This window comes from Mauremys mutica, chromosome 1 (assembly GCF_020497125.1).
Source record: "Mauremys mutica isolate MM-2020 ecotype Southern chromosome 1, ASM2049712v1, whole genome shotgun sequence".
Lineage (NCBI taxonomy): Eukaryota > Metazoa > Chordata > Testudines > Geoemydidae > Mauremys > Mauremys mutica.
In genome coordinates, this window is record NC_059072.1 from 234,413,678 (window position 1) to 234,485,766 (window position 72,089).

A 72,089-nucleotide genomic window follows, 5' to 3' on the forward strand; every position below is an offset into this window, starting at 1 on the left:
GCCTGTCTGCTCACACCTGCTGCACCAGACACAGGTCTACTACTCCTGATGGAATTCCACACCAAAAAAATAAAAATTCTAAGCAAAATATTTTAAAATTCTGCCAATTTTGTCAATAAATAAATGTGGAGGCACTAGCACGGCAGTGGGGAGCACAGGGCACTGGCTGCACAGAGGTGGAAGATCACCCTGCAGCCATTCTCCCCCCGTCCTCTCCCCCACCCCCCCAGGACACAGACTTCTAGGGCAGGCTTGGTCATTGTGCTGTGTCAGGATTGGGTGCAGGTTCATTGGAGAGTCTGTGGGGGAGAAGTGAATGAGGGGCACATGCCAGGGGGAGACTAGAGGGAGTTTCAGGAAGTCCTTCAAAAAGAGGGGGATGGGGAAGAGGAAGACAGGGAACTTGAGGAGGTAGGAATAGAGGAATGCTAGGTGTCCATGGGGTGCACAATAAGTTCAACCAACAGAAACCGTAAACAAAACTCATTTTTCATTACACGTAGTAAAAACATAATGGGAAATCATTGCAAGCATCTATCATCTGCGCACTGCAGATCAAATTTAGGTTGGGAGGGGACGGGGCTTGTGTAAAATATCACCTGCACCTAAAGTGACCTCTAAGAAACCTTGTTTGTGTCATTAACTGATAAGAGAATTTAATTAGTTCAGAACAATATTTTACGGGCTGGGTTGCGTCCAGTTGGTGGGGTGGAGCCAAGGAAACGTTCCTTCACATTACATTATGCAGCAGAGCAATTTAAAAATAAAATTGTACTGAGTGCACTGATTCAAGGCGCGCGTTGGGAGGCTGCTTCCTCTGCGCGACTGACTGGCCTCAAAGGGCCAAGGCAGCAGAATAACATAAAAATGGCTGTACCGGGTCAGACCAAAGGTCCATCTAGCCCAGTATGCTGTCTACTGACAGTGGCCAATGCCAGGTGCCCCAGAGGGAGTGGACCAAATAGGCAATGATCAAGTGATCTCTCTCCTGCCATCCATCTCCATCCTCTAACAGAGGCTAGGGACACTATTCCTTACCCATCCTGGCTAATAGCCATTAATGGACTTAACCACCATGAATTTATCCAGTTCTCTTTTAAACGCTGTTATAGTCCTAGCCTTCACAACCTCCTCAGGTAAGGAGTTCCACAAGTTGACTGTGCGCTGTGTGAAGAACTTCCTTGTATTTATTTTAAACCTGCTGCAAATTAATTTCATTTGGTGACCCCTAGTTCTTGTATTATGGGAATAAGTAAATAACTTTTCCTTATCCACTTTCTCCACATCACTCATGATTTTATATACCTCTATTTATAGTCTCCTGTTTTCCAAGCTGAGGAGTCCTAGCCTCTTTAATCTCTCCTCATATGGGACCCGTTCCAAACCCCTAATCATTTTAGTTGCCCTTTTCTGAACCTTTTCTAGTGCCAGTATATCTTTTTTGAGATGAGGAGATCACCTGTGTACTCAGAATGACTCCACAAGGCCTAGAAAAAACTGCCATGAAGCGGGGAGATTCACTGCCCTGCTGAAGGAGGCACAAGTGTGGTGTTTAGATACTGCTTGTATTATTAGAACTGGGAGCACTGGCTGTTGGGAGTCTGAAAGGACAGGAAACAGGAAGGCAGGGGGAGGAGTTACAGTGTGCGCAGCAGCAGCTTGGTAAAGAGGTTTCCACTGTAAAACTAAAGTCCTGTTGAAGCTTGTTAGTACCTTGCCTGGTTGATACAGCATTTTGGCAACAAGGATGGATCTTCTGCCTCTGAACCCACCTGCACTCTTTCTGCAAAGCCCAGGTGAGCCTCCAATTGCTTTTACTGTCTGGATCTATATGTTTGAGACTTACCTGCTTGTAATCAGTGCTACAGAGATTTCTGAAGTAAGAAAGCGTACTCTGCTAATCCACTGCCTTGGAGCAGAAGGGCAGCATATATTTTACACTTTTCCTCTTGCAGATGATAAATATGAGACTGCACTCACTGCATTAAAGAACTTTTTTGTGCTAATCGCTACAGATTTCACTAGCATGAGCAGAAACCAGGAGAGACTATAATGCAGTATATTGTTTCCCTGGGGAGTCTGATTGTGATTTAAGGACTATGGCAGATGAGATTAGAGACCAGCTCATTGAGAAAACCAGCCTTCGTGTCCTACTTCTAGAACCACAACTTACACTAGAAAAAGCAATAACCATTGCTACTCAGATTGAGTCAGCTACAGCTGAAGCCAAAATAATGAGCAAAGATACAGGAGGCACAGTCCAGGCTGTGACTCCTTTGCAGAAAAGTTCACGATCACTGCAAACAATTACAAGGCCAAGGGGGAAAGTGAAGCACCTTCCCCACTCTGCGCAGGGAACCTGGGCAGGCCGCCTGGCACCCAACAGACTGCCCCGCCCCCCACCCCCAAGCAAGAAGTCTAGGGTGGCTCATTCCATTGCCACCCCGCTTACATACACCCCTCCCCCCCAGCCAACCCTTCCTCAGTGCCCGCTGCGGCGTTTTGCTCAGGCCCGGGGGCTCCAGGGCCTCGCACATGCTACAGCTCGTGCAGGATCCCGGCCAGTCGCCCACGCCCTGCGCGTGCTAGGGAGGGGCGGGGGCGCGGAGGATTATGCCCGGACCGCCTCTACCCCAAAGCCCTGTGCGCCTCGTTCCAGCGCCAGCGCACTGCACATGCGCGGGGGGGGGAAGACGCGTGAGTGACGTGCACTTTTTCGTCCGTCCTCGCCCGCCATCCCCGTTGTGAGGCGCGCGAGCCTGAGCCGGGCGGAACTGCACAGAGCGGCGAATTGTTAATTCGGCCCCGCTCCTTTGTGCGTCACATGCGTGCGACACGAGCTCCAGCGGTGCGCGCCCTCCCAGCGGGTGGGAAGCGAGATCTCGCGAGGTTTCCACCAGGAGAGGGGGGGCTAGGGGGCGTCGCTCGGTTTGTTGGCGCTGAGCTGGTAGAACAAATAGGCGCGTCAGCGGCGGCCGGCGCGTGCAGGGAGAAGAGGTGCGTGGGGGTGCGAGGCTCCCGAGCGCCCTGCCTCGAACCAAACCGCTGTGCCGCGCGAGGCTCTGACGTTGGGAGCCAGCACAGCCCCGCCCCCCCCGCATAAACGCTGGGCCCCAGCGTGTGGGGGGGGGACGGGTCCCCCCGCCCTACGTGTCTATGCTCCCCCGGGCCCGCGGGGGGAGAGGCTGCGCCGTGGGCTGGCGGGAATCGCCCCTTGCCCTGCTGTAGCCCTGCACAGAGCTGCCCTAGCTGCCTTGGCAACCCTAGCGCTCCGCTCAGACTAGGCTGATCCTCCCCCCTTCCCCCCCCCCCCCACACGCGTGTGTATTGCGGGGAAATGGTGCCCTGGGCTAACTTCTACTTTGGTGCCCCCCGTTGCCCCCTTGGGTGTGGTGCCCCCCCGTTGCCCCTGGCCACCGTGGGCTCCCCACCCTCCCTCTCCCCTAACCCCGCCCTGCACCCCGTCTTGCCCCCATGTGGGGAAACTTGACCAGGATGCAGGGAGCAGAGCTGCTAGGTCGCCTTGAATGCTGGGGGGGAGCAACATCGGGACTCCCTGCATCCAGGTCACCTCCCCACCTGGCTACCTGAGATTAAGGCAGAGAGCAGCAGCAGCAGCAGCTCCTGATGCTCGCCTCCCAGCCCAGGTGGGGAAAGTGATCTGGATGCATGGAGCACTTGGTGTTGCTCCTCGTTCGCCCGCTCACAGCCCCCTAGGAGGGCTTGGAGGAACATTGTGGAGGTTGGGGAAGCTGCGCACCTCAGCTCTGCTGCACTTTAGGCAATCCCCCGGGGCCCCCTGGTCAGCCCTGGTATTGGGTGACACTGTATAGGCAGCTGTACAGTTTCTATCCCATAGTCAGTGCAGGTGTTTGAGGCAATAATAAATGTCTCCAAAATTCTAAAAGTAAGACAAATGTGATTGGACTACATTGGAAGGGGCGCTCATGGGCAGGTGTAGTGACTCCCCCCCATTTAGCTGCCTTTCACTCCTATTTGAAATTGACTAAATTTCAAGCCGGTGGTTTCCTTTTATGGTCATGGATTATCAGGATCCCATGGTGTTTGCCTTGGTTTCTGCTTCAAATAAATCTTCCCTCCTATATATATATATATATATATATAATATATATATATATATATATATAATTTTTTTTTTGACACTTAGCATTCATGAACTTCCAGACAAGGAATGTGTTTTCAGTTCTTCTGTGTAATTGTCTAGAGCTTGTATTTCTAATGATATAGCTGTGTTGGTCTCAGGCGGGGGACCATGGAGTGGGGACACAGGCCAGTGGCTGCTCTCCGCCCTATACGCCGGACAGGTGGCGGGTCCATGGCGTGCCAACAGCTGCCCAGGCTCCCCTGCTGGGCTCCAGCTGCCACCTGGCTGAAGGGGGGCAGGGGAAGAAGAGGGGCCAGGGCAGGCCCATGGTCAAAAGGGGATGGGCTAGGCCAGGGGTGGGCAAACTTTTTGGGGCGAGGGCCACATCTGGGTGAGGAAATTGTATGCAGGGCCGGGGCGGGGGGGGTGGAGTGCGGGATGTAGAGGAAGGGGCTCAGGACAAGGGATTGGGGCAGAGAAGGTGCAGAGTGTAAGAGGGGGCTCAGGGAAGGGGGTTGGGGTACAGGAGGGGTACGGAGTGCAGGATGGGGCTCAGGGCAGGGAGTTGGGGTGCACGGGGTGCAGGGTACAGCAGGGAGCTCAGGGCAGGTAGTTGGAATGCACAGGAGTGCAGAAAGGGGCTCAGGGCAGGGAGTTGGGTGCAGGAGGGGTGCGAGGTACAGGCAGAGGGCTTAGGGCAGGAAGTTGGGGGGCGGGGGGCAGGAGGGGTTTGAGCTCCAGCCCGGTGCCGCTTACCTAAAGTGGCTCCGGGGTGGCAGTGGCGCACACCAGGGCCAGGGCAGGCTCCCTGCATGCCTGCCCTGTCCCCACGCCACTCCAGGAAGTGCTGCGGCCCCTGGGGGGGGCGGGGGGCAGAGGGCTCTGCGTGCGCACATGGAGCCCTTTGCCTCCCGGCCCGGGGGCTGCTTCTCAGAGCAGCGCCGGGCCCGCAGCACCACCAGGGGTAATCCCGCGGGCCGGATCCATAGTTTGCCCATCCCTGGGCTAGGCTCATTCCACTTTCAAAAAGTGGGGGGGGGGCATGGCCCCTTAAGTCCCCCACCCCGTACCCCCGTTGCAGCACCCATGGTCCCAGGATATTAGAAAGACAAAGTGGGTGAGGTAATATCTTTTATTGGACCAACTTCTGTTAATGAAAGAGACAAGGTTACACAGAGTTCTTCAGCTTGAAAGTTTCTCTTTCACCAAGAGAAATTTGCCCCCAAAAAGGTATTACTTCACCCACCTGGTTTCTCTAGAGCTTGTATTGTCACCTGCAAAATATGGCCCAATCCTGCAATCTAATCTGTGCAAGCAGAGTCTTTATGGATCAGTTTGCATGATATGTTACTGATTACCTTCTACATGGCTCCCATTGTAGTGTCAGGGCCTTAACATACAGCTTTTTTTTTTTTTTTAATCACTCAACTTGGTTTTGGCTTTCTGTGTTTTCCACCAGGTATTTTAAATATTTTTAGTGGATGATGGGACATCTCTCTTGTAATGTCCAGCAATAAACTCATCTGGTGGTGTTGTAGCTACCTCGTTCATTACAAGTCTGTGGCAGTAAAATGATCCTGTTCTGAGCAAATCCATTTATTGTTACACCATCTGGATTCAGGGGCTACGTTGCAGAGGAATGTTGGCCACTAAACGCATGTGTAGCATCCAAAGGCAATGGCCTCCTTTGAAAGAGGATGGACTGCATGGTAGCATATTTTTTAAAATTCAGCAGTTTTGGACTGGTGTTCTGGGTTACTGCAATCTAAGAGCCACACACGTTAAATCCACATATAATGTAAGTGTTTACTTAATTTATTTTTTTCTATGGTGTTATAGGTATTCATAGTGCTCTTTCAACAACAAGACCAGATTCCTTCCTCGAGAGTTTACTATTTTAAGGTTTGATGAATTGAGGACTACTGGCATAAGGGATTGCAGGTTTGGACATTAGCTCAGAAAAATGACCAGACTAGGGGGTGGAGGTTGGGAAGTAACAGGATATGTGACTTGCCATATAGGTTTCTTGTTGTTCTAGCTTCTTTAAGAGAAAAATAAAACCTCCGTGTAGTTATAGTGTAGGAAAAATAAGATGATTACTGATGTGGAAGACTAGCTGAAAGAAATAAATGTTTAGGAGAGACTTCAGGAGGGCATGGACTGAGGTGATTTGATTTACTGAAGAAGGGAATTAGTCCTCGTGTGTGGGGATGAGGCACAAAGACCAGAAAAAGAGGTAAAGGATTTGTTAAGGTAGGATAAGAGCATAAAACTTGAGTATCACTATGGAATGTATGCAAGGAGAAAAGCCTAAGGCTGTGGAAACATGACTGAAGCAGTTCACAAGATCATTTATGAAATACAAACTTAATCTTGGTGTTTGCACGTCATATTCTACACATGATGCCTGTAAGTGGCATAGTCTACTGTACCTAGTTTTAGACATCCACTTAGATTAGTTTCAGCTTTGAAAGTGTAAATTATTGCATGCTGTTGTTTGTTATAAATAATAGCATATAACATGTTATATATATGGTAGTGTGTTTAGACACTGTACAAATATGCAAATGACATGGAGCTTTTATTCACCTTTCTAAGGAAAACATGCCCAGCTAGTTTTAAAGAACACATCATAATTTTTCACAGTATTATTTTAAATACTTCAGAAAAAAATCAGCCAAGATTTTCCTGCAACCATTCCTTTTATTCTTCCCTTCAAAAGATTAACCTTTGATTGTCTTAATGTGGGTGTCCCAGGTACAGAATGAATGGCTGATAATGGACATGGCAACCGCTGTTGTTGCTGACGAAGTTAAAACAGCCTATGGGAAAGGGCCCAAAGCAACATCTGATGGAAGACAACTCATGATGGAAGGTATTTAATACTTTTATTCTCAGTTAAATCTCAAGTATCTTGTTTTTATCATCAAGTTACTGTATAATATGGATTTAAGTATTTTGGGGAAAAAAAGCAACATACAGGAATTTTTTATTGCTACTAAAAAAAGGGTTTTGTATTTTTTCCAAGGTGCACTAAATAATAATAATTATGGTTCACTGCAGTACATTCTGCAATTGAAAAAATAAATGTTATTCACCCAATACAGTATTGTTCCAATCAAATTGAAGTCAGCAGAAGTCTTTCTGTATACTTTATTGGGAGTTGGCTGATGATTCAGAAGAAGCTTTTTTTTTTTTTATTAAATATGTGGAGATACACCTATCTCATAGAACTGGAAGGGACCCCAAAAGGTCATCAAGTCCAGCCCCCTGCATTCACTAGCAGGACCAAGTACTGATTTTGCCCCAGATTCCTAAGTGGCCCCCTAAAAGATTTAACACTCAACCCTCAGTTTAGCAGGCCAGTGCTCGAACCACTGAGCTATCCCTCCATCCTGGAACAGTCTACTGAATAACTAGGACACAATCAGGTATTATTTTGTAGTCCTTTAGCTTGCATGGTGGTATCATGAAGTGACATAGTAATGGAGTCTTTGTGTGTGCTTTGGGCTTAATCCAAAGCCCATTGAAATCAGTGCAAGGACTCTCTTTTGACTTCAATAGTTTTTGAATTAGAACCTTTGTGTTTGATACAGCTCACCCACTTGGGGCTTTTGTGGTCCTGAAGATACACCAAAGGCAGATTCTCATAAGTATTTACCCTTATCTGGTTTCTTGATGCTTATTAAATTGATAGTTATTTTACAATCCCTGGAAAGCTGCCTCAGTGTGAGTATAGATTTGTAAATACCTTGCATCTCTTCCTTTTATTCCTTTGCTTATTTTCTCAAGGTAAAGTCCAAGTTAAATTGTAAGCTTGTTTATTGAACTAGCAGTGCATTGTAGCTACCCATCCAGTGTGCTAATGTAATATTTTAAGGCTTTTCATTTAATGCAAATATTCATATCTTATCTAAACTGCTTGATAGCTCTCATTCAGTATATTTGTGTTCATAAAAATGTCCCATTTGTTGGCAGTTCCTTTTTGTTAATTCTTGTTAAAATTTTTGGTGAAATAAGTTTATAGCAAATGTTAGGCTGTGGATTGTTATTTTTAAAATATTTTTTACTATTATTTGTGTAAAGGTATTTCCCAGAATCGCAACAGAGATAGAGGCCCCATTGTGCTAGCTGCTGTACATACACATAATAAGAGACAGCCCCGCCCTCAAATTTTTAGAGTGTGAGGTTACAGTCCTGCAGTACATGCAGACTCAATGAGTGAGCAAACATCCATCATCCACCCACAGGTATTACATTGCAGGATCAGGGCCTAAATAGACAAGACAGATTAAGGGAAGAAATACCAACTATATAGAAATTGATTTTTCTTTGGCTCTTAAAATAATTTAAAATACATTTTCAGTTCAAATGAGTTTGCACACATAAGTAGATGCATCTTCACTACTGGTTCCACTTCATTCAGGGTCTCTGCAAGTCTTTAAACAGCAGTTCTATGGAACACTTAAGAAGGCCATTGTGGCAGTAGGAGTTCAAGCAGTTCCTTTATGCCGCTGACATTGAACTCTCTTGTCTGCTTGACAGCCTTTTATTTGAAGCACTGGAATTTTGAACTGGTGACCACCTTTATTGGTCAGTGGTCCAGTATAATCAGCAAACAGGCCAGGTAAAATTGGTGCTGTTTTTATAAAGGAAGTTTTACATGGTTGTGGGGGAAGGGTTAGTTCTAAATTTGAATAGGTTTGATACATAGATATTTTGGGGCAGAGGGAAGGGGACAGAACTTTAAAAAACGAAGGCTTAGTCATGACTGTTTTTCATTTTAACTGTTCCAGTGCTACAGATTTATAAATACCCTTATTTTTTTGGCTTTCCTCTACCCAGAGCTGTACCCTAGGGATCCTGTTACGGCACACTGTAGAATTCTCTGTGCCCTTGCCCACCTGTTCAGAATGCCAGATTTGCCATTGTCTAGGGACCCTTTCTCATTAGCTAAGTTGATGCAAAGAGCTGGTATATTGGTGTAAACCTGTCCCAAAAATATCCCTTGTACAGAAGCCTCCTGCTTCAAGGCATAGAGTTTTCTCTGTCTGCTCTGTTCTTGCTTCACAGAAGATGCAAGAAGGATTTTGATGCATGAGACATGGGTGAGCCAGAGGTGGGAAGGATTGATTTGAGAGTGACCTAGGCAATTTTGTCTCCTTGCCTTTGCAATGGCCCATAGGCATTCTGTATAGCCTTGGGCTTGACCTAGTTTGTGCCATGTGGCAAACTAGCCCCTAGAAGTCTCTGAACGGGGGAGGTGGAGCTATCTTCCCTCTATTCCCACAACAGCACTAAGGCCTTATCTATACTACCGCTTTACAGCACTGAAACTTTCTCACTCAGGGGTGTGAAAAAACACCCCCCCAGGCGCTGCAAGTTTCAACGCTGGAAAGTGGCAATGTAGGCAGTGCACCAGCGCTGGGAGCTACTCCCCTCACGGCAGCACTTTAATGTTGTTAGTGAAGACATACCTTAAGATGAATCTGCACTTAAGTCATGTTTACCTGTTTCTGCATGCCTTAAATACACAGTTATGTTCTCTTTGAAAACATTGGCAACAGTCTGATGTTCCCAGATACAACAGTCAATGCCAAATTCAATGTAAATTAAACAGGAGAGGTTTACAGACTAAAGAGAAAACAAAAAATGTTAGGTGAAATGTAAATACTTTATCTTGGAAACTAAAATAAAATTCTGAAAGTTACCACTAAAGTTATGGAGAAATGTAGAGGAAAACAGACTCTCTCATTGAGCTCCATAACAGACCCCAGGTTTTAGTTAGTCTGTATCATTTTTTATATTTATTTTTCTACATACTTGCACTTCAAAAATCATTGATGTCACCATTTCAGTACACACTAGGCTTAGATTATCTCTTACATATATAAGTAGTACCAAAAAAAGCATCTCTGATTTCAGAACAAATCTTAATTTTGCTCTCTCCCTGTTACATTTTCTTCTTAAAATACACTTTCTATGGCATTTATTTTGTCTTTGTATTCTCTCAGCAATTCTATATAAAATATTCATATATATTCTCCAGTTACTTTTCTCACATATCACTTAATTTGCTTGTTATACAACTAATTGGTTTACAGTATATCTCATCTTTCTTGAAATAGACATCTATTATTTTGTAAATTACAGTTTCACACTGGTGCTTTGTGCCACAGAGAATAAAGCTCTGTGAATTAAATATGACAGTTATAAATAAGTTAGTTCTATATAGGGAAAAATAGAGATTAAATATCTAGGTAATTATCACACAGTCTTCTTGATTTCTTCCTGTCATTAAAATCAGAACCAGTAGACAAACAGGGTGAAATCCTGGCACCAAAGTCAATTTGAATTTTGCCATTAATTTCAATGGAACTAGGATTCCATCTATGGTTTCCATATAGGAAATGAGAACAACCAGAGTAGTTAAACTGAAATTTTTTTGGGGGTGGGGGAGGACCCTCAGGGTTTTTTTGGTAATATTGCTGTGTGTTGTTAAATAGCTGCTCCGTCCTGCTAGGGAGGAGGGGTCTGTACAGCTGTATTCATTGTGGATTAAGTGATACTTCTGTATATTCCCACACAAAAAAATTAGAGACAAGGTAGGAAGTGGTTTTTTTCAGTGAATTGCAATTAACATCATCTAAATGATACACTTTTTTTTTGTAAAGAAAGTCTTACGCTTTCAACAGAAAATCTCCCATACATTAATGATTAATTTCTGTGCTACCTGATGGATGGATGGAAGAGATTCAGCGTAGAAGTTTATCGAAGTCTGTACTTTGATAAATGTATAAAATGTATCAAACTGTTTCTTGATAGTGTGGATTGATGCTTTTCATAACTTTCAACACGAGCTTTTTAGGTATTTTTAAAACTGTATACAGAGAGGAAATCTTTCTCCTCTTCCTGCTTTTAATCCATACTAAATGAAGGAAGCATAAAGGATTTAACCTTCTGTTAGGGCAGTGTTTCTCAAACTGGGGTCACTGCTTGAGTAGGGAAAGCCCCTGGTGGGCCAGGCCAATTTGTTTACCTGTCCCATCAGCAGGTCCTGCCGATCGCAGCTCCCACTGGACGCGATTTGCCACTGCAGGCCAATGGGGGCTGCTGGAAGCAGCGGCCAGTAAGTCTTTCGGCCCACGCCGCTTCTTGCAGCCCCCATTGGGCCAAAGCAGCGAACCGTGGCCAGTGGGAGCCACGATCGGCCGGACCTGTGGACGGGGCAGGTAAACAAACCGGCCTGGCCCGCCGGGGGCTTTCCCTACACAAGCGGTGACCCCAGTTTGTTAGGGGCTTCTCTTTCAAAATGCTTTATTCTTCTGGTCATTCATCACATCACCATATGAAGCCACCTGAACCTATACTGTACACATGGGATGTGTTAGAGGCATGCAAACTAAATTTGGGAAAACAAGGAGTCTTAATGCCTAGAGAATTTAAATATTCCTTCAGGTAATGAGGATCAAACAAATCTGTCCATAGTGACTGTGTAACTGTGACATTGCACCCCATATTCTTCATAGTGATATTATTATAATTATGATGTATTTTATGCAAGATAAGTCATGTGAGATGTCATTGGAAAGGTTATGATCTGCTGAATATGATTATCCTATTTGTATGCATGTGTCATTTTTGTACCTGAAGTTAGGAATATTGGCTATCTGTATTACAAAAGTGTTTATACCTGGGGAACGCTCACTAGGCTAGAGGTTCTCAGTCTAGATGGTCCATTCAGGTTAATGAGCCATTAGGAGAAAACAGTAGGCCTTAGAAGAAGCTTATCTCCCACGTGGGGGCCTTCCTGAGGACACTACAAATAGCCTCTGAGTGATGGCTGCTGTGACACTACAGGGACATGTGACCAGGTCACCTGGTGCTGGTCTGAATCTTGGGCAGTGTTTTTCCACTGACTGGTGTGGGAACCAAGCTTTGAAACAAAGGGTTCCCACCATATGCAAAAGCTATGTAAGGCAGGGGAGTGACATTATCACGGTTCTTCACTGACTCCCCACCCAGAGTGTCTCTTGGAAACACCTGAGGAACCAAGACTGAACTGGGGGAACTGCTGGACCAGTCTAAAGGGTTTTTAGTCTGTGAATGGAACGCCTGGAGATTCGAAGCTGTAAGCTAGTGCAGCTTTCCCCTTAAATGGCAGCCTGCTTGTACCCTCACTTAGGGTGAGAATTTGCTATTCATGTCTGATCTATGTAGTACATCAAGCTTAGTTTGCGGTTTTTGTTTATTTGCCAGATCTGCTTTGATCTGTTTTATGATACCTTTAATCACTTAAAATCTGTCTTTTGTAGTTAATAAACTTCTTTTTGCTTTATTTAAAACCAGTGTGGGGAAGTCATAACTGGGGCAGAAAACTGTTGTGTATTCCTCTCCACACTGAGGGAGGGGATGAATTTCATGAGCCTACGCTGTACAGTTTCCTGTGCAGCACAAGGCGGTGTTATTTTGGGTTTATGCTCCAGAGGGTGTGTGTGCCTGAGTAGCTCGGAAGTTCCCTAGCTGGAGCCTTCCCATGCAGGACCTGGACACAGCATCTGCATGTAACTGTAGGTGGGTATGTACCTACCTATATGTGTGCTGGTGAAAGTGCAGGCTGGTCACAGCAGCACAGTGTAAAGGGAGCCTAGGCTGGTGGGTTGGGGGGCTCAGTGGTACCCCAGTTCCAGGTGGCACCCCAGGGGGAATTCATCACAGTAACTTTATGTGAACATATGTTTGAGAAGCACACTGAGGTTTAACAACCTTATTATTGTAGTAACATTGGCATGCCTTGGCACCCTCAACTAAATTTACCTTTTAAATACAATATATTCAAAGAGAATTAATTTTATAGCTTTTATTTTTGCATGATTTACAAGTCCAGTCCAAAACACACAGAAGAAGTTGCATGAAATAAGTGGATTATATAGAGAAAAATTAAGCTAATTACTGGGTTTTGGTAGTGTGAAGAGGAAGATAATTTACAAAGGAAATTTTAAAGATACAGTTAATTAGAGTAACAGATCTATTCTCATTAGGCATTCATCTAGACCTTTGTGTTTTAGGAGCTAATGGTATCTTGAAGCTGAGAGAATAACACGAACAATATGGTCTGGCTTTGTTCTCCATCGCCTTTTAACACTCATTTCTTAATCCTTTGCTGAAGGTCTGAGATCATAAGGGATTGGCCGTCTGTTACGTACTTAGCTTATTTTTTGATTGTTTATTTTAACTATCTTCTATACAGTATATAGCTTTTATGATCAGCAATAAGCAGAATCTTGCAAGTTTCTGGAGGTATGTAAGAAGTTAGATCTTTAGGGTTTTGTCTACTCGAGATGACTTCAGGGGAAAAAAAAATTCTCTAATATTGCCACAGGTTCAGTTGAGCCCATGGTAACATTGGAGGAAATTTTGTTTTTAAAATTTTCTTGTATAAGCACAGCTTTTGAATTTAAGAGATCTAATGACATTGCTTTGGACACTTGTCCTCCCTAAACCTGAGAGTAGACTCAATCCTGTAAGAGATTTCAAATTCCTTTAAAAACAACGAGGAGTCTGGTGGCATCTTAAAGACTAACAGATTTATTTGGGCATAAGCTTTTGTGGTAAAAAAAACCAAAACCTCCCACTTCTTCAGATGCATTGTGGGTTTTTTACCCATGAAAGCTTATGCTCAAATAAATCTGTTAGTTTTTAAGGTGCCACCAGACTCCTTGTTTTTGTAGATACAGACTAACATGGCTACAACTCTGATACTCAGATTCCTTTGTTACACATTGGGCAATTGAGCTCCAGTTAACTCCATGTTTAATATTAAGTGCTCTAGATGTCATGCTAAGCCATTTTTCTTTAAGGTAGGCAAATGCCTCGATCCTGTGAACACTTATGTACTTGCTTAACTTCACTGCTGTGAGTAGTCCCATTGAAATCAATGAGCAGCCACATATGTAACCTCCTTTCTCCCAATTCCATGTGAAATTCTAAATCTTATAAGAAATATAAATTAATATTAGGCACCCTGTCTCTCATACCTCCACTATTTCTGCAGAAATCCAAAGTAATATATCTGGGCACAACAGGGAAGTTAAAAATTAAATTTCACCTTAATTTTCCCTTTTTACATTTTGTTAGTTTAAATTAGATCAGGGATTGGCAACCTTTGGCACACGGCCCATCAGGGAAATCTGCTGGCGGGCCAGAACATGTTGTTTACCTGCAGTGTCCGCAGGTTCAGCTGATCGCAGCTCCCACTGGCCGCTGTTCACTGTCCCAGGCCAGTGGGGCTGCGGGAAGTGGCGTGGGCCGAGGGATGTGCTGACTGCCACTTCCCGCAGCCGCAATTGGCCTGGAACAGCGAACTGTGGCCAGTGGGAGCTGCGATTGGCTGAACCTGTGGACTCTGCAGGTAAACAAACCGTTCCGGCCCGCCAGCGGATTTCCCTTACGGGCTGCATGCCAAAGGTTGCCGATCCCTGAATTAGACCCTTAGCTCCTTTAAAGCGCATGTGGTGGATTTTGTTTTATTTTTATATAATTATAGTTTGTCTCTTTTGTGTCGTCTTATGATTGCAACTATAATGTGTTTTCCTTTCTCTGAATAAGAAGTGCCTTTTACATAAATTTGTCTCTGCATTATTAGATGCTGATGGTAGCATTTCTAAAGTAAATTAATTCCAATAATGAAAGGGAAAAAGTGTTTTTCTAAGAGGACTATTTTAGAGTCGGTACTGCACATTTAAAGAGAATATGATGACCAGATGTAATTATCTACAATTCTGAGCAATTTTAACTTTCTGAGCCAGCAGCAAAATGGGTTTAAACTGTACCAATCCATCAAACAGTTCTGGAAAATGACTAGAATCATTGATTTTTTTTTTTTTAGTTGTCTTTACTAAGTCCCCAGATATGGGAAAACTTATCTACTCAATATACAGTGTTAAACTTTTTAATTTAACAGAGGAATACAACATTTATAAAAACACTTTATTAATATTTTATTGTGGATAAAAATAATTTTCCACTTGGAACAATAGAAATGGAGCAGTATTTGACTAAGCAGCATTTTGAATACAATTGCCCTGAAGTTCAAAGATGCTGTGGACCTACAAGCTCCTGTTGAATTAATTGGGGGTTGAAGATGCTCATCTCCTTTGAAAACAAGCCAGCTGTTTTTAGATATTGTGCTTGTGTGTGTTATAGAGCAAAAAATAAATGTGTTAAAGCATTTAACTGATCCATCTCCTGATGGCAAAATTTTGTTTCCACAGCAAAAATGAAACATCTCAACCTATCATTTGCAGCTTGTGGGTTTCTGGGTATATACCACTTGGGGGCAGCATCTGCTCTTTGCAGACATGGTAAGAAGTTACTGAAGGTTGTGAAGGCTTTTGCAGGAGCTTCTGCAGGATCACTGGTTGCCACAGTTCTGTTAACAATGCCAGAAAACATAGAGGTAATTGAAAAATAACTAATTCATTTAGAATGTAGTGGTTTTAAAAAAAAAAAACAAAAAACTTAAATTCCTGAAGTAAGGTTTTTAGGGTGGCACTATTTTTATTTGGTCAACAGTTTTTGGGGTTTTTTTGTTTTGTTGGTTTTTTTAGTTCTTGTCTAGGAGCAGAGCTCACAACTCTTTGTTTTCCCAACAAAGAAAGTGTGTGTATATTCCTCATACAGTTTTTAAAAACACTTACCAACTAATGACGTATGTGCTCAATTTATACCATAAGATATTTTAGCTGTATAATTTTAAAGTCATATATGGATGAAGATTTGTTGAGATATGTAAAGTCATACATACACGTGTGGACACACATACACTATTTGTATCCTTGTAGTTTAGGACAGCGGTTCTCATCGGGGGATCTGCAGCCTCCTGGGGGGGTCCATGAGCCGGTTTCAGGGGGTCCATGAGCTCCAAGCCCTGGTGCCCTGTGGAGCAGAAGCCCCGAGCCCATGGGCAGAGGTGGAGGGGAGTTCAGGGGTGCCTTACCCACAGCAGGGCAGTTCCGGCGGCAGCTCCACACACCCCTCTTCCCCACCTTCCAAAGCCTCACCTTCTGGCCAGGTTGGTGATTGGAAGCTGGAGCTGGGCAGTGCAGGGTGGCTGCTGCTCTGACAGGTTTAATGGAGGAGGCAGTGTAGCGGTCCCTCATCTCCTCCTCTTGGTGCCCAGGGCTATGGCTGATCCTCAGCTCCCAGCCCCTTTTGACTGCTTTTGCAACCAGTAAGAGCTGCCTGGGCATGGGGACCTGATTCCGCAGAGCCTTTGGGGAGCAGTGACCACATGGGGGGTGGTGTCTCCTTGCACAGCCCTTAGCTACCCTTCTCCTTGCACCCTGAGCTCTGCCCCCCACCTGTACACAGCCCCTAGGATCCCTCTTCCTGCACCCTGAGTGGTTTTCACATTTTTTGAGCTGAACCCCTCACCCTTTGAGTTATAATTTTTGGTTGCGCCTCCCCCAACCCAGACAAGCTGGGTGGTCTGCTGAGGTTAGTCGGGGTGTAGAGGTGGCGCTCCCTTTCCGATCCCTGCTGTGCGGAGCTGGCCCAAGCCCTGCCGGCCCTGCCCCACCCCCACCCCAATAGAAGTCAAACTACACCTATGCCCGCAGTCCCCGCACAGGGGCCGGAACCCCGACACCCTGTAGGGCAGAAGCCCAGAGGAGGGCCCCCCAGCGCCTGAAACCTAGCGCCCCCAATCCTCACCACCACCACCTGGGCTCTGGAGTTTTTATAGCATGTTGGGGTGGGAGGAGGAGGCTCAGAAAGAAAAAACCCTCGGTTTAGAAGACAGTATGAGGGAAGTGATGAGTGAGGGACAGTATGAGGGAAGTGGTGAGTGAGATTTGTGCTGGTGATATGATTAATTTATTAAAGTTTGCTGGAGAGAAGTAATCAGTTTCTGTCCTAGGCTGGTAGTTACAGCCAACTGCTGACACTGTTCAGTAAACTTGCACTGCTGTCCTTTTAAGGAAGGAGATATAAGGAACAGACAGGTGCTTTCTTACTTGACTGATATTAACACGTACAGTTATAGGCTTTGATTCTCTATTTTGTCCAAGATCTGATTGGGTGGAGCAAAGGGTGGAGAAGTGGGGGTATGTTTGCAGGAAGCCGGTTGTTGCTTTCCGATTCAGTGCCACGTGGCCCTGCACAGTTTGGGGCTGTCCCTGTGAACTTATGCCAATGGAGGATGATGCATAGCAGAGCTCTGCTCTGCCATTCCCCTTACCTGTCCCTCCCAGGCTTCTCCCCCCCCCCCCCCACAAAAAAAATATCCCCTCCTCCTTATGCTGGAAGTGGGGCAGGAGACAGGTAGTGAAGTAGCAGAGCTGTCTGGTGGAGAGTTCTTTGCAACAGCAGTTCTCCACTGCTACCTCGGCTGGTTGAAGGCCACTTTGCACTTCTTATGGAGCCAATGTCAGCTATCCAGGCCAGCCGTAGGTGTTTAACTACTGTGTAGACATACCTAAAAGGGTTTAGTTTTCAATACACATAACTTCCAACAAAGGATTTTGCCTCTCTTACTTCTTTGTGAAATGACTGAATACAGCATTGAAGAAGACCAGACCTTGCTAAACATTGAAATATTTAACATTTAATATCAGTGTGTTAGGCAATGATAAAACATCAATTTTGATATTATCAGGAAAATATTATTTGAGGGATCAGATGGAAAATAAACTCTGTGTCACAGTCTCTTGGTTTTCCCATCTTGTCACCAAGTTTGGGGCCTGAACAAGGGCTATTTGTCTGAAGCTCTAGTCAGCAAAGAGGGGTGTATGGCATTGGCAGACTACAGAAATCAGATAGATGAAATAGTAAAATTGATATCTTCCTCCTTCTTAAAGAGGCTTTCCTGTCTTTTATTAATAAGATGCACAAGCTAGGGGTCCTGTTGAACTGAGACTGAAAAAGTTGCTCACCAAGGGCGAGTGGAAAACTAGGATGCATAAATTAGCTGAGATTAGCTAGGTCCATTTCTCTCTTCTGTTGACTGGAACTTCTTCCTTCTGGCCTCTTTCCTTTGACTGGTATCAATTTCAATTATCTCACACACCCTGCCTCCAGCCTCTGTTCTCTTTATCCAGTGGGCAGAATAGTGGATACACTTACTTGCCCAGATAGCATTTCTGTTTATACTGGGCTTCTGGGCAATAGGGTTTTTCTCCAGCCTGGCCCTTTTTATAGGTTAAGATGTAGGAAAAGTTTTGGTTTTGCTCTTTTATTAGAGTAAAGCACATATTACATTGTCTGATTTTAATGAAATTTTGCATGTATGAAATCGTATGAACTAGAGAACACTATTTGAGCTCTCTAGCCTTTCTTTACATTTTTTTAATTAACTTTTTCATCATTCTGTTTCTGTTGCACTAATGAAAAATTATGTGAGCTCTCCAGTGGACAAAATAATACAATAAAACCTCAGAGTTATGAACACCAGAGTTATGAACTGACCAGTCAAGCACACACCTCATTTGTAACCAGAAGTACGCAATCAGGCAGCAGCAGAGACAAAAAATAAGGCAAATACAGTATAGTCCTGTATTAAACATAAACTACTAAGAAATAAAGGCAAAGGAGCATTTTTCTTTTGCATAGTAAAGTTTTAAAGCTGTATTAAGTTGTAAACTTTTGAAAGAACAACCATAACATTTTGTTCAGAATTACAAACATTTCAGAGTTACGAGCAACCTCCATTCCTGAGATGTTCATAACTCTGAGGTTCTACTGTATCTCTTAGGCTTGGTCCTCACTGGGGGGAGGGGGGGGAAGAGAGAAGAGGATCGATCTAAGATATGCAACTTCAGCTATGAGAATAGTGTAGCTGAAGTCGACGTATCTTCAATTGAATTTAAATTACTTACTTCGTGTCCTCGCGGCGCTGAATCGATAGCTGCGGCTCCCCCGTTGACTTTGTTTCTGCCTCTCGCACTGCTGGAGTTCAGCAGTTGACGGGAGAACAATCAGGGATCGATTTATCGTGTCTACACTACACGCGATAAATCGATCCCCTATCTATCGCTACCCACCGATCTGGCGGGTAGTGTAGATGTACCCTTAATTCCTGTGGATGTTACCCAAAGACATTTCAGTCTTGTGGATAGAATGTGTTTCATTCAAATGTACTTCTATTGAAATTTCTATTCAACTTTTCTGTCACTGTAATTCTATATTCTTACCATTAGCAAAAAAATTCCATCTGAGCCAAAACATGAACAAAGAATGTTACAAACAAAATTCCAACATAGACATTTTTGATATCCATAAAAGCAACTTTGTTAGAAAAGTTAGGTTTTTTTTCAAATATGGCTAAGTTAGACAAATCATAATTAGGACTCTCTCCCACCCCTTATTTCAGAGCTCTCGTGTGGGTTTCTGAATATGAGAGGAGAGTCCAAAAGTGAGGTGAGCTGTAATTAGTGCTTGGTGAATAATGGATTTTTTCAGTTTGCTGTAAAATTTAAAAAATAAAATAAAAAAAGTTTTGTTTTGTGTTGAACTGAAAATATTTTTTGAAAACTTCCTACAAATCAAAACATTTCAGGAATGTCAAAACAAAACATTTTTACCCTAAAACTTTCATTTTGACTTTCAGGCTTTTTGATTAAAACAAAGGAAAGGAGGACTAGATTCACAACATGGATTAGTGAAGAAGTGGTGGCTCAGCTCCCTTGTAAGCTTTAGCCCAGTGGTTGGGCACTCACTTGGCATGTGTGAGGTGCCGAATGTGATTTTCAAAAGTGCCCGAGCAGGTTAGGCACTTAACTTCCACTACTTTCTGCATCTTTAGGCATATCAATACTAAGTCACTTTTGAAAATGGAACTTAGGCTCCTAAGTCACACTGATGCTTTTAAATATTTTAACTAATATCTCATTACCATAACTTTGAGTAGTTGTAAAAGGGAGATGTTCTTTTTGATGGCAAAAGTGAATAATTCTTATGAATAGATCCTGTCATACAAAACAATAGCCTATAATACTGAATTCACATAGTGTGTCCACACTTATTCACTTGAAATGAACAGGTGATTTGGAATTGGTAATACTCTATGGAGCCCAGTTTATGTCAGTAGTTCCTGTCTGATGTGTGTTTGACCTATGAGAAATAAGTTGGTCTCAGACATGTTAAAGTGAAGATTTGTTTCTAGTACAAATCTAGCACAGTTAGCATTAATTCACACGTAGGTTGCCAATTCATACAGAGAACCTGTAGGGAGACTAAATTTTCTTCTGTCACTTAGGTGATTGCTTAGGTGGGCCAGGTTTAAGACACATGCAAGGGGTATGGGGAAGTTTTACTGCTGCCAATGGTATATCTCTCTTCTGTGGATAGAATGCCTTCTGTTTTCAGGGCTGTCAATCGTTACCTTTTCTGAGCACTGATTTTATACATGTAACCAAAACAAACAACAAAAATCCCTGTGACCGGATATCTCCAAATGTTGATCCAAGTCTTTATTTTTAGTTTATTATATATTGCAACAAATTCAGTATTGCATCATGCAGGAAGCTATTAACCAAAGAACTCTAAACTATTTTCTAGACCACTCTAATGTACAACTGAACACTTAAAGTGCATTTAGGTACAACATGTTTCTTGAAAACCAGTTTTGAAAACTGGATTGCAGGTTCTTCAAGACACTAGAATCGGAAGAGCACTTTTCACAAAATGGTATAGGAATTCATACAAATACAGTTTTGCTAATCTCAAGCATTCAAAGTCCAAAGTTAACCCTCTAAAAATCATTTTAAAAGCAAATAAGTATTGGGTTCTTTTTATTTGCTTTCTGACAGTTGAGCTTCTAACATTTTAGGGTTCAAATTTCTAAGCTTTGATCTGCAATTATGAGGTTTGGAAACTTCCTTTTTTTAAAATATATATATATATATATATATATATATTCTTCCCTTTATAACATGACATTAAGACCTGGAACTTTAAGAAAAACACTAGATGTTGCAAGACTTGTCAATAAAATGGTGAGAGATAGCAGTATATTAAATACTTGCAAGTAAATATGAATTTAGTATGTTGTCACAAAAACATATTTACTGTACATAAAGTAATTGTGTTCAGCAGCTTCAGAGAACTGTCCCTTAGTCAGGCCCGCCGATGGGGGATGTGGGTTAGGAGGGGGCAATTGCCCAGGGGCCCAGGCGATTTAAAAGGGCCCAGGGGCCCCTGATGGCCTTTTAAATCGCCCGGGCGGGCTGCAGGGCTCCTAAGCACACATGGTGTGGTACCGACGGCAGTGAAGGCTGCCAAGCGAGCATGTGGAAGCTCTGGCCATACTGGAAGAACGCCCATTGACTGTTCTGCCCTGGGGCCTGGAATTGCTGTCGGTGGGCCTGCCCTTAGTTACATGTAAGATAGACATTATTGGGGTGTTTTTACAGGATCTGAATTATGTAATTCCTGAGGGGTAGGTAGTCTAGGCTCTGTCAAATCCCTTGTGGATCAGATGCAATATTACCTTTATTCCATTTTAAATTGCTTGTATTTACTGCAAATTGGTTCTCAGGATGTCTTTTATGTGTCCGTTTTGCCTACACACTTCAGTTGTCATCAGTACTTTGTTAATTTTTCCCAGTAACTGCAGAAATTTTGCTTTTGCATCAGTGAGGAAGGAGCCTTTAAATACCTTTTCAGTCTTTGTTTTTATATAGCTGTCTTGAAATACCTCATCTATATTTTTATTGTTTAAGTGAATTTTAAGACGTCACTTTCCATTGAAATGTCCTGATATAAAAGCTAACTTCCGCAATCATACACGTCAGTGGATTCCTCGTCTAATGGGTGATATTCATAGAAAATAAACAGCAGACCTTTGGGATTTTTTCTTTCACCTGATATATATCACCCATTTTTATATATATATATATCTCACCCATTTTTATATATATATATATATCTCCAAAATGTATGCTGTTTATTTTCTATGAATATATAAATATATAAAACTTTCTCTTACTTTATTTCCCATGTGGTGTACACAAGTGAGATGGTGTGGTGTGGAGAAGTAATTCATTTATCTTATCCACATATGCTTTGTCTGTAATGGGACATGAGCAAACATAGATTTCATCAGTTATCTTGTAACTCCTTTTTGGTAAAGTAAACTCTCATCAATTAATATGCTATGGGTAAAGCATTACACTACAATTATTTATAATTAACATTTTGTGTAATTCAGGTGGACATGGTTTTTAATAATTACAGAACCTTTCATATGAAGCATTTTAATTTTCAGGAATGCGAGGCGTTTACCTATAAGTTCGCAGAGGAAATTAGAAAACTGTACTTTGGTGCAGTGACACCAGGTTACGATTTCATGACAAGACTTAGGTACGTATCTTAATGTACTTTTCTAAGTTCAGTTCTATATAAAGCTCAAAATTAGTGAAAATAGTGAGGAAGTATAGAAGGCTATTTGTACTATGGAAAGCTCAGTTTTCTTCTGCTTCTGAAATATTTATAAGCTGTTCAGTAATTAATGGTGAATAATGGTAATCGTTTTCTTTATTATAGGGCAGGTATAGAGTCTTTTCTTCCTTCTAATGCTCATGAGATAGCAGAGAATCGTCTCTATGTATCAATCACCAACACTAAAAATGGAAAAAATTATTTGGTTTCAAATTTTGCCTCCAGGGAGGACCTCATTAAGGTAACAAAGTTGCATATCACTTCTGTAAATGAAAATGCATGCCTGTCTCCCAAAGTCTGTAACATCTTTTTTTATTTTTTAATTAATTGGATTAAATCCTGTTCCTTTTACTCATTTGAGTAATCTCACTGACTTCAGTGGGACGGCCCACATAACCAAGGCAAGCAAAAATATAGTGGCACAGCAGCACCACTATAGTTAAGGTTGTGTCACAACTTCTGTTTAAAGGTCAATGTTTTTAAGTCTTCTAAAATCAACATGCTTAATCAGATTCTGTTCAAATGTGGTGTGCCTCATGATGGTGTAGAATAAGGCTAGTTACCCAAATTTGGGCTAGAAGTTCCAGAGATACAAACCCTGAAAAAAACTAGCCATTTTTCAAAAAGTTTCCAGGTACTATGTTTTTGTACAGAGCAGGATCTCAAACTATTGATGTGATGCAGATGAAATGGTCTCAGTCTGTTGAGTTTTACCTAAAGTTGTGCACAACACCCACTTAATCTTTGAGACCCAAACTGAGAACAGTATTTAAGAAAATGTACATTATTTACAGAATGCATGCAACAATACAGAAAAATACCTACAAAATTTACATTCCTGCCATTTACTCAACTCTAGTACATAAGAATGGCCATATTGGGTCAGACTAATGGTCCATCTAACACAGTATCAAGTCTCTGTCAGTGGCCAGTGCCAGGTGCTTCAGAGGGAATGAACATAACAGAGCAATTTATCAAGTGATCCATCTCCTGTCATCCAGTGCTATCTTCTGGCAGTCAGAGGTTTAGGGACACCCATAACATGGGGTTGCATCCCTGCACATCTTGGCTAATAGCCATTGAGGAACGTATCCTCCATGAACTCACCTAATTCTTTTTTAAACCCAGTTATAGTTTTGGCCTTCACAACAACCCATGGGAATGACTTACACAGGTTGACTGTGCATTATGGGAACAAGTTTGTTTTAAACCTGATGCCTCTTAGTTTCATCAGGTGACCCCTAGTTTATGTGTTTTGTGAAGGCATAAATAATACTTTCCTATTCACTGCCTTCATACCATTCATGATTTTATACACATCAAATATATCACTCCTTAGTCTTCTTTTTTCTAAGATGAACAGTCACAGTCTTTTTAATCTCTCCTTGTATGGAGCTGCTCCATATCCCTAATGATTTCTGTTGCCCTTCTCTGTACTTTTTCAATTTTTAATATATCTTTTTGGAGATGGGACAACCATAATTGCACTCATTATTTAGGTGTAGACATACCATGAATTTCTAATAATGGCATTATGATATTTCTGTTTTATTATTTATCACTTTCTAATGGTTCCTAACAAGTTTAGGTTTTTTCACTAGTGGTGCACATTGAGTGGGTGTTTTCAGAGAACTCTTCACAGTGACCGACAAGATCTTTCTTGAGTAGTAACAGCTAATATAGAGCCAATCATTTTGTATGGGTGGAGGGATAGCTCAGTGGGTTGAGCATTGGCTTGCTAAACCCAGGGTTGTGAGTTCAATCCTTGAGGGGGCCACTTAGGGATCTGGGGTAAAAATCAGTACTTGGTCCTGCTAGTGAAGGCAGGGGCTTGGACTCAATGACCCTTCAAGGTCCCTTCCAGTTCTAGGAGATAGGTATATCTCCAATTATTAATATTATTATGATGATGATGTGTAATTGGGATTATTTTTTCCATTGTGCAGTACTTTTCACTTATCAACATTGTAAGTGCTTTAAAATCTGATTGGTTACTCAGGTTGCCTTGAAATTTGGTGTGTGTCATGGGGATGCAGGATAACGTTGTGATCCAAATTTGGGGTCATTTGACTGTGTGGTTCCTGAGTGACAGAAACCCCCTGTCATGGGGTGAATGTACCCCATGAATGGCCCAGCAACCAAAGTATTAACACAGGCACTGCTGGTCGCTGCTGATTGGAAGTCTCAAAACACCTGGGAGGATAAAAGGGCTGGTTGGTGGGCCGGATCTGGTCCATGGGCTGTAGTTTGCCCACCCTGACCTTGAGGTTGTGGTGATTCATTTGGGAGACAATGATCTGCGTCTTATTCCTGATGTGCATTTCATATGTTATATTAAGAGCGGATTAAGACTGCATCAGAGATTTGTGTCCAGCAGCAGTGATTGATTTCTCTGAGTTGGCTGAGTGTCTGAGTAACTGCTACAGTGACAATATGATTAATATTAATAAGTGTTGGTAGAACATTAAATCAGGAAATTGGAGGGCTTATGGCTGACTAAAAATATTTACTGTATGGCAAAGAAAAACTGCAAGCTCTGCCACCTCCCTCTTTCTCCAAGATGGGGTACATCTGTCGGGCAGGGGTTCTCTCTTTCTCTGTCTCTCTCAAGCATAAAACTGTCAGTATTTTAGAAGAGAAATCCTGTCTGTGATTTCTCTCACCAGTCCTTCCAAGCTCCACTGTCCAACCATTCTGAGTCATGACCTGTAATGTCTACATGTATCTGTGCAACTACAGACATAGCAGCCAGCACATGGATTGGTGCTTGAACTGTGCCATGAAGTGGCTGTCGAGCAGCACAAGAGCTAGCTGAACTATGCTGCTGGCCCACATATTCATCATTCTGGCCATGAGCAGTTGGTCCTGCTCCCTGTTCGTCCTCTTTATCCAGGAACTTCTGGAGCTGTCCCTCTTCATGGAGTGTGCCCCTCTCCTCTTTGGTTTTCTTAAAAGCAAGGTTCTGTTTGTTCCTCCTCGGTCCTCTTCCTCCTCCTGATCCTGCTACTGGCTAATTGTGATACTCCGAGTCCTAGGTGAGAGGCGTGGCCCATCAGGTGAGGAAGTGCCTGCCAATGGAATGAAACAGTAAATTAATTATATTGCCATTGCGGGAAGGAAGAGAATCTCCACTTTTTGCTTTTTTTCTGTACACAAGCACACAATTTGCAGCGTTTTGGAATACTTTATATATCATTCCTTCATGAATTCTCATATATAGTCACTTTCTTATCTACCATTGGGAGCCTTGTGTGCGCACACACACACTGTGGTAAGTAACATTGATTTTACTTTAAAAGAAAAAAGTTGGATCTAGCTGAGAGATGATGGATTAAAGTCATGTCTCAGGAATATTTACCAGTACTGGCTTAGACTTTGTTTCATGCAAGGGAAGCGCTCTAATATTTCAGAAATACGAGAATGGGGGAAAAAAGTAATTTTCCTGGCAAGTGGCAGGGTCCCATCAGTGTACGCAAAGGACCTGGTGATTGTGAGGGGGTTCACTTGCTGCTCGAGTGGTTTCTTTTGGCCAGGCATGGTACAGCAGCTCTTTCCCCATATGGTACCCCTTCCTGGCAGTCGCTCTGTCAGTGTAGTGGTCTCTGTTGCCGCAATTTGGCCCTCCAGTTAGGTCAAGCTTTACTCCACCCCGTCTGGGTTAACAGAGAATCCAACCTAACTGTAGTCCAGTGACTTTACAACCAGTTTGCTATCTGTCTCTGGGCTCTCTGTTCTTTATGCCCCTTACCTCAAGGGCTTTCACCCCAGCTTCCTCAATGGCTGGTAGGGGAGCCCTCCCTCTTCTCTAGGTTCCAGCTCACAGCCAAGGTCTACTCCCTCAGACTCCTTGCTGCTTCCCTGCACTCTTCTATCCCCCGGAGAGTGATTGCAGACTCTCTTCCTGCAGCCCTCTTCTGGTACAAATTTCCTGGCTTTATAATCACCACCCAGCCCCTCCCCAGCTGGGTTTCATCATCAGTTAAGCCAGGCTGTCTCTCTCAGAAGGTACTGCCAGGTATGTTAGTTAGCTTCGGGCCGACAGTAACCCCTTCAGGGCCTGTGTGGGGTACACCCCCATCACAGTGACTTAACAGCCCATCGGTGAGTGTAGTGGTTTAGTAAGCTACCAGGGGGGTCTCAGAAATTCTCCCTACCCAGAAATCTAAAACACTGTATTGAATTCCTGCTCCATAAAACATTTCCATTAGGGCTGTCAATTAATTGCTGTTAACTCATGCCATTGACTCAAAAAAATGTATTCTGATAAAAAAATTAATCGTGATTAATCGCACTGTTAACCAATAGAATACTAATTGAAATTTATTAAAAAATTTTGGATATTTTTGTGCATTTTCAAATATATATTACAACACAATACAAAGTGTACAATGCTCACTTCATATTATTTTTATTACAAATATTTGCTCTGCAAAAATGATAAACAAAAGAAATAGTATTTTTCAATTCGCCTCAAGTACTATAGTGAAATCTCTTTATCGAAAAAGTATAACTTACAAATGTAGATTTTTTGTTACATAACTGCACTCAAAACCAAAACAGTGTATAACTTTAGAGCCTATAAATCCACACAGTCCTACTTCTTGTTCAGCTAATCTCTAAGACAAACAAGTTTGTTTACATTTATGGGAGATACTGCTGCCTTCTTTTTGTTTACAATGCTACCTGAAAGTGAGAACAGGCATTCGCATGGTACTTTTGTAGCTGGCATTGCAAGGTATTTACATGCCAGATATGCTAAATATTCATATGCCCTTTCATGCTTCAGCCACCATTCCAGAGGACATGTGTCCCTACTGATGATGCTCGTTAAAAAAAATAATGCGTTAATTAAATTTGTGACTGAACTCCTTGGGGGAGAATTGCATGTCCCCTGCTCTGTTTTACCCGCATTCTGCCCTATATTTCCCATAATAGCTGTCTCGGATGATGACCCAGCACATGTTTTAAGAACACTTTCACAGCAAATTTGACAAAACGAAAAGAAAGGTACCAATGTGAGATTTCTAAAAATAGCTACAGCACTCGACCCAAGTTTTAATAATCTGAAGTGTCGACCAAAATCTGGGAGGGACGAAATGCAGAGCATGCTTTTAGAAGTCTTAAAAGAGCATCACTCAGATGCGGAAACTACAGTACCCGAACCACCCAAAAAGAAAATGAACCTTCTGCTGGTGGCATCTGACTCAGATAATGAAAATGGACATGCGTTGGTCTGCACTGCTTTGGATCGTTATCGAGCAAAACACGTTATCAGCATGGACACGTCCTCTGGAACGGTGGTTAAAGCATGAAGGGACATATGACTGATTAGCATATCTGGCACGTAAATATCTTGCAACGCTGGCTACAACAGTGCCATGAGAACGCCTATTCTCGCTTTCAGGTGACATTGTAAACAAGAAGCAGGCAGCATTATCTCCTGCGAATTGTAACCAAACTTTTTGTCTGAGCTGTTGGCTGAAGTAGGACTGAGTGAACTTGTAGGTTCTAAAGTTTTACATTGTTTTATTTCTGAATGCAATTATTTTTTGTATGTAATTCTACATTTGTAAGTTCAACTTTTATGATAAAGAGATTGCACTATTGTATTAGGTGAATTGAAAGATACTATTTCTATTGTTTTTTTACAGTACAAATATTTGTAATAAAAAATAAATGTAAAGTGAGCAGCGTACACTTTGTATTCTGTGTTGTAATTGAAATCAGTATATTTGAAAATGTAGAAAAAACATCCAAAATATTTAAATAAATGGTATTCTATTATTGTTTAACAGCGTGATTAATTTGAATTAATTTTTTTAATCATGGTGATTAATTGCGATTAATTTTTTTAATCATTTGACAGCCCTAATTTTCATACATCACCTTCCAGGAGTGGAACAAAAATAAGGACCACAATTAACAAACTTTTGGATTAGAATGCAGACTGTTACTGGCGGCAGAGTAGAGTCTTATCAACTCCCCCTCCCCAGCCTGGAAATAGAAAATCCAGGGTGAGGCACGGCAAAAGAATGCCTGCTGCATGAAGAATCATGGCCTTCCAAGGAGAAAATAGGATGAAAAAGTACTTAAAGTAGATATTGTTATTGCTATATGGGACAATAATTTGCTACCGAAAGCATATATCTGTGGCATTGGCATTGCCAATACAACAAAAAGCTGTAATTGCAAAAATATGCAGCACTCATGCCTGTTAGTCTTTAAGGTTTTGGAAGCTTTAATTGAAAGCAAAGTTCGAAAAAAAAAAATTCTCCTCTTGTCATCCCTTTTTGAAAGCCAATAGCAGATGGGTGGGAGTTGGTGCTATGCAAATCTCTTACGTAATGCCCTCAACCTAGGGTATAAACACCCTAGCATGTAACATTCTCCTCCATAGCAATAATGTTACTGGTCCTTACCTGGAAATCCTACCTTAACAAACCAAATATTTAACCACGTGGCAATAATAATAAAAAAAACAGGGTTGACTCTTACTTTGCTGCGTATTGGTTCCCTGGCCCTGCTCTGCTTTCTCTCCAGGCTGGTTCCTGGGTTCATCCCTAAATACAGTAGGTCCTCAGAAAATTGGCCCAAAACGTTTACTTAACCCATCCTGGTAGGTAGGCTGAGTCAGTGCTTGAAACTTCACAGCATGCTCCTGGAACTGTGAGTACCCTGTGGTCCCAGCTGCCACTGCACCCACCTCTCTGTCCTCCAGCTTCACAGTGAGACCCTCTGGAGGGAGGAATATGTTGTGTGAGATGGAGGGCTTTGACCTGGGGGGCTGTGGTAAGCATCCTATCAAACTATTCATAGCAGGGAGATCTTTTGGGCTTTCACCAGACCTGCTGTTTGAGACCTTGGCCTTGCAGTACAGGATCTTCAGATGCTCGATCCATTCCCTGCACTGCACTGCAGTCAGATGGATGCCCTGCTCCACCAGCCTGTGAGATTTTCTTATAAAAATGTATATTCCAAGAGCTCCTGTGAAAGTTGTGCTCCTGGATATACTCACAACAGATGTTGACTGTCAACATGCCAGGGCATTACACATTTTCAAGTGGTGGGGCAAGGCTGAGCTGGAAGTTGAGCAGTCCATGTGGAAAAAGAAGGGTTGAACACCGAGAAAGGATATATAAACAACTGGTAGTGTCCAGTCTGTAGAGGAAACACTGGGAAGGGAAGGAAGTGAGGAGGCTGAAGGGTCAGAAGATATAGGGACAGTGAATTGTGGGAATGATGGTGGAGGACTGTGTAAACTGGTCACCTCATAATTGGTACATTCAGACCACAAAGTATACAAATAGAGGGTGGATCACAGGTCAACACATATCGTTACCCAGGCCCTGAGGTGAGCAGGTTAGCTCAGTTTCAGTACGCTCCTGGGCACACGTAAAAGGGTGTTGAATTTGGATGATAGTGGGGTAGGGACAAAAGTCCACAGCTCGATATTTAAGTCAGGTTATTGGAGGTGTGGTGATGGGAACAGTAGTGAATGTATACTAGGGAGTAAAGACTTCAGGGAGATGTGTACCCAGCTTGCAGTGGGTGGCCTGGATATAGTGTGAAGGAGGCTTGTTTGGAAGAGGAAATGTGAATGGATCAGGGGCGAGATTGGGGGGAGGGATGTTGAAGTAGGGTTGGGTTGGGGGCTGGGGAAGGATAGGGGGACTGACTAGCTCAGTATGCAAATTGTGGGGCATGATATGTACAGTTGCCTAAATGGCTGCTAACTACTACCAACCACGTATCTTTTCCTGTTCAGAAAACTAGGAAATTCAGTAGCAAAAACTAATACACAGACCTTTTGCTTTGCTAGCATCGCAGTAGGTGAAGTCTACATGTTTGTCACTCCTTCTTCAAACCATTTACTTTCACCTACATGATTTTTTCTAGCATTATTAAAGCAGACGCACAAAAAGTTATCTACACCATCTTCCTTTTGGTCCCCTGGAGCTGGCAGTAGCCAATGGGAAATATTTGCATATACTCCGGGTGCAATAAATGTGTTAGTTTTACCTGCACTAAATGGTAGAGGCAGTAGTTGTGCCTGCTTGGTAAAGGTGTGTTTCTGGGACATGAGGACAGGTGGATTACTTTGAGACATCTGTGATTTTGATATGAAATCTACGTTTTGCACCCTTTGATGTGAGCAAAGGAAAGATCTGCATGTGTACCTTCAGGATCCAGTATGCATCATTTCAGTGTAGAATTGCCTATGTTATATAATAGTAGGACAAGGGTCTTACTACAAAGGATATTGTCAGTGGTGAGCTGGGATAGAAGAGCAGTCTAAGCATTTATTATCTGCATGCACTCTGGGTGAAGTGTGTAGTCTGTCCAACATAGCTGTACTGAACTCTAGAGGCAGTAGTGAGGTGTGTTTGCAAGATCTGTGGATTACTTTGAGGGATGTGACAGAGTAGTGATTGTGATATGAGAAGATTTATGTTTTGCACCCTCTTGTGTCTGAGAAAAGAGAAGAGGTGCATGTATACTTTCAGGGTGCAGTAAATCTCATTTCCAAACAGAATTAGGTAGATTATGTCACTAGCAGGGCATAAGGCTTTTATTACAAAAGATATTGTCAGCAGTGAGAGGAATATAAGAGGATTGTAATAGTGAAAATGTAAGTTGAAGTGGCATCTTATGAGTAAGTAAAAGGCATTGTAAATTGTACACGTGGATTCTTTCTAGGGTGTTGGCTAAGTATGCGAGGGTACCCCAGTATCTGGAACCGCCTATATATAATAGTGCCAAGGACCAGTATGAGGATGTGTTATGTGCATATTGAGGTAATATGCTCAAAGAGGATGGAGGGAAAGTGGTGTGGGCAACCTTTTCTTTTTGTCCTTTAATAGTGATAGATGGAATCATGTAGATGAGTGAAAGGCTTAAAAGGAGGTGAAGAACTCCTGTGGAGTTGGCAGAGTAAAGTTTTGTGTGTTAATGGGGTATATTAGGACACTGCTGAAAGAGGGCAGAGTTAAGTTTGCCTGGGAAACTTTAACTGCATTTCCTGATTTTCCTTCTCCTCAAAGCACTCCATGGTCTGGGCCTGGGATATCAAAAAGATTGTGGTCAACAGCTCCATTCCTATGACACAATGTAACTCTTGACAGTAAGAGTGAAGCTCGTCTGTGCAGGAAGTAGAACTTTCTTGGGTGGCAGTTGCATTCTGGGACTGTGGAATGAAGACTAAGGAACATCACAGACTTCACCACTTTCCGCTGCAAGTGCAAGGCACATTTCTTTTATTTTGCATTCTCTAATATAAACATATAGCAACAGGTATCTTTAAAAAAAAGAACCCTACCAAAACAAGACACTCCACTGCACTTGTTTCTACCCCTTAAGAGCGAATGAGAGACCTGAACGTGACAATTGTGTAGTCACATTGCTTAGTGCATTGCTGGAGGGAATTCAGATACTATGGTGATGAGTGCACTATAAAAACCTATGTAGAATAGAGTAGAATAGTTATGTCCTTTGTTCCGGAGAGAGGACAGGTGAACAGCAATCTGTAGTGAATGCATGTTCTCTATTACAATACCCAATGCTGAAAAGTGTAGAGTCAGTTCTCTAGGTGTGTGCTGCATTGCAGTGTATTGCTCTAAGCTAGAAAACTACAAACTGTTGCCTTGGGAACTGCTCTGCTCTTGTCATTTTTGACTAGTTATATGCTTGATGTGTCCATAACACTTGCCCCTGATGATTGTAACCACTGTTAGCAGTGAAAAGGGTTGTAATGGTAAAACATCAATAATTACAAAGAATTGCTTCGTGGAATACAAAGGTATTATTTTTTGGCTGCTTTCTTAAATTGAGTTGTATGTGCACATATGAATGTAATCTTTGTGTATCACTTTTACGAGAGCCAAAATCCAGTTGGTTATTTAGTCTAAACTAATGTAAGTCCAAATAGTAACTTATCGCTGCGACAGCCCAGCACACAAAAATAAAAGAAAAAGTATTCAGTTAGGTGGATGGTACACATATGTGAATTTTTATAAAGTGCAATTCCTGTCCTACTCAGAAAAAAAATGATGTATTAGAAAGAAAAACACTGTGCCAAAGTATCTGCTAAATGCCTGTCTTTCGCCAGTTGTAGCTTCACTTTTCAGTATATAACCATGAATAACGCAGTTTGTTCACAATCTACATATATTTAGATTTAAATCTGTATTAAGAAATTGTGAATTTGTGGCAACATGAAAGAATAAAGTAAATCTAAAATTAGTTCTGATTCTTCTAAACCAAACATCATTAAATCAATGACAATAATTGATTTGTACCATGTGCACTCTCTGAGATTGCCATTTGTAACTTAACTAAAATAACAGTCCTGAATTCTTAATCACATTTTGACATGCAGTACGTAGCAGATATTGAGATGAATATGTTTTTAAGTGGTTATTTTGAAGAAGATGGAACTAACATGTTGAATAATGATTACTGTATTAACCGGTAAAGATTAAATGACACATAAAAGGAAATATTAATATTTTCAAATTCATTTTACTGACACCTTCTTTTATCTTTTCTCTTCTCTAGGTCCTCCTAGCCAGCAGTTTTGTGCCAGTGTATGCAGGAATTAAAGCAGTGGAATATAAAGGAGAGGTAATATTGTGATGTTTGAAGACTTGTGTATTTAATTACAAAAGCACTCTTCATTTGTGACATCAAAATCTGAGATGAATTTGGGGGTTAGGGGGAAGGGAGAATCACAAGTCCATTGTTTTGTTACACACTGATCGTTATTTATTTAATACTGTAGATGAAAAGAATATTAAAGGAAGTCATTGCAATCCATTCTTATACAAACATAGCGAACGCCAGAGACACTATACATTTGGAAATGGTAGTGACCTGAAAGCAGCATTCTTAAAATGTTCATATAATATCCAGTTGTTTATCTACTCTGATGGGCTGCTAATGATTACAGTATTGTTTGTAGCACAAAAATCTCTAGGTAATTTTTTCCTTCTAAAAATTATACTTGGACTCAGCTGAGATGTACCAAAATGTTAGTTACATTTAGTGTTTTTCCTCCCATCAGATCTTTTCCAGAATAAGTTAAAATAAATCATTTTGCACATCACTGAAATGCATTCATCTTTGGCAATGTAGTATTTGGCTGCCAAGAGAAAGCTTGAGTTCATTTTCTGGTTGTTGGAATGATGTAGTAGTGCCTTGTACATTCAACTCCACTGACATCATATCTGGCACCCTAGCCAATAACCTGAGTCAGAGGAAACAGACCATGATGAAAGGTCCCCCAGAAATTTAGTAGCAACCTCACTCTTTGCTAGATGGAGTCATTTGGATGTTGATCTTGTTTTCACAATTCAGGGTACATACTCTGGATGTCAAAAGCACTCTATTACTTGAATGGGACAAAATCTCTTTGTAAATCTAATGCTATCTCTATACTACACATCAGTTGTGGCAGCACTTAGGGTATGTGTAGCTACATGCCACAGTGAAAAACAGGCTGTGTTCACCAGGGGCGGCTCTACGTTTTTGGCCGCCCCAAGCAGTCATGCCCGGGAGGTGCCCCGGAGCCGCGGGAGCAGCGGACCTCCCGCGGGCATGACTGCGGAGGGTCCGCTGGTCGCGCGGCTCGGCTGGACCTCCCGCAGCTGCGGACGGTTTGCAGGTCCGGCGGCTCCGCTGGAGCTGCCGCAGTCATGCCTGCGGGAGGTCCAGCCGAGCCGCGGGAGGTCCCGCTGAGCCGCGGGACCAGCGAACCGTCCGCAGTCATGCCTGCGGGAGGTCCACTGGAGCCGCGAGACGAGCGCCCCCTCCGCAGTCATGCCTGCGGCAGGTCCGGTCGTCCCGGGGCTCCGGTGGACCTCCCGCAGGCATGACTGCGGCAGGTCCGCCGGCCCAGCCTGCCGCCCCCCCGGGAAAGGGCCGCCCCACGCGCGTGCTTGCCGCGCTGGGGTCTAGAGCCGGCCCTGGTGTTCACATTGTAGTGTGTAGCTACACATATCAGTGAAAGGCTCTGCGAAGAGGAAGGCAGTGGGGAAAGACTCCAGCAACAGGGAGCTGGCAGAGCCTTTCCCCACTGCTGGAGTCTTTCTCTGCTGCCAAAGAAGGCTCCAGCAGTGAGGAGACAGCAGGTTGCTACATTGCTAAAAAGAGCAATATAGATGGGGAGGCACTGCTTGGGCAACTATAGAACCATGTAGGTTATATACCTGGGTACATATGCACAGGCTTCAGGTGTGTCTTTTCTTGCCTAATCAGTCCCTTACCATCTACACTGCTATTTGTACCCCTGCTAGGTGGCTAGCTTTGTATATTCTCTACACTAAAAAGTTTGCAGTGTGGATGTACCTTAGGATTTTTGGTGTTTGGCAAGAAATTGAAAGGATAGGCCATTTCAGTTCAGAAGTTACCTGCTGTGGCTCAGTTAACATTGTCCAAGAGGACTTAGATTCCATTCCAGTAAAGGAATATAGTGCCTATAGTGCCAGTCATTGAAATGTACACAGCTATTGCTTTGTGGTCAATTCAGACTTTTATGTAGCTCTGTTCTCTCAATTCAGAAGCTAAATATGTGGACAATTTAGGGGAAATAGTACTTCATTTGTTTAGGAGTACTCAGTCTTCTTCCTGAAACTTGTTGCTGATCTCCTAAAGTGGAGAACAACAGAAGATTATTGCATTTGATAGGGAGGGGAAATTATAGGCAATTAGAGAGTGTGGGGTCTTTCACAGTCTGTTCCAGAATACTTAAAGAGTGGATGAGACATGCAAAAATTTTACTGCTTGGTAATGGTTTTGTGGCTCATGAAGCAAAGCATGTAACTCTTAAAAGATGGCTCTGCAGATGCAGTATATTTAGAGAATTTCATTTACTGGTATATGTAGATTCCATTAAGCCCAGCCCTCATGCTTTACATCCTCAATTTGAGTTTCTGGGTTCGTTTTCATTGCACACTATTTCAGAATTTCCCCTATCTTTGCACTTTGAGCCACTTATAATAATTCAGAAGTTTTTGCATTTTCAATCAGTGTTCATAGCTGTAAAGATACTGTGTAATGGCATGGAAATTACCTGGAACAGCGACTGCAGTGCTTAAGCCTATGGAACAAATGATTTGTAATTCAGCCCCTTTTAGAAGTTATGGGTATGGTCTCACAAATGTTGAAGTTTTGAGGAGGGGCATTTTGCAATATAAACAGACAGGAAAAAAAAGTTGAAAGTTTGAGTTGTGAAATTACAAAGTTGGAGGATGTTAAACTGTTAGAAAAATGGGAATTTAAAGAAAGTAGGATGTGAGATTTTTTATTAAAAATACAGTACTGTAAGTAATACGTTATTGGTGACGACCCAATTGTTCTGGTGGACCAGGCAAAAAGAAGACTGTCATAAAGTCACAGTATGTAGGTGTGTGAGAGAGGGAGCAATCTTCTGGAATTGTCAGATTTGGAGTTGGCTACAGAGGGAAGGCCAGATTACAGAATCACATGGCTGGTCACAGATAGTGAGCTGGGCCAAGGGCAACTGCCCTTGTAGAGCTGAAAAATAGGCTGGCCTACAGCCAAGACTAGTCCACTACGGAGGTAGTTTTGCAGCCAAGTGGTGGAATGTGGAGAGCCCCAGAAGAGCTGCTGAACCAGAAGATGCTATAAACAGAGGTAATGCTTGTTATACATTGGTCACCTCATTGATTATTGCACTGCCCCCCTAATTGAAGGACTAGTTTCACTTCATGTGATAAAGGCCATAAACCATTTCCAGGCAGAGTAGAGGTAATAGGCTCTTTTGGAAAGCTGTCACAACCGCATTTCCTGTGACTGAACCCCAGAGGTATCTTTGTCATCTGCCATTAAGTTTACAGAAATGTGCACTGTTTTGCACTTGGATAGTGGGCACTTATTAATTGCACACATTCCTCCAATGAGGACTTAATGTCGCTTGTGTTGTTTATAGAAATACAATTTACAATTAGTAAAATAACAAAGTTATAAAGTTTTGAAAATTTGTTGTTTTTTGGGAGGTCAAAGCCTTACTCAGATGTCCCTTTAAGCATATAACAAATTCAGTCTAGGTTAGCAAATGCATGAATTTTGGTGTAGATTTGGTGAGGCATACTCTAGCTGTCAAAACTGGGAAGATAATCTTCTGACCCAAGTTAATATATAAATATAATAATAGTTTAGACATAAATAATTTATTGAAATTGATTGATAGGTTTTGTTTCCCCAAAAAGCTTAACCAGTCAGGATAATGCTAGTTAATGGCAGAAAATTATAAAATGTCCTTGTTTCCACAGCAGGTGCATGGAATAGCAACTATTAACTTCATGGTAACTCAGAACACTGTTAATATAATGAAATAAATTGCTAGAATTAAATTGGGAAACATAATATGTTACTATTACCATTACCATCATGTGGCATAGTTTTTTTTAAATCTTTTTTGAAGACCTGATACTCATCTCATGTCAGCATTCTGTCATTGATTTTCATAGCCAGAATGTGTGCGCTTTTGTCCCTTGAGTTATCAAAATTGTCTTAGCATTGGGCAAGCAAAGAATAAATGGAGTACTACACCTGTTTTTTTTAAAGATTGTTATAATATGCCAATTGGCTAATGTAGTGTTTTTTGATCTAGGGGTTTATCTTTAAATTGATTATTTCAGTTACTAATTTAATAGTTCAGACAGGACTTTTGATGAATACAATCTATTTAGTGTTCAGTTATTTGTTTGAGAATCCTGAAACTACGTCCGAATTTGTATCAGTGTGTACAAACTTGATACTGGTTAGCTTACTTCTGGGAGCATTCTGTGGCAAAAAAAAAAAAAAATTCTGTGCACAGTATTTTGAAATTCTGCAAAATTCTTAATTTTTTTGTCAAAATAATGCTATGTAATCATGCCAGTTTCAATTATTTTGGCAATTTATTTCAAAATACCTGTCAGCAAGTATGTCTGTAACAATACACACACACACACACACAAATTCCCTCAGGAATAGAGAGTTAAAAAAAACCCTATGACAACCTAGTTCCTGTTTCTCTGTTCCCCCCCAGAGCCAATCTGGGGGGCCAGGCACCCACAACCTACCCCCCCGCCAAAGCCCAGCTGCAGGGTGCCCCCTAGCCAGTACACCCAAACCCCCTTCCTCCCCCAGACCCCAGCTATGCTCCCCCCCCCCCCAATCAGATACCTGCAGCCCCTTCCGCCCTTGCTCCCTAGGGATCCAGAGGGAGATACAGCCTGATGCTTGGTCCCAGACTTGCATGGAATTTCCTGTGTGCCGCCCTTTCCTCCCTTCAGGGCATGCTGGGAACTGCAGCTGCCATGAACTCTCTAGCTCCCTCCTCCTCCTCCTCCCAGCAGCGCCTTCTATGTGTGAGCTGGGGTCTGCCAGGTCCAGCAGCCCCTACTGGTGGCTAGCAACACTGTAGCTCATTTCTGTGGCAGAAAGGAAATTCTACACACAATATTAATTTCTGCAACGTTCTGCATTGCACCGTGGCTCAGAATTTCTCCAGAAGTATTTGATTGTGAGTTATAATGTATTTATTCGAGCACTATGACAGTAATAGCTTCATTACACACTTTAGTGGTGTTTTATCTACATACTTTCTGTGATAGGTACCAATGAACTGCTCCTCTGGAAGTAATGAGAAGTCTCATGAATGGGGTAGACAAATTCTCTTAAGTTGGCTTTTTATCTATAACTAGAGTTTGACTGACCACTTCTGCAGTTTTTGTGCAGTGTGCTGTTCACAGCCCTCATAAATAAAACGTGCAAGCAGTACCTTCTGTTGTAGTTACTTGGATTGTTAATTAGTTGAAAAAACTGGTCTTTTAAAAATAAATAGTGTAAATAAAAGAAGTGTTATATAAAAGCACTCATGTATGATTAGATAGAAATTCCATCTTGAACAATGGAAATTGGAATTTCAGTTGTATCTTAACTTTCTGCAAAAAGTTCATTTGCATCCATATTTTCACTGGACTACACATTTTTGTTTTGTTCTATAATACTGTCATAAACAGATAGCTAAGGGTTAATGCCTCTTTTACCTGTAAAGGGTTAAAAAGTTCTCCTAGCCTAGCTGACACCTGACCAGAGGAACCAATGGGGGAACAAGATGTTTCAAAAGCAAGGAGGGAAGTTTCCTTTGTTTAGAGTCAGTTTCAGTTTTGGTCGGAGTGGAAAAGATCAAGGAATCAGCCTCTTATCAGAGTAGTGAGTATTAAGTAAGGAAATAAATAGGTTTATGTTTATTTTCTTTTTGTAACTTGTCCTGGCATTAGGGAGATAATCAAATTGGGTATTCTTGTGTGTACTAAGGTTTTTGCCATGGGGAACATCCTGTGTTTTGAATCTGTTGTCTGAGATCAGCTTGTATGCTATTTCCCAAAGGTTTTTTTTCTTTTACCTTTCTTTTCTTTAATTAAAAACCTTCTTTTTAAGAACCTGATTGATTTCTCCTCATTTTTAGATCCAAGGGGATTGGATCTGGACTCACCAGGGATTGGTGGGGGAAAAAGGGAAGGGAAATGAGTAATTCTTCCTTTTTTTAAGATCCAAGGGGTTTGGATCGGTGTTCACCAGGGAATTGGTGGAGTCGTCTCTCAAGGTTACTCAGGGAGGGGAAGGTTTTTGGTGGGAAGACAGAGTTTTCCAAATGACTCAAATATTTGGATAGTGGCAGCATATTGATCTAAACTGGTAATTAAGCTTAGGGTTCACATGCAGGTCCCCACATCTATACTCTAAGGTTCAGAGTGGGGGTGGAACCTATGACAAATACCCTGTTAGATCTTAGAGTTGTTATATAGATATATGCATGCACATTAACGTAAAACATTTCTATTGTTTATATGTATATACACACACACGTTACATCAACATGCAAAATTGTAAATTATTAGTATTCTAAATCCTGTATAATCTCTGAGGAATCGTGCTTTTGAGGTTTTTATTTTACTGATATTAGTATGTTCTTATTAATCTGTTAACTAAAAAACAAACAAACCAAAATTAGCACCGAGTCAAGATTTAAGACAAGATCAGAGCACCAAGTATATATGAAACATTCACTAATAAAGTAATACATGTATATAATGTCACCCAGTGAACAATGAATTCTTTGTGTTGTCCAGACTTTAGAATTTTGGTTTATTTGGTATTAAGGAAAACATGATGTTTCTTTTATAGTGTTTTAAGAACAATAGTATATATTCAACATGGTTTTTTAACTTTTTTTGGTTTATGTGATCTAAGGGGATCAGTGACAAAGGTTCAGCACTAGAGCTGGGCAAATACTTGATTTTTCTGTCTGTTAGCAGTTTTGAAAAATTGAAAAAAAATATTTGATTCGGGTCGAACTGAATTCAAAACTTGCCAAAAAATTAGTAAATAAAAAATAATCTGTTTTGAGTCTCCCACATCATAGATGAATTCCCTAACCACCAGACTATAGAGATATTCTGTCTCTCCTTTTGACCAGTCACTATTCATTGGACCAGAGAAAGTGAGTAAGAATTTCGCTGTAGCTTGGTGGTTAGGACATGGATCTACGATGTGGGATGCCCAAATTCAGGTCCCCACTCCAGTGACTACTTCATTGTTTATACATAGTAGGAAAGACTATGAGTTATCTCCCCCAGTGTATCCCATAGTCCAGTGGTTAGGGGTCATTCCTGTAATGAGGGAGAACAAGTTCAAATCTCTTCTCTATATCAGGTCAAGGGGAAATTTAAACTTGCGTTTTCCATATCCCAGGTGAATGATCAAACTAGTGGGCTGGCAGTTATAAGGGAAAGGCCGTCTCCTCCTCTGTCCAGAAAAATATATTTAGGGAGAAAACTATTCAGTGAATTCATGTCAAATTCATGAATAGTTTCAGGTTGACCGAAACTTCATTTTCAACTAATAAAATATTCACTATGAAAAATTTGACCCAGCTCTAGTCAGCACATAACAAACTCTGACTTTTTTTCCCCCCAATAGAAATGGATTGATGGTGGCCTTACCAACGGCCTCCCTATTCTGCCTGTGGGACGAACAGTCACTGTTTCTCCTTTCAGTGGTCGATTAGATATCTGTCCACAAGACAAAGGACATGTAGATCTCTATATTAAAGTTGCAAAGCAAGACTTAATGGTGAGTGACTTGTTTTTAACTAATTTTGGTGATAGCATAATTATTTTTATTTTTGCTAGCTGTTTTATGTGATTTTCAAGAGCAGCTAAGATACTTTGGTACCCAACTGCCATTGGCTTTTTATGGGAATTGAGTACCTAATCTTTTTCAGGTGTGTTTAAAAAAAAAAAAGTGTTGGATTTTCAGTTTATAAAATGTTCTCAATGGACACATATACCGTTTTTTAAAAAAGGCTACAAACTCCATACTATAGAGCAATGTTAAAAAAAGAGGAAAAAAAAGGAGAAATAGAAGAAGATAAAGAAGTTATTCTATACTAATACAATTCCTCCAGCAAAGGCATGGGGAAAGATTAGATAGCATGACCTATAACTTCCAAAGTGTAGTAATTATTCCAGAATAAGGTGATTCTTATTCCAGAATAGTGTCCACACAGGGAGCTGTTCTGCAGTAACTATGCCAGTAGGGTTGTCACCTCTGAGGTACAAAAATCCAAGACATCCAGGATGATCCTGATCCCACAAAACTGGACAGCTGGCAGTGTGTACTGAGCACACTTAAAGATTTTCCAGGACAGGCACCTCAAAAAAGGATGAAAAGGGAAAACCTGAACAGGGCAACCTTATATGCTGATTAATTTCCTTGTGTACACAAGGCGTAAGGGCCTTCTTTATAGTTTCATAGAGTTTAAGGCCAGAAGAGATTACTAGATCATTTGGTCTGACCTCCTGTGTATCACAGGTCATTAAATTTCACCCAGTTACCCTTGTATAGAACCCAGTAATTTGGTATGACTAAAGCATAAATTGTCTTTGACTAAAGCATATCTTCCAGAAAGGCATCCAGGCTTGATTTGAAGACCTCAAGAGATGGAAAATCCACCATTTCCCTTGGTATTTAGTTCCAGGTTAATCACCGTCCCTGTTAAAAAAAATGTGTGCCTAATTTCCAATTTAAGTTTGTCTGACTTCAGCTTCCAACCATTGGTTCTTGTTGTGCCTTACTCCATAGACTGCAGAGCCCTTTAGTACCCAGTATTTTCTCTCTACACTTATGCACTGTAATGATGTCACCTCTCAATCTTATTTTTGATTAATTAACGAGATTAAGCTTGTTTAGTCTCTCACTGTAAGGCATTTTCTCACACCCTCATAAATTTTGTGGCTCTTTTCTGCACACTCTCCAATATTTCAACATCCTTTTCAAAATGTGGACACAAGAATTGTATGCAGTATTCCAGAATCTCTTACATCAGTGCTATATACAGAGGTAAAACCTGTTTATATACCCAAGGATCACATAAACCCTTTTTGCCACAGCATGGCACTGGGAGCTCATGTAGAGTTGTTTGTTCTCTCTGACACCTATATCCTTTTCGTACTCACTGATTTCCAGGACAAAGTCCCCAATTCTGTAGGTATAGCCTTGTTCCTGGTTCTTTGTTCCTAGATGTATCACCTTGCATTTGGCTGTATTAAAATACCTTTGGTTTGAATGGACCCACTTATCAAGAGATCCAGATTGTTCTATATAATTGCCATTTTCCTCATTACTTACCACCCTGACAGTTTTAGTGTTATATGCAAATTTTATCAGCAGTGATTTTATATTTACCTCCAGCTCATCGATGAAATGTTGAACAGTGTCTGGACTAGTACTTATCCCTGCAGAACTTCACTAGAAATATCCCATTCAACATGAATTCCCCTTTGACAACTATTTTATGAGCTATATGTCAGTTAGTCAGTTCTTAATCCATTCAATGTGTTCTTTAATGATAGTTTGTGGTGCTAATTTTTAATCAGAACGTGTTTTAATCAGAATGTGTTCAAGTCAAACACATTACAAGTTGAAATATATTGGGTCTATGCCAGGGATCGGCAACCTTTGGCACGCAATTTGCCAAGGTAAGCCCCCGGCAGGCCGGGCCTGTTTGTTTACCTGCCGCGTCTGCAGGTTCGGACGATCGCGGCTCCCACTGGCCGCAGTTCACCGCTCCAGGCCAATGGGGGCTGCGGGAAGCCGCAGCCAGCAAATCCCTTGGCCCGTGCTGCTTCCCGCAGCCCACGTTGGTCTGGGACGGCAAACCGCGGCCAGTGGGAGCCGCGAGCAGCCGAACCTGCGGACACGGCAGGTAAACAAACCGTCCCATCCCGCCGGGGGGCTTACCCTAGCAGGCCGCGTGCCAAAGGTTGCCAATCCCTGGTCTATGCAATTAACTTTATCAACCAAACTTGTAAGCTCCTCGAAGAATGAAATCAAGTTTGTTTGATAATACATACGTTCTGTAAAACCATGTAGACTGGCATTATTTCTATTCCTATCCTTTAATGCTTTATCAATTGAATATCATATCTGATTTTCCATTATTTTGGCTGGGATTTATGTCAGGTTAACTAACTATAGTTACCTGTCCACTTACCCTTTTTGAGTTTTGGCACAACATTAGCACTCTTCCAATTTTGTGGAATTTTCCCACTGTTCCAAGACTTATTAAAAATTGACATCAGCGGGCCAGAGATCTCCTTAGTCAACTCTTCAGGACACGTGTGGAAGTTATCTGGGTCTGCTGATTGAAAAATATTTATTCCTTGTAGATGATGTTTGACTAACTTCCTTTGTTACTAATGGGCTGGAAAGTACATCATCCACATCTGAAATTAATACTTCATCCCCTTTTTTTCCCCCAAAAATATAGGACAGAAATATTTATGGAACTTTTCTGCATCATTAACAGTTTTACCATCTCCATCTGTTAATAAGGGATTATGGGGTAGTATACCATTTGAGCGATTTCTTTTGTTCCTAATATACTGCAAGCCAAACCAGTAAGGGATTTGTCATCGATTACCCGTAATGCTTGTGCCTGAAATGCTCTGCTGCTGTTGCTCAGCCTGGATACCGACAGCCTGCAGACAAGCCCTGCACTGAGTGTCTGTGATAAGCATCTCTGAACCAGCAACTCTGATTCCAGCAGCCTGCTTGTTAAACCCTAGCCACAGTCCAGTATACGCCAGCTCTGGTTATATCTTGCAAGATGACCCAAATACTCCTCCCCAGTCTCAGTTTTTTCCCAAAAGCATGTGCTCTGCAATGTCTAGTTCTTCCCTGGACCATTCAGTGGAATAATAAGGTTTGTTTGTTCCTCTAAAGAGACAAAATGCACAGCTTTATGACTTTAACAGGAGCTAGCAATCATTTTGTTTCAAACACAGCACCGGATTGGTATAGATTGAAAGTAAAACAAGTTTATTAACAAAAGTATATAGAATTTTAAGTGAGTTCAAGTACAAAAGATAGTGTTAGAAATGGTTCCAACCAAGTAAAAGTGAAAAAATGCTTTCTAGTGCGTAACCTACAGCCTTTGTTCAAGGTAGTTTCCTTATCAACCTTCCAGCAAGATGGCTGACCACCCCTCTGGTCAAGATGTCCCACAAAGGTTATAGTGCTTGTTTCGTTTGTCATCTTAGGGGGGTCTTTGCGTCTCTCTTTTATAATCTAGTGAACTTTAGAAATTGACTCTTCTGAAGGTTACCTCCCCACACCCAAAGTAAAGCTCATTTAGGCTGTGAGGAAGGAGACATGGTTTCTGCTAATGAAGAACTTTCCATGGTTTCTTCCTCCACTGGCGTTTGCTAAAATGCAAATGACATGTGATTGCTTATTGACTCTGATGACCTCTGGAGGCATCAGGCTGTCCTTTGTCTGGGAAAAACCTGTTTAGTTGTCTGGTAAACACCTTTTCTACATTTCCTTCATATTTGTATAGCGCCTTGGGCATTTACCATAAATACACCACTCAAAATATTAATGATCAGTGTGTTGTTAGTTTTCCAGTGACATGACCACATCAGATACTTTATTATTAATGAAATGGGGCACCTTGAGTGGATGCTGGTAGGGTCACATGTACTTATGCGCCTTATTGTCCTTAGCCTTCCCATCCTTTTTTTCCCCTTGAGGTCTTTAGCTTCCCTTATCAATTATCTATTACTGTTTATTTCCCTTTTTTCCATTTGTTATATATTTGGGTTTTTTATTTCTAATTGCTCCCTTCACTTTGCTAATGAACCAGGATGGGCTTTCAGACAAATTTGTATTCTTTCTTGTTTATGAAATTATGGCTTTTTTGACATCTAATAAGATCTTCTTTGAGAACTCACAATTTTCATTCAGATTTTTCTGTCTAAATTTTTTCTCCCAATCCATTTTGTTTATAATATTCCTCATCTTTGGGAAATTAACCCTTTTGAAGGACCAGATGTGTCTGGGATTGTCCTCTGTTTGCCTTTTATTGAATGTAGTCATGTCAGAATCATTGATCCCTAGGCAAATACCAACTTCTAGTCCAATGATTGTTTTTCCATCATAATGAGGTCCAAAATAGAGTTAACTCCTTTTGGGTGCATTACTTTTGTGTTAGGAAATTGTCTATAATTTTTAGACACTGTGATAATTTTTTTCTATTGGTTGCTTGATTCTTCCAGTGTACGTTGCTGATATTAAAGTCCCCCCTCAACACAATTTTTCCTTCCTCATATTAAAGACAGGTGCTTAAGGAAGTAACTAATCCTGCTCTCTGGTTTGATTCAATGGTCTGTAACAGATTCCCATGAATACACTCTCCTGGGCTTTATTAGTTAGCACATTGATTCATATGTATTCAAGATCCTATGCTTCTGAGTTACAAATAACTCTAAAACAAGTAATGGTATCTTTAATATCACACCCCAATTCTTTCACCCATTCTGTGCTTCCTAAACCAGGGATTTTAACATTCCAGTCATGCAAATCATCCCACTGTTTCAGTAGTGCCAGTTATATCAAATTTATTCTCACCAATGTAAACTTCCAATTGCTCTTGCTTGTTGTCCAGACTCCTACCACAGAACAGCTGAAAAATGTTGTGTCTTCATATTCTGTGTCACATCAGTTCAGTTTATTTATGATGCACTGGATTTGAGTTTCTACTGCTTTTGCCTCCTCCTCCTCCTATGTTGCCCTCCTAGCTGGTCCAGTTAGTTTCCAACTGGGAAGATTAGCTCCCTGCTTGTGAGATGCAGGCTGTCTTGTTCCTACAGTGCTCTCTCCCAGAGCAGTGTTCCACAAATCCAAGCCAGGCATTCAGTCAACAGTTCACTTGCAGTATTTTCTGCCTTTTTACTTGTGAAGAGAATGAGGAACTTGAGTCATATGCAGTATGACAATTTTTTTCCTATGCAGATGACCAGCACAAGGACTTTGCACCACCAAAGTCCTAATTAAGCACTTAAAATAGGTCTTAATTGGGAGTTCAGTGGTGTGCTAGTCTTCTGTATAAGAGTGAAATCACCCTGAGATACAATAGACCAATGGAAAGATTCAGGGACGTGGATGAAGTGATGAGAGAGATTACTTTGGCAGTGGCATTTTGAACTAATGGGAGGGAGTGCTGAGGACAGACAGGAAAAGGTTGCATTATTCAAGGTAAGATGATTAGAATATGGACAAGGATTTCAGCAGTAGGAATGGTTTGGAAAGATTATTTTGTAGGTGGAATTAACATGTATATGCTATCTGCCACACATTACTTGGCTACTATTTGCACCATGTATCCATATAGAAAATAAGTTGATATCGGCCAACTGAGTCATCTAGCTGAGTCTTGGTTTATAAGCAAAGTTTAGTGCCTCGTCCATACATGATGAAGAGTTTATTTGGAGGGCCCTCTGTTTTCGGCATCTGTGGAATTTGCCACAGAAGTTACTTCCTGCCACACAGTTGTGCTCCAGAATCTCAGGTGTCACTTAAAACAGTTTTTAGTCCTCAGTTACAGAGACAACCTTGAAAGCGTTAACCAAGTAAACGGATGTAGTGATGGGTGTCTGAATCTGCAGTCAACCTGAAACAATAGTTCTGAGAGTTTTGAACTGCCCTATTCAACTCAGACAAGGCTCCAGACACTTGGTGATTCCATAGTTGCAAAATTTGATGAATTATTTATTTCAAATAAAAGGTAATTATTATTCTATAATTATATTGCACCATTTGTGAAGTGTGTAAGAAATAAAATCTATATTAAATGAGTTAATCATTTAAACTAATAAATGTCTAATATCTTATTCATTGTAATTTATTATTGGATTAAATTACCTACAAATAAAATAGTCTTAATGAAAGAACCTAAAATGTAAGGAGGGAGAGCAAATCTATAGCCAATCATTACACTATCAGGATGATCAACTGGTGACTTGAATAGTCCTTAGATTTTGGAAACATCATCTATCTATCCTAAAGGGGGGTAAGAGAGATGAAGAGACAACGAGAACAAGAAAATCAAATACAATAGTTGGTCCTGACAGTTGCCTAACTTAAAATACTTCTCTGTTGCAGTTGTCTGTGGCCAACCTGGTAAGACTTAATCAAGCTTTATTCCCACCAAGCCAGAAGAAGATGGAATCACTGTACCAAAATGGATTTGATGATGCTGTACATTTTCTACTAAAAGAAAACTGGTTTGAATAGATTATGTGCATGGAAAATTAACAATGTCTGATAGCTGTCAAAACAAAGTACATGTGTCACACAGAACCCAAGATATTGCTGCCATGATTTTTGTTTTTTAAAATACAAATGCCAGAGGTATTGCATCTGTCAAGAAAATATACAGGCACTTTGGCTGAAATTTGTCAGCATGTCAAAATGGAAAACTGTACTTACATGGTATAAGGGTCTGCTGTTTCAAATAAGTGTAATAGTAAAATCTATTAAAATTAAAAGAAGGTTGTCATTTAGGATGTACGGTACAGACTAGTGTATTACTTCATGAAATACTGAAAATGTGATTTCTGACATCACTCACATCTGAGATACTCATTCAGGTTGTGTCCTGAAAATTTGCACTGTATCTAGTTCTCTTAAGCTTTGAATAGTTGTGTACTTTCTCTGTTAATCTTATTTTTGTGCACAGTAATTGACTGGTTGTAATGCTTCAAGCATGAACTCTAATTACAAAGAGATTGTGAGAAACAAAACAATTTAATTGCATTTCTTTAATTATAATACATGTGTTTTTTCACCATTAGAACTTTTAATCCTTTAAATCAGTTCCAAGACTTTTAAAATCCTGAAATAACCATCTGTTTCAAAATTTAAGAATATTTTTTTCTGTAAAATATGTTGGAAAGAAGATTGCACCAGATATAATTATTTATGCAGTGGTTCTTTGTCTACTAAATTTTAATAAACTAATTTATGTTTGGAACTTTGTCAGGTATTTATTTTGTTGTAAATATCTCAGTACTATGGTGTTATACTTCATTGATCCATTTTGGACAAATGATCAATATTTTTTAAAAGTTTGCATAAATGCATGTTTTTCCCCCTCACTAAGGGTGTAACCTGCACCATTGAAGCTATTAGAAGTTTTTCCATTTACTTAAATGGGAGCAGGATGAAGTCCCAAGGTCATAAGAGGGTCCCTAATAACTTTTTAGTGAATATTTTACGGAAATTAAGAGGCAACGTTTTGAAGACCTAATCTGAAATGTTCTGCTGAGATCAGCGGATCTCGAATGTTAGTATTTAGAGATTCAAATCATACATTTCCAACTATAGTCTAGTCCAATATCTATGCATATCTTTAAAATACTATTTGACATGAAGCTATTTAAAGAAATCTAAACTGATTTCAGCAAGAATTCTTTGAAAAGCTCTGACAGTTGTTTTTTTTTCAGTAAAATCTATTCTGATAGGATTGGCAGAGACATAATGCCAGTTCCTGAGGGTCTCAACTCCCATTGGAGTTCATTGGAATTCAGGTAGCTCAATAACTAACAGATTCAGATTCTGAAGGCTTTTCTGTTGACTTCATTGGTTGAAGGATCAAGCCTTTAGCCTTTATATTATGAAATGGTCACAAGTCTTTTTTTTATATTTATGTATGCATTTTCAGTAACATTCCTTGTTCTTTAGGCTTGGATCACATGTAGTGATTAGTCTATTTGCACTATAAAGATTAAACTGTGTGTAAATTATATGATGTTCAAATGAACAATGGCAAGTATCCTGCGGTCTATGTAATGAAAAATATATAGAAGAGAATTTGAAAGCATCTACTACAGTTTATAAACCAAGACCTAGCAAAGAAAATACTGCACAATCCCAGAATTTATGTTGAAACTTGGACTAATTGAGACTGGAGTCTGCAAATAATAAATTAATATCTGGAAGGTGTAAACATAATGTGATTCAAGTGCTTTTTGTGTTGCCTCATAGCACAAAAAAATTACTGTAACTAGAGATAAAATGCCATTGAACACCAACTTAAAAATAAATACCAATATAAATGTTGCTTACATGTTCTTTAAAGCAACAAATTTTTCCCTTCCCAGATGTGGAAAGGTCCCATGGATATTATGTAATTGACTCATTTAGTTTGTGATCCACTATAACCCCCATATCTTTTTCTGCAATACTCCTTCCTAGGCAGTCATTTTCCATTTTGTATCTATGCAGTTGATTATTCCTTCCTTATGTAATGTAATCCTATTTATTTCAGACCACTTCTCCAGTTTTCCAAAATCATTTTGAAATCTAATCCTGTCCTTCAAAGTGCTTGCAATCCTCCCAGCTTGGTATCATCCTCAAATGTAGTAAGTATACTCTCTATGCCATTATCCAAATCATATATGAAGATCTTGAATGGAACCCGATCCAGGACAGGTCCCTGTGGGATTCCACTTGATACGCCCTTACAGTTTGACTGTGAACCATTGATAACTACTCTGAGTATGGTTTTCCAACTTGTGGTGCACCCACCTTAGAGTAGGTTCTTAGCTACATTTCCCTAGTTTGCTTATGAGAAGGTCATTTAAGACAGTATCAAAAGCCTTACTAAAGTTGAGTTACAGACAACATTTCATGATTACTGTCATCCAAGGTGCCTTCCACCTTTTAAAGTGCACTTTTCCCATTCAAAAATATTTTTGGTGACCTTTATGTGCAGAGCGATAGTGCTGAAATGGGTGAAGCAGAACATTAGAATTTGGCAGGTAAACAGCCATTACTGAATCATTGAACGTTCCAGTTACAATTGCTTTTGATTCACCCTTTGTGTATATCTAGTTGATTAGGTAGGAGGGTTTGGCACTTTTGACAACATTCCTCTGTTACAGTTTGACAACATTCTACTGCTTAACCTAGCAGGAATGTAGATTTGTGCTCAAATAGAGGAGCCAGGAGATTCTAAGTTCTAGTGACTGGTCCTAATAATTCACTGTATTTCACAACCTCTGTTTACTGAAGCCTCACACTGCTCCCTAGGATATAGGCTAATATTCCCTTCCTTCCATTTTTAATAGATAAATACAACAGGTCATTGGTCCTGGGGCATGTACATATTAAAAAAAAGTGCCCTGACTGAAGGCTTTGACTGACTGAGTCATGTGACCATGGTTCATGTGACTGCTTGGAGGCAGCACTATAAGAGTGTTGCCGGCTCAAAGAGCCCAAGGCGGAGCAACAGCGGGATTCGTTGCCCGGTGTGCGTCGCACTAATTATCACACCAGGGTGGAGAAGCAAAACCAGGTTTATTTGAGTCCCAAATAAGGTGTCAGGGAGAATAGCATTCTCAAATCCTGCACACCCGCGCGCAGGCGGGGTCCCAGCATTTATACCCCACTTGTTTGTGTAAGCCTTTTGTTCGGTTTTCCCCCTCACCCCTCCCTTCCCAGCAGCAGCTACATTAGGCATTACATTTCAGCGTGTTAGAAAAGGTTCTCATGCACAAGCTTATCTATGGCCTTCACAGAACAAACGCATACAGATTTTCCTTCCCCCTCTCCCCCTCCTCCCCGCCGCTTCTGCTGTTTCAAACTCCTACATTTGCAAGCGGAGATTGCTGACAGCTACACATTTTGCTTGCAGTCTGTTAGCATCTTAGGCTGGTTAAAGTTTACAGCATGGAAGACCTCTGGTTTACTCAGGCCTGCAGTCACAACTTTGGTTTACTCAGGTCTAGTGGCACCAACAATTCCCCCCTTTGAGAATACTCAACAAACTTTTGGCGAGTTTTCTCAAACTTTAAAAACAAAAAACAATGAAGCTTTACAGATATATGTACAACTGCTCTTTTGAGCTTAGTCACCCCCAACCCAGGAATGAATGCATGGACAAAGGAGTGGAATGTTCATTTAACAACTAAGGGATTGGGACACTGACTATAAATCAGGTAGGTATACCAAGTGGTTTAATTTCCCAGATGTCTTGGTGAATAATTCAGTCCCATATGCATGCTCCCCATGGACCCAGCAGGATTCGGTATGTGGGAACCACACCCACCCTAACCGGTCCATATGCTTGGAAGGAGCACTGTGAATGTCCCCACTTCCATCCAGAAAGTGTCCAAGTATGTCTTCATGACCACAGATCAGATGGTACTCCTGATGCATCTGTAAGGGCAGTGGGCCAAGTCTGGTCTAGATCCCACTGCAATACCTTCCCAGCCTCAGTGATATTCAATACCATCTCTGTCAGTAACTTCTGGGTCATAGAACTAAGGGCTGAAATGACATGTAACTCCAGCCTGTACTTAAAATAGCTGAGTTTCAAAAATAAGGCTAGTAGCCTTTTCTAGTTGGCCCAATTTCTTATTATGTTTTTGTCTTTTAAGATATTGGCCCTAGCCCACAGGGATGTGCTCAATCCTCTTCCTTTCCAGAGGAAATAACCCAGGCCCTCTGTTGTGCTAATCTAATGGCAGCCCCTTGTGAGCAATCTGGGTATGTAGAAGTGATTTGAAAACTGGATAAGGGCAATGTCATTTAAAATCCAATTAGGAGGGCAATACATACTGAAGGATTTATCCAAAACACAGGGCACAGCCTGTAGATTAAACCCCAAAAGTCAATTAATACCACATTCCCAATCATGGGTCCCATAAATTTCTTCCTTGCCAGTGTACAATTCTTTGTTTCTTCACCAGGGTCAGTTCTCAATGTCCTTTTAGTCAGGAATTCCTGGACTTTGGCAATGTCAGTGGAGTGAGTGTTTCTTCTTCTTTCCCAAAACAATTGTGGTTTAGCATCCTACAGGGGAGAGGTTTCCAGCACATATCACCCTGTAATAGCTGTGCTTTTTCTATAAAAGTCTAAAGGCACAGTTGGTCTGTCAGTGGACAAGGGAAAGGTTGTCCAGAAGCTGTCCAGAAGCACAGTAGAACTAGAAGAAAGAATAGGCTAATCATCAATAGGAAAATTCTTCTGATGTGGAGGGGTCTTTTTGCAGTGAGAATCCTGGGTCCAAGCAGTCAGTCTTTGGCACTTCACAGCAGTGTTGGTAGACAGGAGGACTTGGAAAGGGCCTTTCCAGCGTGGAGCCAAGGCAGTCTTTCGTTGATGGATCTTTATGTAGACCCAGTCTTCTGGTTCCTAGGAATGGTAGGGCTGCTAGGATCTTTGGGTTGTTTCTTCTTTACCTGTGAGAAAAAAAACCTAACACATTGCATTAGTGTCTTTGCAGATTTTACAAATTTTATAGTTGCATGGGCAAATTGAAGTCCCCCCTTTTTCTGGTTTTTAGCCAAGTAATGGTTCTTATACTTATTAGTGCCAAAGGAAGGGCATCTGGCCACTTTAAGTTTGTCTCAGCACAAATCTTGGCCAGTTCATTTTTAGCATGTTAACTATTTTTTTTTCTTCTTAGTTAACGCATTCTTTTTTCTTTTCCCATTTTTTCTTTAACCTATAAAGGAAACTTTTACTTATACACCTTTTGTTAACAATAAACACATACACAGTACATTAGTCTTATTTAATGTATGCCACATATACCCTTTCACTAAAATAACCTTATTACAGAGCTTTAGAACAACAGGCCAGGACAAGCACACCCACTTTGATAAGTTCACTTAATACAACCTCTAGTCCAATAGCTTTCCGCCATCCCCAGCCCTCTGGCTAGAAGTCTGAGGTAGCCAGAAGGATCCCATGTACAATATGGGGAGTGGGTTAACTTTCCATGTCCTTGCTTTTAAAGACTGTTAGTATGAAAATTTTAATAACAATTCTCAATTAAAAGATTTGGCTAATAAAGTTTCTTTCTCTTACTTAGGAAAATGTATTAGACTTTAGTATATCACATTTTTCTGATATATCCAAACACTTTGTATTCTAAATTAAACAAAACAAGTATCTGCATTTCAATTTAACACTGCCCCTTGATTTTAAATTAGACCATCCCATAAAAATATTAAACACAACAATTCTGGCCACTTGAGACAGACACCACAAGACAGAACATAGAACACAAAACATAATTGTTACTCTGTCAGTAAATGCATGATATGTTGAATGCTGTTCAGCTGGCATTAGTTTTCTTTGATTATCTGAAAGACAAAACAGAAGTCTACCCCCTTCTGGGCAGTCAATCATTACTTAAAATATACGAATACTCTTGTTAATTCAGGAGAATTACCCCATATTTTCTTTGCCTGAATTTATTTACAAACATTTCAAAGACACCAAAAACTTTTCTCTTTAGCATTTTTACAAAGTTCAACTGCTGTTCCCTCCAGCAACTAAAGAGTTAACTTTTCACTTTCCCTTAAAAATCACATGCTCTTCCCTTAAATCACTTGCTTTTTCCTTCAGCAGCCACTTACCAATTCAAATCACCATTTCAAATATCCTCCTGAGTATTTGAAATTTCCATGCTTATACTCACTTACTCCTTTTTCCACTACACCCTCAAAAGTTTCCAACCTGTTTTCCCATCTCTCTGTTGCCTGCCTCGCCTGGGCCCGATCCTGCTTTTCTCGCTGAATCGTCCCTATCCTGGACACAAACTTATTCCATTACCAGTTTAGCTAGGAGGGTGGGCTTCACAACTAGACCCCACCCTTCTGGTCTTTTCCCTAAAACATTTTACTCCCAAAACTACTCAAGTCCTCCCTAGTAAGGCTTGCCACCTGGCAAAAATACACGGCCATTGGGTAAAGGCCATTTACTTAACACACAATCCAAACTCCTAAAGGGGGTCTACCCAGAGACCCACCCATTTGTCTGCTGACACTTAAACAGAAAAGAAAATTACACAGAGAGCAGAGAAAATTACAGTCAAAGCCAGATTTTTCCACTTCTATTACATTGTCCGTCACAGGGGACGGGACAGAATTATCTCAATACAACCTCAGAGCTTCATCGCACACATGGCTTCCACCCTGAGGAATTACGAACGAGAAGTTCAGTTCCGCCCACACACCCAACGCCCAAATGAACAGAGCAGAAAAACCAACAGTAACCGGTTAAACAGAACAGAGCTAAAACTAGATAGTGCACCAAAACCAGATAGTGTTTCCTTATTCTATTAGGGCTCACCTTTAATCATACAATCCTTATCATATAATACCAAACAATACCAAACAAAGCAAACATAAAATAACAAGGGTAAAACAGATGGTGTAAATTCTACAGGGCTCCCCAATTCTCTATTGCTCACCAAACTGTGACAAATTTCTGTTACCAATTATCCCTTATGTCAGGTGATCAAACTGACATTGCAGGACTGAGGGGGTAGATAGAGAAATCACACCATATATCCAAATTTTAAAGCTTCATTAAAAATAATTAAACAACAATGGAAAGTATTGGGAACACTCCCACATCACTCAGGAAAAAATATGAATGCTCCAAGCCTTAAGCCACTTTAATACTTACACATATCCAGACTGGCATGTCTGTGTATAATGTTCAGAGAAGGGAAATAGGTGGACGGGAGATTATCCTGTATACAGCTTGTCCAGCATTTCCAACATGCTTCCACTCTTGGGATGGCTGTTCTTTTACACCCTGGAATCTCCTGCGGCGTCTCTTTCAGAGATTCCAGTTCAGGTCAGCTGCCTGTCCGGCTTCAGGGTTGCAAAAACTGTTGGATCTCACTGAACCGTTAAGCTTTGCAAATGCAATCTCAGTTCTGTAATTTATACTGTTTTTTTGGTTTGCTTTTGTCTCTGTTTTCCACAACCAGCTGGGGCTGAAAGCATAGTTACTTAGCATAGTTTGTACAGGCTCTTGACCTTGTAGGCAGAGCAGCTCTCTCTTTATCTCTGGGGTTAGCCGAGTTTCAAATTAACCCGTTCCTAGACAAATTGCTCACACTGTGTCAGAGGCTTTTCTTTGTGATTAAAAGCTCCTCTGAGATATATGATCTTATCTAGATTGAAGATACCTTCTAATGGGCACTGTTTAGATGGATTTTTACACATGTGAAGATTCCAATTCTCTAAATACCTGCAGGTTTTAGGACCATAATGTACGTACATGTACTATGCTGGGGTACCCTTAGGGGGTGAGGTAGAATTTTTAGACTGTCCCTTTACCCACTTTCCACTTGCACACACAGAGAGGGTACCCTGTCCGCACTAGCGGCTCATAAACTAAGAATCTCTCCCTACAGAACATTCACACAGGGGAGACTAACGAGGATGACTGACTCTCCTACATCCCCTTTCAGCAAAGAGCGTCGGCTAGTCTCTGGGAGACACAGCGCCGTATACTCTAATTGCATCCAATGAGATGATCAGACTGTCAGTAGCCCACATGGAAAGGAGGGGGGGGGGGAGGGAAGATGGGTTCACACATTCCTAGACCCAGGCAGCTTCCTCGCCGGACGATGCCAGGCTGAGTCAGCCCACCGTGGGTCGGATCTCCTAAAGATCCACTAGTTACTGGGCTTGCGTTAGACTACTCCTGATCATTAGCAATCGCTTCACAGGGCAATCTGGGCGTCTTCCAGCAACGAACACTCACACAGGTATACACACACACACACACACCAAGGCCATTGTTTCCTATTACCACGATGCATTTTATCTTGCTGCACAGTCAATAAATTCAAATGGCATGAGCCCAGCAGAAACAGACGTTCCCACGGACAGTTCTCCTCCCAGTGCAGCTCTGGGGCATATGATGAGGGATTTTTACAAGAGCTCTACATACAAACAGCTTCAGAAGCTACCCATTCGCTGACAAAACAGAAATAATTGAAGGATCATGCTGTAATTAAGTGATCCTTCTGGTGGCCACCTTTCCTGGCTCTCTAACTGATACTGAGGCCAGTCTACTGTATAAAATCTTTTCAGTTCACTTTTAGTCATTGGATCTGATTCAAACACTCTCCAATTCATCAGAATGCATTCTAAGGGTGTACACCATACCCTGCCTGTACTCTGTTCCTGCCCCATACCACGGGCTTGCCCTTGACCCACTATAGGACGCTCTCTTGTCTAGTGGGAATTACAACGGCTGGGCGTCCCCAGCCTCAGGCAAAAGTCCACACCACTGGACTGTTCCTACCTTCTCCACAGGACCGGTTCCTCACCGTCGCCCGCAGCTGCTTCTCCACTATCTGAGTGCGTTGCACCGTTGTGTCCTCCAAGGTCGGCCTGACGCGTCTCTGCCAAGGCCCCCGGTAAAGGCACCGGTGCGCGCTGGGCATTGGCTGTGACCTTCGTCCACTGGCCATTGGAGGAGTCCGGGCAAGGCACAATTTTGCCTCTAGCCCACCCAGGGACGCCAAAACTGTTGCCGGCTCAAAGAGCCCAAGGCGGAGCAACAGCGGGATTCGTTGCCCGGTGTGCGTCGCACTAATTATCACACCAGGGTGGAGAAGCAAAACCAGGTTTATTTGAGTCCCAAATAAGGTGTCAGGGAGAATAGCATTCTCAAATCCTGCACACCCGCGCGCAGGCGGGGTCCCAGCATTTATACCCCACTTGTTTGTGTAAGCCTTTTGTTCGGTTTTCCCCCTCACCCCTCCCTTCCCAGCAGCAGCTACATTAGGCATTACATTTCAGCGTGTTAGAAAAGGTTCTCATGCACAAGCTTATCTATGGCCTTCACAGAACAAACGCATACAGATTTTCCTTCCCCCTCTCCCCCTCCTCCCCGCCGCTTCTGCTGTTTCAAACTCCTACATTTGCAAGCGGAGATTGCTGACAGCTACACATTTTGCTTGCAGTCTGTTAGCATCTTAGGCTGGTTAAAGTTTACAGCATGGAAGACCTCTGGTTTACTCAGGCCTGCAGTCACAACTTTGGTTTACTCAGGTCTAGTGGCACCAACAAGAGGAAGGGCCTGTTCAGTCAGAGAAGGAGACAGGCTGGGGTTTGGAGCTTTTGTCCTCCATGCCCAGGCAGGTGGAAGGAGATACATGCAGAAAGAATGGGGAGAGGCTTTGGAAAAGGCCAAGGAGCAGATCCAGGGTTTCAGCAAAGAACTATAGAGTCTATGAAACGTTTGACACAGAGTTGAATTATTTTGTTAAATAAAGAAAACTATGGAGAAAGACAGAAATTGCTGGGAGCTTTAATTGATATACTGGCCTGTAGTTGATCCTACAGTTTACAATAAATTTATAAGAGAAGATGTTATGTGGCCAAAGTTATGCAGAAAATGTATGATAGAACTCAAAATGGGACACAGATCTGAGGTTATAGACCCTTGTATCAACCAATATGGCATTATTTAAAATAATAATAATTGCATTATATGTGTGCATTTAGTTCTGCCAGTAAATCACTGACAAAACTCCTATTGACGTCAATGGGCCTAGGACTTGACCCAATGTGCTTAAAGTGCTGAACAGTGATGTCTTGATATAGTATTGTTTTAAAAATATTTAAAATATAAAACTGTCCTTATATCTCACCATTAATATTTAATTCAAAAATATGTATCATTTGAATATATCAAGAATTAAATTTGAAATAGATTATTTAGAGACTGAAGGCTCTTAGAATGAGTTGTTTTTGCAGGGAGGACTTTTTTTTCCCCCCAGGTAACTCTGCTGAAGTTTCCTGGATTTCATTAAGAGAATGGTGAGCAATTTTCTTTAACTTTTAAATTTAAATATAGTTTCAAGATAGGATCTGGTCTTACTGAGCGGTAGTTTGTGTCACTTTTAAATCCAGATTTCTCATTACATGTCTGTTTATAATATGTTTCAAACATAGTTCCACAAGGACAAAAGCACTGGCTCTCTCTCCTGTTTTTCTCTCATTTTGTTTTCTTTGTGTTAAGATGAGATCATACAAAACCAAAGTGAACTGACTGTAAACTATTAAACAAAAGAAGTTGATTTAATGGCTTCCAGCCTATGGGATTAGAAAATAAATGTTTAACCAATGGAAGAAAGAAATATAAAAGTAGGAAAGCTAGCACTCAGAGGAGTACGTACAAGTCTTATTGTGGTATTTAATCTACAGACTCAGATAGTTTCAGGAGTTTTCCAGGTATAGACAGCTACGGGGAAGAATCCATAAAAGAATGGAAGAGGGAAATGATTAATGGTTGGTTAGTTAGTTGTGGTGCTTAGATTGGGGTGGGGGTCAATGAAAAGAGATGGGAATAGAGAGGAAAGGGAGAGAGGATTTGTGAAGGGCTTTGAAGATGAGGATAATCTAGATGTGACATGATCAAGTACTGGTCAAAGATTTTAGTGTGGGAATAGATTGATATTTTAGTTATAACAGAGGAAATCCTATACTGATCCTTTTGGTGAGGAGGCAGAGAAGGGAGCGAACAGTTGTATTTTCTTTACTAGCCTTTGGGTTAGGAAGGATATGCAAGTTGCTGAGGGTAATAGAGAAGAGAGGATTTTGGATAGAAATAGAGAAGTTCAGTTTAACCATATGGAGTGTGACAAAGTTCCTCCTCTGCATTGGTGGGTCCTGCACTTTCTGGCAGATTTTCTCGTCCTAGACGTTCACAGCAGCCCTCAGTTTGGGCCTTTTGCTAGAGGCTCACACCTGCCATTCACTCAGCTAACCTCAGCATGGGGGAAAACAGAGAGCAATCGCCACAGTCTCTGTGTCCCACCTAGTGGGTCAGGGACAGGCAAGATCTCTTTCCGAATAGACCTTCCCCTCTGGTGTATCTCACAGACCAGGTCAACTCCTCCTGTGTCAGATAGGGAGATGAGGGGAACCCAGTCCCACCCTCTACACCAGGCTCCAGCCCAGGGCCCTGTGGATAGAAGCTATATCAGCTACATGACAGCTACAACTCCCTGGGCTACTTCCCCATGGCCTCACCCCAACACCTTCTTTATCCTCACCGCAGGACCTTCCTCCTGAAGCCTGATAATGCTTGTACTCCTCAGTTCTCCAGCAGCACACCACCTCAGTCCTTGCATGCCCCCCACTAACTGATGGGAGGTCCTTTTTGAACCAGGTGTCCTGATTAGCTTGCCTGCTATAATTGATTCTAGGAAGTTCTTAATTGGCTCCAGGTGTTTTAATTAGCTTGCCTGTCTTAACTGGTTCTAGCAGGTTCCTGATTGCTCTAGGGCAGCCCTTGCCCTGGTCACTTAGGGAACAGAAACCTCTTCCTCCAGTGGCTAGCATGGTTTCTTTTGACCGGACTCCTGCCTTCCACACCGTGCTCCTGTAGCCCTCTGGCCTGGAGGGAGGGGGCTGCTGCTAGGCCCTGGGCTTTTGCTGCTGCTCCAGCTACTCCCTTGTCTGGACCAGCCCCTCTTCTCCCCCCGCCACTTCTCTGCTACCTGGTTGCTGGCTGGCTGGTGGACTCCCCAGTTGCTACTGCTCCTGCTGGCCCACTCCCCAGAGGAGGGGAGTGAGGGACCCCAGCCATTGCTGCTGCTGTGGGCCCTACTACCACTACTATCTAAGAAGGGTCTCTCCTGCCTGGCCACTGGACTGCCCACAAGAGCTGCTGCTGCTGTTTTTGCTGCCTGGGAGCTGCTGGAGCCTTGAGGAGGAGGAAGAGGTCTGTTTGCTGCTGGGAGAGCACGCAGAGACTCTGCAGACCCCCGTGGAGGGGGGCTTCTAAGACTGAGTAACTTTCAAACTGTGCTCTTGTGATGGGGGTCTTGACTGTGTCTGTGGGGATATAGGGGGTGTGGTTTGGAGTCTGCCCCCTGGTCCATCTGCCCACTTACCATCTGCCTCAGCTGCTTGCTTGCTTACTTGCCATGCCCTGTATCCACCGCTTGGGCTTGAAGCAGCAGCCAGCAAACATTGACTTTTGCAAGTGCATGTGGGCGCATGTTCCGTTCCCCCCCCCCCCCACAGCAGACACCTTTCTCCAAAATGTATGGGAAGGTGGTCTTCTTCCTGGCATCGGAGGCTGCCACCCAGGAGGCAGTGGAAAAGCCCCTGGCGGTGGGGGGGCGTGTTTGTCCCCCTGGAGTCACTGGAAGACCTGAGTGTCCAAGTGGTCCTGAACTCCATCCCTCCGTTCCTACCTAATGCCACCCTGCTACCTTCCCCCTCTACCCTAGGGAAATCCCTCTCCTTAGTCAGCCCTCTCTCACTGGGCTACAAAGACCCCGCCGTCCGTCATTTCCTCTCGTTCTGCCAGCAAGTGCAGCTTCAACTGCCGCCGGTGTCGCGTGATGGAGATGTGCTCAAGGGGTCCTTTCTGGTCCCCTACCAGGGGGTCCGCTACTGCGTGCATCATTCTCCCCAGTCCACCACCACTCCTGCTCGGGCCCTAGGGGCACCTCCCCAGTGCACCTAGATGAGCGGGAGAGACCTGCCTCTGCTGCGTGCAGTTTGGCAGGGCCTATGAAGGAGAGTGTGGCGGAGGTGCCACCCGGCGTGAGAGGCCCTGCCCCAGGAGGAGTTTTCCCTCCCTCATGCCACCCCACCGCTACCTCCCTGAGTCCCCATGCCATCGCCCTTGCCCCCCGGCCCAATCCCTGCCAGCCAGCCCACAGATGACAACATGGAAGGCTGGGTCTTTGTACAGGGGAAGCGGGGCAAGCGGAAGGCTTGGGCTCAGTTCCTCCCTTCTGATATAGAGGATGCAGAGCCCCCCGTAAGACCAGGAAGTGGGCCATAGACGCCGAACCTTCTGCCTTGCCCCCGAGTGAGTTCCATCCGCCGGAGCCAACTGGAGAAGACGTGGCAGCAATGGGGGGCAGCACTTCCCCTCTTCTGGAGTCCCTCCTTGGGGGGGTGTCTGATGGAGCCCCTCCCACCCCCTTGCCACCTAAGCCCCCTGCAAGCTCCGAGCCAAGCATCATTTCGGGTGCTGGCAGAGTGGTCCCTGGGGCAGTGGGTGACTTCTCCTGTTTGAGGAGATCGAGGCCCTGGGTGTGACCCTGGTCACACAGGGAGAGGAGAACCTTTTGCCAGAGGGCCTCGGTCTGGGCGACCTTACACCGTCTCCCTTCCCCACCCTTCCCTTCTCACGATTGCTGCTCCCGCTCTCACTTCTGGGGAGCCCCTGGACTCTTCCACCTGCCCAGCCACGCATGACACCTTGCTGAAGGCCACCGAACCCATTGAGGTGACGGCCAGTGCCACGTGGTCAGGGCCTGAGTCACCAGGGGCACCCCTCGCTGATGCGGGGCAGCCTACCTCCTTTCCGGGTGGGGCCCCACTGCTGATTCTCCATCCATCGATGCTGTGGCTGCAGCACCCGCTATGGAGCAAGAGCCCAGCATCACCGAGGGCTCCTTTCCCATTTCCCTGACACGTGACCCTGGCCAAGAGGTGCCACTCCCCGATAGCTTAGCTGCCGGGACTCACGATCCCGATTCCACTCCTCTTCCTGATCCCACCTCTGATGCTGATCCCATCCCCCTCCCCTCCACCTCCCATGCTGCTGCCATCCTGGGGTTGTCTCATTCCCCTTGCCAGTGGATGACCCCCAGGGAGCGGCCTTCGTGTTCCCTTGTCCCGACACCTTAGGAGCTGCTAGTTTCTAGTCTGCTGCCCCCCACTGAGCCAGAGTATGAGGCGGGCTGCGTGGTGATGGCACATCAAGCACCGCACCCGGGGTCCACCCACTGTCTGCCCGTCTTGTTAGGCCACAGGGCTTCGACAGGGGCCCAACCGGAGGACAGGCAGGGACCTGTGACCTCGCCCCCAATAGGCTGCGGGAATTTCTCCAGGATGCCTGTGGGTCCTGGAACAAGGTGCAGCTTGCTCTCCAGCTCTGGGGGAACTTTCACCAAATCTTCTGGGTCGCGAGGACCATTTTGGGAGAGGGTAAAGAGACTGGGAGGCTGGCCACTTCTTTTGTGACTCTCTGCTTACTTACGAGGTCAGTCACAGTTTGCTATGTGGCCCAACAGTGGCCGCGAGTGTCCCTGTTGGCGATGATCCCCCCAGCCTTCCGTATGGCACCCATCGCCTTCACTGACCTGGGGCTGTGTCACGTTATTGACTTGAACTGGGAGCGTATAGAACATGGTTGCAACCAGTCCTGTAGTGGCACCAAATCTTGTATAAAGGGGGTCAAATGAGATGTCTAAGACAAGGTTATGGTTTGCTGGTTATAATTACTCTATCTGTATGCATATATCATTCTTGTATTTAAAGTTTAAGTATTGGCTCTATACTGTCTGTATTTCAAAATTATGCTGTGCTTCTGGGTGATATCCCAGACAAGTTGGTGTCAGCTCTGCCTAGCCTGCTTGATGGCCCATTAAGGACTATCAGCTATACAATTGACCCATTGAGAGAAGGCAGATACACCTTGTAACTCAGCAAAGTATGCAGGAACTTGCCCATGTGACTCCAGACTCCATTTTGCTGTAATTTTCCACAGTAAAGACAAAGAGGTGTTCTTACATCTGTAAAAGACTATAAAAGGATGATGCCTCCTCTGTATCTTGTCTTCAATCCTGCTTCACTCCTCTGGAGGGACTTTGATACAAACTGAAGCTCTGAACAAAGGACTCTTGACCCATCCCAGCTGGGGATGTACTGTACTCCAGAGACTTGATTTGAACCTGCAGTTTATTTTATCACTGCTACAAGCTTGAACCAAGAACTTTGCCATTACTGTATGTAATTGATTCCATTTAACCATTTCTAGCTCTCAACTATATCTTTTTTTCCTTTTATGAATAAACCTTTAGATTTTAGATTCTAAAGGATTAGCAACAGGGTGATTTGTGGGTAAGATCTGATATGTATATTGACCTGGGTCTGGGGCTTGGTCCTTTGGGATCAGGAGATCCTTTTTTCTTTTACTGGGTTATTGGTTTTCATAACCATTTGTCCCCATAATGAATGGCACTGGTGGTAATACTGGGAAACTGGAGTGTCTAAGGGAATTGCTTGTTGACTTATGGTTAGCCAGTGGGGTGAAACCAAAGTCCTCTTAGTCTGGCTGGTTTGGTTTGCGTTAGAGGTGGAAAAAAAACCAGCCTTGGGCTGTAACTGCCCTGTTTTAAGCAATTTGTCCTGAATTGGCACTCTCAGTTGGGTCCCTCCAGAACCAGCATCGTTACAGGCTGTAGGCTGAATCTCCGCAGGTGCCAGGTTCTCTCCTTCCTTTGGGTGGGGGGGTACTCTGTGGTTTTCCTGCAGAGACCCATACGGATCCAGTCGCCGAAGCAAGTTGGCGGCTGGAGTGGGGTTACAGGGTTTATATTAGCCGCCTCACAGCTTGTATGGCCGGAGCGGCTACCCTGTTCTCCCCAACCTATGGCCCAAGGTGCTGGGGGTTGCCGAGGCTGTGCCGGGCCACCTCCTGCACCTCTGGGTCTGCATGGAGGGGCTGGGGGTCAATCTCATCAATGTATATGCCCCGACATTGGGCCCGGAGCAGCTGCGCTTTTTTCAATAGGCGTCTACCTTCCTCGGCTCCTTGCAAGTGCCTGGTTCTGGGTGGGGACTTTAACACTACCCTCAATGAGCAGGACCTCGGGGACCAAGCAGTGCCTGGCCGCCATGGACATCCTCCGGGAGATTGTCGACCATCACTCCCTGGTGGACGTCTGGTGCGGCTACCACCCTGAAAACGTGTCGATGTTCACCTTTGTGCGGGTGGAGGCCCATCAGTCACGCCACTCCCAATTGGGCCACTTTTATTTATCACCTTTCACGGGCCCACTCCTCCAGCATCCGTCTGTCCCCATTCTCGGATCACTATCTGGCGACCATGACAGCTTCTCTCAGCGCAGAGAGGCCAGGGCCGGCCTATTTGCACTTTAATAACAGCTTGTTGGAGGATATGGGCTTTGTGGCATCCTTCTGGGAGTTCTGGCTGACCTGGTGGTGGTGAGATGTGGGGAAAGTGCGCGCCCGGCTCTTCTGCCATGACTCTTCAGCCAGGGTGCCAGCCAGCAGAGGGATGTGGTGATAGAGCAGTTGGAACGGGAGATCTGAGAGCTGGAGAGGCGTCTGGCCACCAGCCCCAAGGATCCATCCCTCTGTGGAGTGTGCTGGGAGAAGCGGGAGAAGCTCTGGGCCCTTGAGGACCACCAGGCCCGGGGTGCCTTTGTTCGATCCCGCATCCACCTTCTTTGGGAGGTGGACTGCAGCTCCCGCTTCTTCTACGCCCTGGAGAAAAAGAGGGGGGCTAAAAAGCACGTCACCTGCCTTCTGGCAGAGGATGGCACCCCCCTCATGGATCCAGAGGAGATCCACAGGAGGGCTAGGGCCTTCTACGCAAGCCTTTTTTCCCCAGATCTGACTGATCCCAATGCTTGCAGAGTGCTCTGGGATGGACTCCCAATGGGACTGGCAAGAGCTGCTTCTCACTCTGGCTGAGCTCTCGGAAGCCCTCCACCGCATGCCCACAAATAAATCCCTGGGCATGGACGGGTTGACCGTGGAGTTCTACCACGTGTTCTGGGATGTCCTCGGCCCAGACTTTGTCAGCATCTGGTCTGAGTCCTTGGAGAGTGCAGTCCTCCCCTTGTCATGCAGGTGAGCTGTGCTCACCTGACTTCCAAAGAAGGAAGACCTCCACGACCTTCGGAATTGGCATCCCATCTCACTCCTAAGCACGGACTACAAAGTCACAGCGAAGGCCATCTCGCTGCGGCTGGGGTCCGTGCTGGCGGACGTGATCCACCCCGACTAGACCTTCACCATCCCGGGCCATACCATCTTTGATAATCAGTACTTGGTCCGGGATCTCTTGAAGCTCTGATGTAAGGATGGCTTCTCATTCACCCTTCTGTCCCAATATCAGGAGAAGGCGTTCGACTGAGTGGACCACAGGTATCTCCTGGGCACTCTGTGGGCATTCGGCTTCAGACCCAACTTTGTGGGTTTTCTCCTGGTGCTGTACGGCTCTGCGGAGTGTCTGGTCAGGCTCAACTAGACCCTGATCGAATCGGGTCAGCTTCAGGCATGGGGTGCATTAGGGGTATCCGCTGTCAGGCCAGCTGTATGCTCTGGCGATAGAGCCCTTCCTCAGTCTTCTCCGTCAGAGGTTGATAGGGTTGGTGCTCCATGATCTGGAGTTGAGGCTGGTCCTGTTGGCGTATGCCGATGACGTGCTCCTCATGGTCCAGGACCCAGGCGATGTGGTGTGGGTGGAGGCTTGCCAGGCCTCCTCTGCCCGGGTCAACTGGGTCAAGAGCTCTGGCCTGGTGGTCGGGGACAGGTGGCAGGCGAGATCCCGCCCACCCATGCTTCAGGCCATCCAATGGAGTGCGGGTCCACTGATCTGTCTCGGCATTTATCTTTCTGCCATACATCTGTCTCCGCTGGAAAACTGGCAAGATTTAGAGGGCAGGGCGTCAGAGCAGCTGTGCAGGTGGACGGGACTACTCTGGTGCTTCTCCCTCTGAGGGAAGGCACTGGTGCTCTATCAGCTAGTCCTGTCCATGCTCTGGCACCAGCTCAACGCCCTGGTCTCAGCCCTGAGTTTCCTGGCCAAACTCCGGACGCTGATTCTGGAGTTCTTTTGGTCAGGACTGCACTGGGTCTCTGCAGGGGTCCTCCACCTGTCCCTGGAGGAGGGCCTGAAGTGCCTGCACACTCAGGTCCACATCTTCCGCCTTCAGGCCCTGCAAAGGCTCCTTTATGGTGCAGGTTGTCCGGTTTGGAGCATACTGATGCACGCCTTCCTGCAGAGCTTCTGAAGGCCCCTATATGACCGGCAGTTCCTTTATCTCCATCTGAGAGGTCTCCATCCGCACTGCCGGTCTTCTACCAGGACCTCCTCCAGACCTGGAAACTGGTCTTGGCAACCAGGTCCATGGCGGCCACTGAGGGGGGCAGATCTCCTTGTGGAGCCCCTGCTACACAACTCCCAGCTCCGTGTGCAGGTGGAAGAGTCCCCCTCGGTGCGACAGAGGCTGGTCCTGGCATAATCGGAGACCTCCTGGACTATGACCTAGGAGACTGGCTGGATCTCCTGATGCTCACTCAGCACATGGGGCTCTCCAGCCCTCGAACTACCTGGCACGTACTTCAGGAAGTGAGGGCCACTTTGCCACCCACTGTTCGGGTCTGCCTCGACTGGGTCCTGCAGGAGGAGGTCCCCCTGCCCACCCTACATCTCGGACCCTCGGACCTTCTCATCGGCCTTTGCACCCTGGACCTACCCAGCCATCCCACCCCTTCACCATGAGGCGGCTGCACAAACTGCAGCCAGCTTGTTTCCGGACCGCACCACGGAGACATCTGTGCACGCTCATGCTCCACACCCTTCACATCCTCACTCTCACGTCCCACCTCGTCACAAAGTGGCAGGACCTCTTACCACCTCTGGTAAAAGGTGGGCCAGCCTATATTCCACCCTGGTCCCAAAGCCCACCAGGGATATTAGTTGGCGGCTCCTTAACAGAGCCATGAGCATGGGCATGTTCTTGGCACGGTTCACCACCGTCCTGGACATCTGCCCCTTCTGCGGCGTGAGGGAGACCCTGGTGCACATGTATCTGGAGTGGACCAGGTTGCAGCCCTTATTCCGGCTCCTCTTAGATATCTTGTTATATTTTTAGCTGCACTTTCCCCCCACCTCCTTATCTATACACTCCTTATCCGTGGCCCCACCAAGTCACGGGACCTCCTTGTCAACCTCCTCCTAGCACTGGCCAAAATGGCCATCTACAAGACCAGAGAGAGGAGGTTGGCTCACGGGGTTTCCTGTGACTGTGGGGCCTATTTCTGATCTTCCATCCGCTCACGCACCCTGGCGGAGTTCCTCTGGGTGGTTTCCGCTGGCTCCCTTGACACCTTCGAGGAGCAGTGGGCGCTGTCCAGGGTTCTTTGCTTGGTGTCCCCATCAGGTTCCCTTCGTTTAGCCCTGTGACCTCACACCTGTCCCTGTTATATCTTTAATTGTCCCCATAATTAATTGAGATCCCAGACTTAGCAGTATGGGGTAGGACAGGAACACTACCAGTTTACCATCCTCCTGTTTGGCCTCTCAAAGGCACCCAGAGTCTTCACAAAGTGTATGTCTCTGGTGGTGGCTTACCTCAAGCATCAGGGGGTCCAGATCTTCCCCTACCTCAACAACTGGCTGGTCAAAGGCAGCTCCAGGTCACAGGTACAGGACCACATACAACTCCTCCTGTCCACATGCACCACACTGGGGCTGCTGGTAAACAACACCAAATCCACGTTGGTATTGGTACAACAAATAGAGTGCGTTCTCGATGCGACATCGGCCAGAGCTTCCCTCCCACTGGACCTGTTTGAAACCTTGAGGAATCTTATCAGGACCATCACAAGGTTTCCCGTGACAACTGCCAGGGTGTGCCTCCAACTCCTGGGTCACATGGCAGCATGCAGGTATGTGGTATGCCATGCCAGACTCAGGATGCGGCCCTTCAGCTCTGGCTGACCTCGACATTCTCCCAGTCCAGAGACAGGTTGGACAAAGTCCTCACCATGCCCGAGTCCGTGCAGGAACTCATCCTGCACATAAACGTCAAAGAACTCCGAGCAGTCTGTCTGGCCTGCGTGGCCTTTCGCTCGTGCCTGACCGGCAGGGCAGTCAGAGTTCTCACGGACAACACGGCTCTGCTCCAGGAGGGGCCTGGGCAAGGGCACGATTTCCGACGCCTTCCTTCTGTCCTGGTTAGGTCAGCTGCTATATGCCTTTCCTCCAATTCCGCTGATCAGCAAGGTCCTGGAAACAGTCAAGACGGATAAGGCTCGCGTCCTCATGATCACCCCAGCATGGCCCAGGCAACACTGGTACAGGACTCTTACGAACCTGTCCACTACCCCCCCGCATGGCTGCTACCAACCTGCCCAGACCTTCTCTCTCAGGACCAAGGTTGCCTCCTCCACTCGAACCTTGCAGCCCTCCATCTCATAGCGTGGTTGCTCAATGGCTAGGCCAAGAGGAAAGAACCTGGTCAGAGGGTGTCCAGCGAGTCCTCCTGGAAAGCAGGAGGCCCTCCACAAATCAGGCTTACCTGTCAAAATGGTCAAGGTTCTCTCGATGGGCCGCTGATCATGGCATCTCGCCAGTGGCTGCCCCACTCCAGCTTATACTGGATTATCTCCTTCATCTCAGAGCCCAAGGCCTAGCGCCCTTGCCCGTCAAAGTGCAGCTTGCAGCCATATCAGCCTTCCACCTGCTTGTGCAGGGCAACACAATATTTTCTCACGCCATGACCAATTGATTCCTTAAGGGCTTGGATCGCTTTTTTCCTTATATTAGACCCCCTGTTCCACAGTGGGACCTGAACTTGGTTCTGGCCAGGCTGACAGAGCCTCCATTTGAGCCACTTGCCACATGCTCCTGGTCAAGGCCGGCTTTAGGCCTATTCCACCAATTCCCCCGAATTGGGCCCCGCGCCTAAGAGGGCCCTGCGCCCAGTGAGAATCCCTTCCCTGGCTAGAGGCGCCTTTTTAATTTTTACTCACCCGGCGGCGCTCCGGGTCTTCGGCGGCAGGTCCTTCAGTGCCACCGAAGACCTGGAGTGAGTGAAGGACTCCCTGCCGAAGACTCGGAACAGCCCCACATTTTTTATTTTTATTTTTTTTTTTAGTCATCCCTAGTCATTTAGTCATTGTGGAGCCCTATTCGAATTGGGCTCCACAATTCCTAAAGCCGGTCCTGCTCCTGGTCCCACCTTTTGTGGAAAGTAGCCTTTCTTGTGGCAATCACGTCTACTAGGAGAGTCTCAGAACTTTGGGCCCTGACCTCCAAACCCCATATACGGTATTTCATAAAGATAAAGTCCAGCTCCACCCACACCCTTCCTTCCTCCCCAAGGTGGTCTCCGCCTATCATATGAGACAGGACATTTTCCTTCCAGTGCTCTGTCCCAAGCCTCACGCATCTAGTGAAGAATGCTGTCTTCACATGCTGGATGTGAGATGGGCCCTAGCTTTTTATCTGGAATGAACAAAACCATTCAGGAAGTCTTCACAACTGTTTATTGCCACGGCCTAATGAATGAAGGGCCAGATGATCTCCACTCAGCGGCTCTGCAGCTGGATCACTTCATGTATCCGTACTTGTTATGATTTTGTGGATGTTCCCACGCCACCAATTGTAAGAGCGCACTTGACAAGGGCGCAAGGCTCGTCAGCCGCCTTTCTGGCTCACGTCCCTATTCAGGACGTTTGTAGGGCTGCTACATGGTCATTGGTCCACACGTTCACCTCACATTATGTGATCGCCTCCCAGACCAGGGAGAACGGCAGGTTTGGCAGGGCAGTGCTCCGTTCCGAGTGTCTGTGAGCTCCTACTCACCTCCAACAGGTATAGCTTGGGAATCACCTACTGTGGAATGCACATGAGCAATCACTCGAAGAAGAAAAGACAGTTGCCTTTTCCATAACTGGTGTTCTTCGAGATGTGTTGCTCATGTCTATTTCACATCCCACCTTCCTTCCCTGCTGTCGGAGTTGTCTGGCAAGAAGGAACTGAGGGTGGGGGGAATGCGCAGCGCCCCTTATACTGTGCCATGGTGGCGCCAGTCCAGGGGTCGCTGGGGATGCTTCCCTACTGTGGAATGGACATGAGCAACACATCTCGAAGAACACCAGTTACGGAAAAGGTAACTACTTTTATCTGTTGAGATTCGTCCATAACTAAGGAGAGAATATACATCTCTCTGGAACAAGTAGTTCAATATTTTTATATCATCCATCAGAGAGCAGCAACTATCAATCCACAACAGGTATATTTGGCACCCTCCGCTGGTATCTTCTTCCATGAAATATTCTGTTGACAGTTTTTTTCTGCCTCTCTCCAAGGGTAAAATTCACCTCTGTGCAGAGAACTAGTTTGAGGTCTGTGTGCTTTGTGCTCAAGGGTGAATTTCACTCAGAAGATTTCAGTAAGCAGTATCTGATTAGGGGGGTAGAAGATGCAAATGGCTGAGGAAAAAAGCAAATGACATGCTGAACTCTGCACTGCTTGTGAGGAGACAGGAGCTAACTGTGTAGGTGGATCAGACAGATCTAATGTCTCTTGGCCTATTGTCAGGCACTAAATCACTGAAGAGTCTTGGTCTTAGTTCCTGACAAGGTAAGCCTTCCTAAATTGTGGCATAATAAACCATTTCTGTCGACCATAGTGCCTGAACTCACTGTAGGTCTCCTCAAAGCTTTTTTTAAGGGCCAACTTCATTTAGCAGCCTTAATGACCTATCAAATGTGTCTAGGTTTGTGGGAAAGGTTCTGAGAAGTAGAAAATTAGCCTCTGTGAATTAGCGAAGATAAGGCAAACCTGGGAAATGACTTTCCTCTATGACTAATGCCCTCAAGCTGTAGTCAGTCAGCTGGATTTGGGGATAAAGGGCCCAGAACTCACAAAGTTACTAGAGAATAAAATGTATTCAAAGGATTAGGAATAGTTCTGGAAGTAAACTGGAAACTTTATGTGGTACAGGAATACACAGCTAAAGAATCCAGTCTCTCTGGGAAAATTCATTTTCTATAACTGGCCTCCCTTTTTGCACACACGATTATGGGTGCAATTACTGCCTTTTGGAAATCTAAGAACCTTATTTGCAGATGCGCTGACACGTGTATTTCAGTCCATATCTATTAAAAGAAAATGTTTAGGAATGCTTTTAGGACCAACTGATTAACATTAGGCACCCATATTTGAAATTATGATTGTATGTGACATGCCTAGCACCACTTTGAAGAAGGTAAGTCTTCTCCATCCCTATGACCCAATGCTTAGGCAAAGTTTCTTTCATTTTTCTCTCCTTTTCTCCAAAGTCAGTGTTCATTTTCCTCTGAGTATATCAGATAGCAGCTTCCCCAAATAATAGTCAGGTTCTCAATTTAGTTTGGCTTAAACCAAAGTGGGTTTTATTGGCAATTTTACAAAATATAGAGAGAGCATGATTAAATAAAGGATAAACACCTAAATGCCTAAGCAAGTACTGCAGAAAGCCTCACTAGACTGGCATTAAATTTAATGTTACAAAATGTTGCAAAAGCACCATGATTTATAGCATGGTGGGGATTTGTTTAGTCTTTTACCCGTCAGAGAACGCAGTACTTTGAGAGTCTGTGAAGAGGACGTGACAAAGAGTCCTGTGGCACCTTAAAGACTAACGGATGTATTGAAGCATAAGCTTTCGTGGGTGAATACCCACTTCGTAGTTTATGCTCCAATACGTCTGTTAGTCTATAAGGTGCCACAGGACTCTTTGTCGCTTTTTACAGATCTAGACTAACATGGCTACCCCTCTGATACTTGCTAAGAGGAAGGCATTCTAGAGCATCGGTTCTCAAACTTCATTGCACCGCGACCTCCTTCTGCCCTAGGTGAGGGTGGAGCTTGGGCTTCAGCTTCAGCCCTGGATCCCAGCAAGTTTAAGGCTGGCCCTGGCACTCCCATTAAAATGGGTTCACAACCCACTTTGGGTCCCTACCTGCAGTTTGAGAACCACTGCTCTAGAGAGAATATCTGTGGAAGTTTCTGCCATTCAGTTATAGCAACCTCCTCCTTCAAGCCAAGACAGTTACTTTCCTTGGTGTGGTATCTGCTCATCAATATGGAGTCAAAACAATATCAGCTTATGCAAAAAAAAAAAGCCCTTTCTTTCAGGGCAATTTGAGTAGATTTTGTTCAGAAGTATTAATTTTCCCCAAGTCATCTTTATACAACCATTATTCATTCTGTTGTAAGACTACCTCAAGTAGTAGTTAATCACTATGCAAATGAAAGTAAACTATTTCTATGCAGCCTCACTAAATTATTTATACAGGCTCTACAAGTGTGCTAGGTACCTTAGAAAATATAAATGACATTGTGCCTGCCCAGAAGAGCTTACAACCTAATTTTGGACATGAGACATCAGTGAGTAAGGAGGATCAGGGAAGACAGGACCAAGGGTTACTGTTCTTAGCTCATTCATTCACTCACATACACCTCTACCCCGATATAACTCTCAGAAGCCAAAAAATCTTACTGCGTTATAGGTGAAACCATGTTATATCGAACTTGCTTTGATCCACCGGAGTGCGCAGCCCTGCCCTTCCTCCCCCCTCCCCCCCGAGCACTGCTTTACCGCATTATATCTGAATTCGTGTTATATCGGGTCGCGTTATATCGGGGTAGAGGTGAGGTGTATGTTATGTGCACATCAGTATGTTTCCAGTAATTTTAAAATAGATTTTTTCCCTTCCCTCACAAGCTACATTTTGTTGTTTCATTTTGTTGGGAGGTGTATATATCCGAGGTGATCGGAGTGAGGGAAATGACTGGATATCTGAGA

The 72,089-nt window shown here is 43.6% G+C and overlaps 2 protein-coding genes across 6 annotated transcripts in view; one reads left to right on the forward strand and one right to left on the reverse strand.

Annotated features, from left to right (window-relative positions):
• Positions 1-2,846: 2,846 nt before the first annotated feature.
• PNPLA4 (patatin like phospholipase domain containing 4) lies at positions 2,847-47,902 on the forward strand. Of its 5 annotated transcripts, none has more exons than XM_044998372.1 (9): positions 2,847-2,867; positions 5,565-5,903; positions 6,863-6,980; positions 15,379-15,563; positions 22,371-22,465; positions 22,649-22,784; positions 33,098-33,163; positions 40,532-40,684; positions 47,057-47,901. In XM_044998372.1, exons 2-9 carry the CDS (start codon positions 5,745-5,747, stop codon positions 47,186-47,188), a joined length of 1,044 nt encoding a protein of 347 aa, XP_044854307.1. In that variant the 5' UTR covers positions 2,847-2,867; positions 5,565-5,744; the 3' UTR covers positions 47,189-47,901. The 5 variants fall into 5 exon arrangements, with proteins under 5 accessions (XP_044854307.1, XP_044854485.1, XP_044854221.1 ...); XM_044998550.1 differs by having other exon boundaries at positions 2,850-2,867; positions 5,727-5,903; XM_044998286.1 differs by having other exon boundaries at positions 2,867-2,997.
• A 23,115-nt stretch (positions 47,903-71,017) lies between these two features.
• Positions 71,018-72,089, reverse strand: part of LOC123367147 — an 11,743-nt gene continuing 10,671 nt past the window's right edge. Inside the window, exon 4 of the mRNA XM_045011220.1 lies at positions 71,018-72,089. This exon is cut by the window's right edge and continues 664 nt beyond it. The gene's annotated coding sequence lies outside the window, so the exon portion shown is untranslated.

Excerpts from the sequence above, each read along its gene's own strand:
- PNPLA4 (XM_044998372.1), top strand. The coding sequence starts at position 5,745 with ATGTTGGCCACTAAACGCATGTGTAGCATCCAAAGGCAATGGCCTCCT. Across the intron at positions 5,904-6,862 it reads ACGTTAAATCCACATATAAT|GTACAGAATGAATGGCTGAT; the intron begins GTAAGTGTTTAC and ends TGGGTGTCCCAG. Across the intron at positions 22,466-22,648 it reads GATTTCATGACAAGACTTAG|GGCAGGTATAGAGTCTTTTC; the intron begins GTACGTATCTTA and ends TCTTTATTATAG.